Source organism: Pituophis catenifer, unplaced genomic scaffold (assembly GCF_029215685.1).
Source record: "Pituophis catenifer annectens isolate HBS135680 unplaced genomic scaffold, rPitCat1.0.hap2 SCAF_2, whole genome shotgun sequence".
Taxonomy (NCBI): domain Eukaryota; kingdom Metazoa; phylum Chordata; class Lepidosauria; order Squamata; family Colubridae; genus Pituophis; species Pituophis catenifer.
In genome coordinates, this window is record NW_027256882.1 from 283,731,129 (window position 1) to 283,803,217 (window position 72,089).

Here is a 72,089-nt window from a genome sequence, read left to right on the forward strand (position 1 = left end):
GGCCTTTTTGAATAGCAGCATTGGAGCTAGAGGGTCCATGATGGCTCAGTGGTTGAAGACACTGAGCTTGTCAGCTGGAAAGCTGGCAGCCCAGGTTCAAGACCCCAGCGCCATGCGACAGGGTGAGCTCCCTAGCTAGTTGTTCCACCTAGCAGTTCAAAAGCATGCAAAGGTGAGTAGATAAATAGGTACCACTTTGGTGGAAAGGTAACAGCATTCCATGCACCTTGGCATACAATTATGCTGGCCACATAAAAACGGAAGTGTCTTTGGACAACACTGGCCCCCTCAGCCAAGAAACGGAGATGAGCACTGCCCCCTAGAGTCAGACACAACTGGATAGGGGAAATTTTTTTACCTTTACCTGTACTTCAGGCCCAACCTTGGGGGTGGGGAGAGATAGAGAATTGATTCTCTTTTGTTCAAACAGAGGGTATGATACTGTCCCTATTAATCAGATTTGGCCTAATCTAACCAAGGAGAAAAGGAAAAGAATGAACTGGCTTTTGCATGTAACAGCCTTGAAGTTACTTCTTCACAAGGAAGTCTGATGATCCCATCTCTACAGAGTCAGGTTAGGAATTTCTGAATTTTTGACACACCAAAAGGTTCACCATCACTGTTCTAGGCACTATGCTGTATCCATCATCTAATCAGAAAATGAAGAAGAAGTTGTGAAGCACTTGACAAGATGCTTAGGGGCAACTGTGTCAAAGAACTTTTTTTTCCATTCCCATTCCATACGATCACTGACTCTGTCTTTTGGGAAATATCTAAAAACATTCACCATTCAAGAATCTATTGGATTAGACAAATTTTTTTTGGAGGCAGATCATCTAATGCCTCTGTCATCTTAAATTCCATGTTAAAGCTGTAGCAGTATTTCTGCAAAGAGAGAAAAGTCATTTTCCAAACATACACGAAAAGCACTTTTTTTAATGCTTAAAATTAATGCCTTTGTCCCTTGCTCAGACACATCAGCTCTTCTCATTTGAATGTGTATGTTGGCCTGGAGCCATTGGCAGGATTGTTTTGTTTCAGATTGTCACTGTAAATTGGGAGTAAAAAGGATTTTAATCACAATCAGGGACTGAAATGAATGGTTTTAAATCGTCTGTTTAAGCTTAGCGTTATGTTGTTTGTTAGTCTGTGTCTACACTTAATAATTATTAAACAGGGCCCAGAATACTAAAAAAAAAAATGATTTCACCATGTGTTAAAGCTCATGTGTTAAAATAAAATGTGTGTTGTGTCATTCCCTTTATTTTCAGACTGCAAAGATAAATTCCCAGTTTCATAAAAAGGTTAATAAAATATCACTAAGAGACTTTCATAGTTGCCTCAATAGGAAGAGAAGAAACTGAGTAGCTGTAGCATAAAAATAATAGAAATTGTCTTATTTATTGTGTTCTATATCCTTTTATATTCAAATTTTCCAAACAAACATATTAACGCAAAACTTCAACTAGATGCTATAATGCATTTTCTAATATAACTGAAGCAGCTAATATTTTCCAGATAATATATTTTTCAAAACACCAGAAGGAAGACAAGAAGCAATGGGTAGAAACTAATCAAGGAGAGAAACAACCTAGAACTAAGGGGAAATTTCCTACCAGTGAGAATAATTAACCAGTAGAACTGCCTGCCTTCAGAAGTTGTGGGTGCTTCATCATTGGAGGCTTTTAAGAAAAGACTGAACAGCCATATATATTACTATGTAATAGATAGATAGATAGATAGATAGATAGATAGATAGATAGATAGATAGATAGAATCACATAATATTAAAAGTTTATGACCTATTCCCCACTTCATTATCCAGCTCAGTTTCTTAAATTGGGTCTTTCTGGGCAAGCTTTGTTGCACAAAATCTCTCCTTTTGCTTCTACAGGTAAGTTAGTTAGTTAGTTAGTTAGTTAGTTAGTTAGTTAGTTAGTTAGTTAGTTTATGGCATCTACAGAGGTCATGCAATTACTGATAAACAACCCTAATAAAACACTTTATACGTGTAAACACAAATATAAGTTTAACTAAAGTATCAGCAAATACATGCATGTAAGTGTGTGGAAATAAACCAAATGAAACATTAAATTAGAGTCAAACTACGATAAAATTGCCACAGTATGAAGCCAAAGAATCACAATAGGATTCACAAAAAGATGTTTTAGTTCAATATTTAAGGAAAATAGCCATCTAACTGTTTCTGGTGTGTTTGCGGTGGTGTGTGTTCACTCCCATTTACATCTATTTTACTTTTACCTTATTCTTTGCCCAAAAATACCTTCCAAAGCCTTTTCTCCCAATTCGTAGCCTATCCAATTGAGCATTCATCAGCCACCTTAATCCTAAGGCGGGGTTGCTTACTTTATTCATCTTTTCTTCAAATCTCTCTCACTTATCCATTCACAACTATTCTTGTCCTTTGCACTCCACGGAGGATTTTTTTTATATAAATTTCAATCAATGTTTTCTCATTCCACAGAAACTGAATTGCAAACAATCCACAATGCTTTTGCCCTGAAGACCTAAGTCTTCTGTGTGACATACACAGCTTAATAAAGATGAATGCCTGTATCCCATCTCACTTTTCCTCTCGATTTACAAGTGATTGTTGACTCCCATCCCATGTGTCAATGAACAATTGTATAAGAAACACACATAGGGCAAGAACAAATGTCTGAATAAGGCTAACAAAGCAACTGTCACAAAATAAAACTGGTAAAAGTCATTTTGACTTCACATGATTATATTATTATACTCAATTTGCATATCTTTAAAAACAGAGAAAATATCAGCGTGTAGCCCAGATCATTTCTATTTTTATCCACAAGAGAAAGGAACACATTTCAAGAGCCACTTCAAGAATTATTTTAATGAAGCCACACAATTTTTGATTTTTTTAAAGCTTATTCAATAAGGACACTTGGCAAAATGTTTGTTGTTCAGGTAAAATCAATATTTCCGTCCAATTACAAATGTGGACATTTTCTACATTAGTCCAGTTCCATCCATCTCTGTGGTCAGCTATGAAAAATTAACTTGTATAAGAACTCCTTTTTTTCCCGTTTTTTGAATGTTATTGTTTATTTCTTAATAAGTTTTACTGAAAAATAACAAAATACTTAAAAAAGGAGGGGAAATATGTGGAAAACTACAAATACAAAAGTGAAAACTGAAAAGAAAGAGTAGTGAAAAGAAGGGTGACATGATAGCACTATTCCTATATTTAAGGGGCTGCCACAAAGAATAGGGGATCAACCTATTTTCCAAAGCACAAGAAGGCAAAGCAAGATACAATGGATGGAAACTAATCGAGGAAAGAAACAACCTAGAATGAAGGAGAAATTTCCTAACAGTGAGAACAATTAATGAGCGGAATGGCTTGCCCTCTGGAAGTTGTGGGCGCTTCATCACTGGAGGCTTTTAAGAAGAGACTGAACAGTCACTTGTCCAAAATGGTATAGGGCTGTGATGGAGAACCTATGGCACGAGTGCCACAGGTGGCACCCGGAGCCATATCTGTGGGCACACAAGTATTGCCCTAGCTCAGCTCCAGCATGCATGCTCACACCAGCTAGCTGATTTTCAGGCCTTCCGGGCCCACCGGAAGTCGGGAAACGGGTGGATACTGGCCTCCGGAAGGCCTCCTTTCTTGCCCTCCCCAGGCTCCAAGAAAGCCTCTGGAGCCTGAGGAGGGTGAAAAACAGGCCCACTAGTAATCTTTGTGCCATCATGTGCCAAAAGTGAGGGGAGCATGGAGGGGGTCACGCGTACATGGTGGGGGCAGGGCACAGGGGGGCATTGAATTATAGGTGTGGGCACGCATGTGCATGACCCCCTGTGCTCCTCCCATTTTGGGCACGCAATGGCAAAAAGGTTAGCCATCACTGGTATAGGGTCTCCTGCTTGAGCAGGGGGTTGGATTAGAACAGGGGTCTCTAACCTTGGCAACTTTACGACTTGTGGATTTCAACTCCCAAATGCGCTGGCTGAGGAATTCTGGGAGTTGAAGTCCACAAGTCGTAAAGTTGCCAAGGTTGGAGACCCCTGGACTAGAAGACTTTCCAACTCTGTTATTTATCCTGTTATTCTGTTAAAAAAACATGAACAAATAATACATAGATTTGTCTTAATCTACAAATTAATTAACGATGAGTTGCATAGTACGCAAAGGGAAAAAAACAAAAGTAGACTTGCTAAGTAAATCAGAGAAAAGTAACTGTTGCAACGTGCTGCTTCATAGACTGAATTGAAGAGAACTTAATGTTTTCTACTCCAAAGTCCACCTCAGTGAGCGCGATGGTTATAAATGCAAAAGGACTTGCCATAAATCATTTTTCTCAACATCATCATAACTTCAAATGGTCATTAAACAAATGATTGTAAGTGAAGGACTACCTGTAATCATCCTCCAAAGATGGCCATCCAGCCCCATTTGAAAAGCTCTAGGCATAGAGTTCTATTGTTTATCAATTAAAGAATAACAGAGTTGGAAGGGACCTTGGAGGTCTTCTTGTCCAACTCCCTACTCAGGCAGGAAACCCTATACCATTCCAGACAAATGGCTGGGATAATCTCTTCTTTAAAAACCTCCAATGATAGAAGCACCCACAACTTCTGGAGGCAAGTTGTTCCACTGATTAATTGTTCTAACTGTCAGGAAATTTCTCCTTAGTTCTAGATTGCTTCTCTCCTTGATTAGTTTCCATCCATTGCTTCTTGTCCTGCCTTCAGGTGCTTTGGAGAATAGGTTGTCCCCCTCTTCTTTGTGGCAGCCCCTGAGATATTGGAACACTGCTATCATGTCTCCCCTAGTCCTTCTTTTCATTAAACGAGACATACCCAGTTCCTGCAACCGTTCTTCATATGTTTTAGCCTCCAGTCTCTTAATCATCTTTGTTGGTCTTCTCTGCACTCTTTCTAGAGTCTCAACATTTTTTTAATATCATGGTGACCAAAACTGGATGCAGTATTCCAAGTGTAGTCTTACTTATAAAGTGGTATTAACTTTAATCCTTACCATCAGGACATTCCTGTTAATATTCAACTGAAATTTCCTTCAAGTTAATTTCAATCTGTTCTTTTCATTCTATTTCTATTCTTTCAATTAATTTTCAATCTATTAATTTCAATCTATTCTTTTTTGACAGCTTATCAGCTGTCAAAAAAGAACCAGACAATCTACCATAATGTCCTTTAGTTTTCTTGCCTACAGGCTAAAAGATATCCATCTCTGTTTGCTGTTCCTCAAAGCATTAGGTTTTAAGTTCTGTTAGTCCCATAGTATTTGAATCTACAGCAGCTTTTCCATGTCCATTTCTAAATATAATGCCCAAAATGGGATATAGAATTCCAAATACAGTCTAACCTGAGCAACATATAAAGAGAATACAATAAAGAGAATTTCTCAGCTTCTCACTGATTTTGGCATTCACTGTACTTTTATTTGCTATTTGCCAAACCTATATGACTGCCTACCTCATATAATGATTCTAGGTGGCTCAGAAAAATCCTTGAAAACCAAGACTAAACAAAAAAATCTCAACCCCCATCCTAGCCCAGTGCTCGGAGAACCATCAGGTCTTCATGGCTTCTGAAAGACTAAAATGGAAGGGACCTTGGATCTGAGGTAGGAAGCTATTCCAAAGAGTTGGGGTGACCAACATGAAGATGCATTTCTAAAGACCCATCAGGTTGCAACATTTAAAGGAAAGGACCTTGTATGCAACTATCCTATCAAATTTAGTAAGATGGACAGATACCCTCAGTGAAAGGTGATCCCACAAATAACCTGTCCCTCTGTCGTGTACGCCTTTAGAGATGATAACCAGCACCTTCATCCTCAAAAATGTTTTATAGTTTCTCTTTTTTAAATTTACTTTCATGGAAATCATTTATGTGCCTTCAGGATCTCCCTTTTTGGCTTATTTATCCTTTAGCTTTTGAAGCCCTGGTATCAGTGGTGGAATTCAAATTTTTTTACTACCAGTTCTGTGGGCGTGGCTTGGTGGGCTTGGTGGGCATGGTATGGCTTGATGGGCATGGCTTGGTGGGCATGGCAGGGGAAGGATACAGCATAATCTCCATTCCCACCCCACTCCAGGAGACGGATACTGCAAACTCTCCATTCCCTCCCCACTCCAAGGGAAGGATATTGCAAAATCTCCATTCCCACCCCACTCTGGGGCCAGCCAGAGGTGGTATTTGCCGATTCTCCAAACAACTCAAAATTTTCACTACCGGTTCTCCGAACTGCTCAAAATTTCCACTACTGGTTCTCCAGAACCTGTCAGAACCTGCTGAATAGCACCCCTGCCTGGTATGTTGCTAATTTTTCCTCCGAGTTCACTGAAATCTCCATTCCTGAAGGCCAAAATGTGAGACTGATTTTTCTCAGCTGTTCCTCCCTTTGTTATCTTGAGACCAACATCAGTTGGTCAGCTTCATTCAAATGGACTGGCCCTTCCACTTTGCAGAGGCCCTTTAAAAGAAGACCTTCCATTAAAGCAAAATGTTCTTCTGAAGATCAGAACTGCATTAACAAAACTACCAAGAGAGAATCCAACAAGTATATAAATCAGAATCCTTGTTGGAAGGATTACAAGAATAAATAGAGAAAATTATTATCAGTGTTATGTTTATTTATATGTCTTCCGCAGAGTGTGATGGGATGCTGTGAAATGTATATACCAGGACAATTAGATAAGTCATCTATTATCATGTTACATTTTAAGTAATTATTAGATCATATTAAAAAAAATAGTCAGAACTCATGCAGGCATTTTATATCTAACAACTGCCAAAACCAGGAACACAGTTTTATTGGATTTAGCCATATGTACACATTTAGTTAATGATGCTTACAGTGGCTTCTTTCCAGTTTAAGCTGTTTGTAAAATCACACGCAACACTTTCTTCTGTCTGAAGTGAAGAGGAAGAAGTTAGGACCAGGGAAAGAATGTAATAGATTCCAGGTTGTGCAAATAAGACACAACTCTTGCAACACACAAACAATTCTTCAAGAATTCTTCATGGCAATGCCACCCCTTTGGTGGTGGTGGTCTGTGTTTTATTGCATTATTATTATTAAGATTAGCCTCATGCTAAGTCAGATGTTTAGACTTGATTGTTTAGGTGCGAAGAATCAGGAGCGCACATTTAGTTTCATTTAAGGTGATTTATTGCTCATCTTATACAGAAGAATCTAATCTAATCAAGAATCTAATCAAGGGTCTCCAACCTTGGCAACTTTATGACTTGTGGACTTCAACTCCCAGAATTCCTCATGTCTGGCTGGAGAATTCTGGGAGTTAACATCCATGTTTCTTAAAGCATTGAAGGTTGAAAACCACAGATCTACACCATTGTGGTTTTTTCCCCCAATCCAATGATACAGGTAGTCCTTGGTACAGGTAATCCTTAATCATAGCTGGTTGAGGAATTCTGGGAGTTGAAGTCCACAAGTCATAAAGTTGCCAAGGTTGGAGATCCCTGAACTTAAGGGTCACCACTAAATTGGCCCTAAATAAGAGTTGAAGGAATTCAAGAAGGGTTAGACTTAGACAGTTTGTGGGAACCTAATGACTCTAAACTGATTCCTCTCTTGACTCCATCCCAAGTTCTTCCTGCTCTTCTATAGGTTTTGACATTTTTTTCCTGCTTATAGAGTCCTTCCCAAGGACCTGGGATAGGCAGATGTTGCTGTTTGATGATGGTAAATACATTGTCACAGGATATAAGCTGTATTATTATTTAACTACATATAGCCACCCATCTTACAACCACAACTGGATGGGAAACATCAGAAAGAAAACCAAAATAATAATAATAATAATAATAATAATAATAATAATAATAATAATAATAATAATGAATAGTAACACTAAACAACAACTAATAACAACAGTGACAATCAACTCAACCTAATGACTATAGTCATGCCATGAAAACCACAATGATAGGCTCACTCAATTTACAGGATTCCATGGTCTTCCAAGGATTGCCAACAGGGTCAAGATCAAACAAATCTCAGGGGACAAGGTGCTCCAAAGGCCAATGCTGGGAAGTTCAATGGCTATGCTGCAAATTTGGAAAGTGAGGTGGAGGGGGAAAATGGCTTGCTATGGATATGTGATGCAGTCATAGATGGGATGCTGAAAATGAATGCTTAGTCTAAACCAGGGGTCAGCAACCTGTGGCTCTGGAGCCGCATGTGGCTCTTTGGGTCCTCTGCTGTGGCTCCCTGTCAGGTGATCCCACCACTGGCTGGTCCCACCCCTCGCCCTCCCCTCCCAGTCACTCCTCGCTTGGCCTGAGAAGGTAAGGGCGATGGTGGGGGATGGAGAAGCAGCCAGGGCAGAGACAGGGAGATACAGAGAGAGGTGGAGAGAGAGAGACATAGAGAGATACAGAGAGGGAGGGGGAGGGAGGGGGAGGGGGAGGAAGGGAGGGAGGGAGGGGAGAGAGAGAGATGTCAAAAGGATTTTGTGGTTCCTGGTGTTTTTTAACAACGGGTTCTCTGTCCTAATGACCGGCTGAGTAGGCATGGCTAGGGGGGGTCATGTGACTGGTGGAAGTGAGTGACATCGAGTTGGCCACGCCCACCCAGGTTTTGTGGCTCCCGGTGTTTTCTTTTCTGTGGGAAACGGGTCCAAATGGCTCTTTTTTTTATTGAAAAGTTTTATGAAAAATACAAACATTTTCACACCCCCACCCTTCCCCCCTCAACCCCCCCCTCCCCTTCCCACCCTCCCTTCCCCTCCCTCCCCCCCACCCCCCTCCCTAGACTTCCCAGAACGAGCACAGGGTATAGCATTCACAAACCAAGAACTAAAATGTGCTAACAAATTATTACATTTCATATTCTCCCTAGGTCCTTAACTCCTTATAACTCAGAAAAAACAAACATAAACTACTTAATATTATTTCATTCATAAGCTATATAAATCTTCTTATTCAGATACTTCTTCTGTATGTAATCAATCCATTTTCTCCATTCCGATATATATCTCTCATTTGAATGGTCTTTAAGGTATGATGAAATTTTTGCCATTTCCGCCAAATGCGCAACTTTTAATGTCCATTCCTCAATAGTAGGTGGATCTTCCTTCTTCCAGTACTGTGCCACCAGTAACCTGGCAGCTGTTATTAAGTTCAAAACCAGCTTAGTCTCTATTACAGTACAATCCGTAACTATTCCCAACAGAAAAAACTGTGGTGTAAATTTAATTTTTTTCTTCAAAATATTTTGAATAATCCACCATATTTTTATCCAAAAAGCCTTAATCTTTTTACATGTCCACCATATATGAAAATATGTAGCATCTTCACACTCACATCGCCAACACTTGGGTTGTAAGTTTGGATACATACAAGCTAGTTTTTTTGGGTCTAAATGCCATCTATAAAACATTTTGTAAAAATTCTCCCTTAAATTTTGTGCTTGTGTAAATCTTACATTTCTAACCCATATCCAAATGGCTCTTTGAGTATTTAAGGTTGCAGACCCCTGGTCTAAACAAAGAACCTGCCTGGAAATTATCATCTACTGGAGATGGCAACTCAAGAGAGGGCATTCGCAACCCAAGGGCCACTATTGTAGAGTTCCCTCCTGTGTCACTGGCAGCTGGTAAAACCTTGCAAAGGGAGCCGTTTTGCGGTCACCATCCGTTAAAGCTCAAAGTTAGATTTGTACTGCTGGACCCTCTGCTTTGCTATTGATTTTGTCTGGTTTTGGACTCACTAGCCTAGAGTGCAGAGCTTCAAGATTCTGCATGTATTAAAATATGTACCCATAGAGGCAAATATTTGCAGCTTCAGGGTTGAAATGAAGGGTCCTTGATACTCTCTGAATTTGGTTGTTTGTCAATAAGAAGCAATAAGAAGCAGCAGCTCATGCTGCCCTTCAGATTTTCAGACTTCAATTCCCATTGTACGGAGGCAGAGGATACTAGACAAAAGCAATGAAACAGCTAAGCTGCTGCATAATTTCCCCTTCCATTCTTCTCAATCTTTGCTTCAAACTCCTTGCTCCAAGCCTACTTCCAGGAAGAAAAGGGGGAAAGAAAGATTTCTCAGAGGTAGCGAAAGAACATTTGTCTTCTCTCATTCTTCTTCTACCTGCCTAGTGGTCAGATTGGTGACTGTATTCTGCGGTTCAACCAGTGGTGGGATTCAGCCAGTTCTCTCCAGATCACACGAACTGGTAGCGACAACTGTGGGAAGCTCCGCCCACCTGCCCAGACGTAATGCGCGACTACTGCACATGTGCAGAAGGCCATGAGCATACGCAGAGGAGCGCAGTGGTGTGCGCTCACATTTCCGAACCAGTAGGGAAGGTAAGTGAATCCCACCTCTGGGTTCAACCATATTAGGATCCCTAACGTCAGTGTTTCTCAGCTTTGCAGACTTTTAGATGTGCAGACTTTAACTCCCAGAATGGGTGGACTTCAACCCCTTAGAATTCCATGCTGGCAGCAGAATCCTGGGAGTTGAAGTCCGTAAATCTTAAAATCAAAAAAGGTTAAGAAACATTGCTCTAGGTACCCAAAGAATAATTAACCAGGCCTCAAACCTTTTCATGTCAGAGGCATGGAAAGCTAAAGAAATTGATACAGAACTATATACAATAAGCTGTCCTCCCAGTTCGGCTTTGACAGCGTCCACCGTGAAGAGGTTCCCATAATGTTGAACTGTCAGCCAGTCTGACAGCTCCTAATCATCAAGAGATCTGTGAGATTGCTAAAGTGCACTCAGATAAACATATGGTGTTGGGTGAAATTACTCTGAATGATCATCAAGTAAAGTGCAAGTTATTGAAGCTGCATCGGCTTGCGATATTCCAATTACCCTCTTTTTTTTTTCCTTTTCTTTTTTTTAATGATCTGGTTCATCCCAGCAGAAGAACACAATGGGAAGGCTGAAAGCAACTTTGTGACTGGAATGAATGGCAAGATGGGCCATTCAAACAAAGAAGCCTTAGCTATCCCATCTGAATCTCACATCTGGAGAGGCAAGATCAAATCCGAGTACAAAAGATGGAAGCCTCAAGAAGGACGGACATGCAGAGTTGCCTGGATGAAGACCTGTTCACTGCTGCTCATTGAAAAAGCAGGTCTGACATCATTTCCTCTTGATATCAGAGGTGGTATTCAGCCGGTTTGTACCGATTCAGGCGAACTGGTAGTGAAGATCGTGGGTGGGCCTGCCCACCCACCCCGGCTCTAAGATGTCCTAATTAGGCAGGGGGAATGCGCGGAAAGTGCATGAGCAAGCAAAGTGCATGCACGGAAGGCCGGGTGCATGCGCGGATGGCACATGAATTAAGCGAGCGTGTGCACGCCTGGCGAACTAGTGGTAAGAATATTAGAACCCCACCGCTGCTTGATATCCCACAGTCACAGGAAGGTGGCTCTTAGGAACAATTTAGGCATTATACACCAGCATGCTTCATATTTATTTATTGACAGTAAAAATAGAGTTATGGCCATGAGGGAGTCTGCCCATTACGGTCGTAAGTTGTAACAGTCATAACATTTTACGATTTTTTTTGTGGCAGTTGTGTAAATGAACGCCATGGTTATTAAATGAACACATTCTTTATTTCTTCTTCTTCTTCTTGTGTCATATCCATCATTGGATGCTGGCCATCCTGTTCATTAAGGCACTATTTTGCTGAAAAAATGGAAATACTATAAGTGACGGTTTTTGGCAAAACCATTGTAAAACATGGTCACATGACTGTGGGAAGTTGCAAATGGCCATAAATGTGGCTGTGTTGCTAAGCATCTGAAATGCAGTCACATGACTATGGGGGGGAGGGGAACTCGACTCTCCGAACTCGGGTCCAGGTTGTAAGTTCCCTTTTTTCAGATATGTCGTAAATTGAGGAATGCCTGTATTCAATTTATTTAGCCTATATTCAAATTATTTAGCCACTCACCTCACATATAGAATTAAAAATGCAACCTCCCCTGCAAAAACCATAACCAAGATTAACCATCAAAACAATAACAATTATTTAAACTATTTTGAAAAAAATCATAATATGTAGGAAAATTCAATATAGCTCACTAACAGAACAGCTATTTTGCAGGCACCGCATTCCCCACTACTAGATCTCCAGGTCAGATGACAAAGCCATGTCTTCAGACCCCTTCCAGAAGGCCAATTAAGTCAGAACCATTCTGATCTCAGGGGGATGATGTTCCAGAATGGGGGTGCCACGGTAAAGTTCTCCTTCTGGTCAGGTGACTGTCCTTCATGGATGGTACTCGTGACATGCTCTTCCTGTCCTGACCTGATGGGACAGGTAGATGTGATAGAGCAGAGAATTGTTGTGGCTCCGTCCTCCGAGCCTATCTTATCGGAGGAAGAAGGCTCCGAACATGAAGGAGAGGAGCCGGCCAGGCCTCCCTCTCCAGGCCCCTCCTCTCTGGCAATGCCTCAGGTGTCTGCTGAGGGAGAGGAGATTGACCAGGAGCCAGGTGTCTCCGATGACAGCGATGGGGGTGATAAGTCGTTCCTAGATCCACGCCAACGAAGGCGAGATAAACGTTTGCAGCAGATGAGGAGGCGTGCCAGGGATTAAGCTGAGTCACTGGACCACACCCCACAGGCTATATAAGAGAGTGTGGTGGCCATTTAGACTCTGTGACGGACAAAGCTAACTTCTGGCTAGTCACTTTGTACAACGCCAAATCTGCTGAAGGTTTCATGTTTGAGCTGGACTGTTTTGAAAACTGTGTGTATACGTTGGTGTTATCTGGTGGAGGAACACTCCCTCTTCTTGTAGTAAAGCACTTGGCAGACGGTTATCGTTTTGCTGCCAAGTTCCTGATAACGAACCTTGTGTGTGCCGAGTACTTCTTTAACCCCTGGCTGGCTGTTTGTGTGTGTGTGGGGACGGGGACAGAACAAGAATGACATATCAGTTAAAGGGTTAGCAGCTGCAGTGGGAGAACATACAACAAAGTTTTTACCTCTGCTGCATTGTACAGATATATGAGGTTTAGCAGATTGCCAAATCCAATCTACTGGTTTTAGAGCTGCCATGTTGGGCAAACTAGAATCTTCACTAATTAGATTAAATGGGTTATGTGACTCCAGCCAATGTCTCTCGTAGGCCATATGTCTCTGTGAGTCTGGCTTATGCCATCACGTCTACTCTGGCAACGATTTTCCACCCTTCTGGCCAGAAGTCTTTTCCATCACCTGCTACCTTTCCATTTTAGTTGGGCATAGCTAAACATTCATATTCCCAAATTAATCCTGGAAACTAGAAACTCTTCTGCCAAAGTAGCAGAAAGGCTATTCATCTTTACCTGATCAAATGATGACATGAATCTATGGAAAGTGAAGGAGGGCTCTTTCACCATGGGCTTCACAATCCCCGTCAGAAAAATGCTATTTCCATTGGATGGAGGATCTTCTATTTGTGACCATGGATTTTTTTTTCCCCCAATACAAACATCTAGGACTGTGATGGCAAACCTATGGCACGCATGCCAGAGGTGGCACGCAGAGCTCTCTCTGTGGGCATGTGCACCATTGCCAGCTATTCTTCTGGTTTCTGGCATGCACAAGCGTGCTGGCCAGCTGGTCTTCGCAGGTGCTGGGGCGCCAGAAAATGGCCAAGAAAATGGCCAAAAAACATGCCGTTTTTCAGGCCGTTTTCAGGTTATTTTCAGCCCATTTGGGGGGCATTTTTCAAGACAAAAATGGCCCCAAAAATGGCCAGAAAATGGCCTGAAAATGGCCCAAAACCGGCCTGAAAACAGCCAAAAAAATGGCCAAAAAACAGGCATGAGTGCGCCAGTCAGCTGGTCTTTGGGTTTCCAGTGCTCCAGCGCACGCGAAGACCAGCTGACTGGCGTGCATGTGCATGCCGGAAACCTGAAGACCAGCTGGCTGGCGTGTGCATGTGCACCAGCCAGCTGATCTTAGGGTTTCCGGCGCTCCCGCGTGCACACATGCACACCAGGGGTGGGTTCTAAATTTTTTTACTACCGGTTCTGTGAGCGTGGCTTATTTTGTGGGTGTGGCTTAGAGGTCATGGGACTAGGTGGGCGTGGCTAGCTGGTCAGAGTCATTTCTGGAAGGTCCTCGCACGTCATATCGTCAACGCTACCGGCTCGGCCGAACTGGACCGAACTGGGAGGAATCCACCACTGATGCACACACATTCCAGTTTGGGCAGTCGATGCTGAAAAGGTTCGCCATCACTGATCTAGGAGTTCCAAATTGCGAATGAAACAAGGGGGAAAGAGCACATGTGTCTCTATTATATACCCCAGTCCTCTCCATGTCTTTTAAAAGTCTTATGAAAGTTTTCATATTCAAATCCCCTTGGTATAGCCCTGTAAAGATCAAGCTATCATTCACAAGGATGCTTGGACGAAAGAGATCATGTTCAAGAGTGCTTTTTGTTTGAAAACTGTAGAATAATCCCAGGTTCTTGCCAACTTGAATAAAAGAAATGGATTTTACAGCCATGCACAGCTGAAAGGTAAATTTAACTTTCTTTTGTTAGTGCTACTGTCATCGTTATCGGTTGTGACACTGAATAATCTATGCTGTCAAAAAAGCAAAGAATGCCTGACCATCAATACCGCTGGAAACAAAGAAAGACTATTAAACCAGATCATTTGTATGAATTTAGATGGGTGTATTTAAACTTAGGTTGCAATTATGATTCCAACTAAAGAAAACTTGGAAGTCAAAATTTTTTCGAGTTTCCAATCACGCAGGACCCGTCATTTAGCTAAGGCTAGGTGGAAATTGAACACTTCAACTCTAAATCCAGGTTAACCAAACACAGTTGCTAGCGTTACATAATATGATCTCTCCAAAAACTACATCATGGCATAATGCGCTGGCTTGATACATGCAACATCCTCCGACAGTAGTTAGCCATCTTAACACTGAACCAGAAACTACCCAAAATGGTAGCCTAGACTAATATGCTTTGCACATCCACTCTAAAACTTTATATTCTGTAAATACTTTATCAATTGATTCAATCCTGAGTCCTTAGGGAGAAGGGTGGTATATAAATTTAAATATTAAATTAAATTAAATTAAATCCTCATCTGATCCCTATAAATCCTAAATGTGGACGTTACCATCTATTCAAGTCTAAAGGTGGGCCAGAAGCTTGGAAATTCTGTGTAGTTCTAGAATGCTTTAAATGGGAATTAATAATAGTAGAGTAGAGTAGAGTAGAGTAGCGTAGAGTAGCGTAGAGTAGCGTAGAGTAGCGTAGAGTAGCGTAGAGTAGAGTAGAGTAGAGTAGAGTATGAAGGGATGCAATGGCTCAGTGGCTAAGATGCTGAGCCTGTCGATTAAAAGGTCGGCAGTTCAGCGGTTCGAATCCCTAGTGCCGCATAACAGGGTGAACTCCCGTTACTTGTCCCAGCTTCTGCCAACCTAGCAGTTCGAAAGCACGTAAAAAATGCAAGTAGAAAAATAGGGACCACCTTTGGTGGGAAGGTAACAGTGTTTCGTGCGCCTTTGGTATTTAGTCATGCCGGCCACATGATGACGGAGACGTCTTTGGACAGAGCTGGCTCTTTGGCTTTGAAATGGAGATGAGCAACGCCCCCTAGAGTTGGGAACGACTAGCACATATGTGCAAGGGGAACCTTTACTTTACCATATAGTATTAGTATTAGTATAGTACTAGTATAATATAGTATTAGTATAATACAGTATAATATTGTACAATACAGTATAATACAGTATAATAAATAAATATTATCAGTTAATAAAGAAACACTAAGGAGTTCCTGTAGGTATCTTATTTCTAGGAGGCTCCTATGGGTTCAGTCTCAAGTCCCATGAAACCTGAATACTTTGATGGGGGGTCTGAAAATCTCTGAGCTGTTATTAGCAGTTCTTTGAGAGGGGGAAAAACCCACTAATAATCCTTCAACTAAAAATACAATTTGCAAGCAACAGGTTTTTCTTTTGAAACATGTGCGACAAAAGACAGTGAGAAGAAAATGACATTTGGTAATATAGCTGAATATTATGTATTTCTATTTAAAACACCGCTATTCTGATCTTCAAAGACGTCTGCCTGAGATCAAGGATTTCAAAAAGAAGATCTGACATGATTTGTGGATAAGTGGTCTCTTGAACTATGAAATGGAGCAGCCAACTTCTATTATATGATGTATAATAAATAAATGAATATCATGTAATAGAGATCAAATGTTGAACAGAAAGCATCGAATCTGTTAGTCTAGCGCTGTAAGAACCAACCGTGAATGAAAATACCAGAGAGAATCAGAGAGACATTAAAGTGTTTCATTGACAAAATTAAGGGTGCATTTATTTACAATTTCTATTGATAATGGAAGCTAGTACAAGGCTGATAAGATGTCACCTCTAAAACATTGTGGCAAAATAGCATTGGTCATCAAATTCATGCGAGTTGATATTTTTGAAAAAACAAATCAATGTATTGGACTAAATAGAGAAAGACAAGCATATAGCCACTGGGTATACCAATTCTCCTTCACACTCCCCTACTCTTACCTCATGCTGAGTTATCACAAGCACATTCAATCCATGATGCCTATAACATTAGAGCAATAATTTGTGAAACAACCACCACAGGCCCAGAGACAGAAGCACATTGTTCACACCTGATTTCACCCCAAAACTCAATATTTCTTGGTGGAAGTAATTCACACATTCCATTGAAAGACACTGAGTGATAAGCTGACAAGTGATGAGATATTGAGTGATGATAAATATATGTGTGAATTAGACATCGGTGGTTACAGCCCTATCTTCAGTTACAGTTTTATAAAAGACATACTCCGTTGAAACTCCCCATGGTTTTCCTACAACTGAAGACAGAGATGTGCCATAAAAACTTCGAAATCCTTCAAATCTGTGGAGACATCTTAGCTGAAATTCCCAGCATCATTCTGTTGGGAAGAAGGTGATCTTACATAAGGATAAAATTATTGATGATTCTATATTGATGAATATTTCAATCTGAGTACAGAGTGTTAAAATAACACCTGAGCATTGAAAGGCACTATTTCTGTCAAAGAAATAGGAGAGGAGAGAATTTTAACAAATGTTCTACAATTCATCCATGATGATTCGTCTAAAACAAGGTACGCTTACTAGATTCATGTCAAAGGAGTTATTGATTTAATACTCAAACTATATTATCCCTCTCCCCAACCCCCACATACAGTATATATTAATTACATGTGAATTTATACAAAATATTTCAGTGTACACAATGTTTACCACTCCAGAAGGATCTGGAGCTTCTCCAGAAACAGTTTCATACACGTCTGTGAAGTTATTTTGAAGTATCTGGCTCACCCTATCACAAATACTTGTTCTGGGGTTTTCTGTTACTCCCTCCCACAATGAAACTGTGTTTGTCCACCTTACAGACCAGCAATTGTGGCTAAGAAGAGCACGAGTATCTCCCATGGGATCAATCCATTCATCCCACTAGAGCCCAAATCCAGGTCAAAGGAACCATAACTTTAGGCTATAGAAGCCACTGCACCATGTGGCCCAATGATCATAGCTTGCCTCTATGCACCATGCGCCTTTCCAGCCAATTTAACTAAATGCACATGTGGCAGTCCCTGAGATCAGAGGGCAACTCCGCAGCCTTGAAATGGATGGATGCTATGACAGGTCCCCGTTGATTTATACTGCACCACTTGCCAGGAATATAATTATTCTCCTATTCAGATACTAGGAGATGCTGACAAGCTGATTCATCCCGTTTCTTGACTCCACACCACACACAAGTGTGAAGAAGGGAATGAAGGTGGAAAGACTGAGGGCAGGTTCCTCTCTCTCTCTCTCTCTCTCTCTCTCTCTCTCTCTCTCTCTCTCTCCCCCTCCCTCCCTCCCTCCCTCCCTCTCTCTTCCACTTCAAGACAAAAGAGTCCTTCACATTCACTTCCCTCTATGATTCCTGAAACTTGAATTCTATTATACTTAGACCAATGATTACATGATGGGATTAAGTGCCCTCCAAAAGAAGCTTAGATCTGATTATTATTTTTTTTAAAAAAATTATCATTTCCAAGCTGCAGACTAGCATACCCAAGCTATTCATAGTCGGAAACGGGAGTCCTTTCACACTGACACACTCTCACTCTCCTCCATAACACATCAATAGAAAGGAAAAGCCGTAGAAATAACTCTCATTGCCCGCCCCCCTCCCCCCAAGTAACGGGAGCTCATTCACCATAGGCTTGCTAGATTTCCTACCGTTCAACATTTTGGCACATGGGAACAATAGAAAATGAAAACGGAGGGGACCAAAAAAAAAAACCCGACAACATATATTTATTTTCCTTCTAAGTCAATTCTGAGAAATGCTCATTTTTCAGAAAGAAAGTTTAAAGAGGGGGAAGGAATACACTTCCAAAGAGGGTTTTGCGGGAAGTGAAGAAGAAAAAAAAGAAAAAAGAAAAAAAAAGGACAAAGCGTCATTGTACAGTAGCTCTGAAAGCCTTTTGTTACCCATCCACCAAAGTCTTTAAATGCCCTGCTGAATGGGAATTTCAGCCAAGCTCAGACTTGGCTACTTGGCCTTAATAAGTGCACCTCCTACTGGCTCTTTCATAGAGAGAAATCTTGCTTTCTTCCTGCTTGTCCCCCCCCTAAGATGCTGAAGAGAGGAAATAGCTGCTGAAATTGGGCGGGGAGGGGGGGGAGATAGATCCAGCAGATGAATGGATCTTCATGTTTTAAAGGCAATCTACTCACCCTCCCTCCCTATCACCTCCCCCCCCCAGAGGGATATAAAACAATCCTTTTTGCAAAAAAGAGAAGGGGGAAAAAAAGAGAGAGGGGGGGGAGTTTTGCTTCCAGGTGAAATGCAGGCGAGAAAGAAACTTTAGTCCAATTGTACCATGCAAGAATTCCCCCTGGGCTGGACCGGGGTGGTGGAGGGTGTTATTCCGAGCCTGGACACTGACATAAAAGCTGACAAAGACTTCGCAACCGTCGCAGAGAGCGTGCAATCCGCCACTCCAATTAATTGCAGGCAGCCAAAAGAGAAACAACCTTCGCCCTGCCTGCACCTTACAACCGAGACCGCTAGTATAAAAGCCACCAAACCTCCCTGCACTCTTCAGCATCGCTACATGTTGAATCTCATGCTGACTGATTTCCCCGATTTCATTTCGACTCGTGGCTTTTTCACGGGCATCAACGCAGACCCAACAGAGATTATTTTTTTTTCCCCTCCTTCCTTGGCAAGGCCATTAATCTCCCAAGGTGGGAGCTGCCCGGTCTGCCTGTTCGAAGCAGGGAATTTCCAGGGAGAACCCTATTTCAAAAGCCCAACACAAGGGTTGCAATGCACGTTGCCAGTCTACCGCAGAGACCAAGGCGAAGCCTGCCCGCCCGTGTTTAATAAGGAGAAATCTTTTCACCCAGTCACCTGTTAGCCTCCGACCAACATCATCCCCCCCTTGCAAATACCCGTCAAAAGGTTTGCATTCGTGCGCAGTTCAACACGGCTAGCCTCGAGTAAACTTTATTATTCTTCCCGCTGTGGCACATGGGTTCCAATGCTGCATTTCTGGGCCAACTGCTTCTGCCTCGGCAACGGCAGAGAAAATCGGCGTGTATTGTTTCACCCGTGGCACAGAGGGCATTGCTATGCGCGCTCAGGTTGGGTGAGATGTCGTAGGCTTGTCCTGAGACGGCCTGTTAATGAATGGCTGCTGTCGATCACGGAAAACCAACCGATCCCTTCTCTTATCAAATGGCGCAACTTCCCTTAAAGATTTTCACCCTTCAAAAAAAAAAAAAAAAATCTACTGTCTCATGACCGTCTCTAGCTGATTTTCCAGGATAATGCCGACTCAAGCCCTGATCAATTTCTCATTCTCTCGCCGCCTTCTCCAGCCCAACTCCGTACAATGAGCTTTCCTCCTTTTTTTTAATTAGAAAATGTGTCTACCAACTGCAGAGAGAGAGGTGTGCCCCCGTATCACTCAAATGGGAGTTGGGAAGCACCGTGTGCATGCAAACTACACATCGACAGACGATCTTTTTTTCTTTCTTTCTTTCTTTTTTTCCCCCCCCAAGAACAAAGACCAAAATCCTCTACCCCTTTTTCTACTCTTAAACTGCCGGTCACCGAAGCTAACAGAAGATTAAAAACACCAAAGCAGAGAAGGAATGCCAGCCCATCTTTCCTTTTCGCTCCAGTTGTGGTTTGACGATAGGCTTCTGGCTTCTTTTTCTCCCTTTCCAGACCAAAAAGGAAGCTCTCTCTCTCAAGCAACTCAAATCACGCCTTATGCCAACCTGCCAACCTCTCTCCAAAGCCATTCTTCTCGCCCATCCACGAAACTCAAAAGAGCGCATTAAAAAAATAAAGCCAGATACGACTTACCGGTGACTTCAAGATCCAGGGTGAGGAGAGAGATCCCAAACAGCAGAAAAGCCAGCTTGGGTAGCCAAACAGATCCAAGATTATTCTCCATATTTCCAAAAAAACACACCTACGGATATTTGGGTCCAGTCCAAACGCAACAATCCCACAAACGTATGTACAAAACACTTCGATCCCCTCCTCCCTTTTGGGTAGGGCTGTTTTTAGTTCTCCACGCTGACCAGGTTTTTAGGATGATTCTTAATTCTTTTCTTTCTTTTTTTTTCTTTCTTTTGCCAAAATACAAACAAACAAACACACACACCCACACAAAAAGTTGTGTTCGATCCTCAAGCCAGAAGATGTCAGGACACTAACTCAAGAAAAAAAAAAGAGAGGAGGAAGAGGATGGGGAAAGAATTCCCTCGGTTTGAAAAGCATCCATCAGTAGAAGAAGAAGAAGAAGAAAAAAAATCCAGCCAGGAATGGAGAGAAGTGATGGGGGTAGGAGGGGAGCGAAGGCAAGCTGCATTAAACGGAGAGCGAATTATCCATCTCTTGCTTGGTGTTCAAAGTAAAATAAGATCAGCGCGCCGGAGATCCTACGAGGGAAGAAGCATCTGAGGTATCTCCTCCTCCTCCTCCAATTTCCTCGGCAGATGTTCCTTGCGGGGAGCAACGAAGGATGCGAAGCCCTCACTTGTTACAGATGCTGGGTCCAGCACCAGTATGTGAGAGGGAAGAGTTAGAGCTCCAACGTCCACTGAACCCGAAGAAGCTCTGATGGAAAATGTGGAGAGCGGAGAGGAACCGACTGGATCTGGGAAAAAGAGAGATTCTGCAAGGGGGGAGAGAGAGAGAGAGAATCAGAGCAAGTGACAGAGTGGGGAGAGCTGGGGAGAGAGGAGGGGGGGCGGGGAAGAGTGGCGGGGGGAGGAAAGACCGGTTGGCTTGCAAGCTTCTGTATTCGTCGAGCGCAGAAGGAGACGGAGGCACGAGCAGAGGCGCCCTCTGTAGGCCCAATTCGGGAAGTTCACTTCGGGCGATGGCCAAAAGGAGGCTTCTCCAAAATCAGCGTTGCAATCAACTCCGGTTCGGTTTTGGATTCTGTCCTGGAGAAAAAAAACCACGATCCTTTAGCGTTTAGCGGATCGAACTTTTTGCCTCGGCTGGCTGGCTGGCTGGGTGGGTGGGTGAGTGAGATTTTTGCCAGCCGGATGGGAGTTTCCGAGCTGCAGCGCAAGGGGAGGAGGTTTCAGCGAGGCGATCCCGTTATCAACGGGCACCGAATAAAGCCGGCAGCATCTCGAGATCACCCAGTTAATATAGGGGAGGGGGGGTTCCTTTTTTTTTCTTTGCAGAAGCCGTCGAACTCGAGTCACGTGGTCTGCGTAGCCCGCCCCCTCCCTTCTCAAAAGGACCCCCCCCAAAAAAGTTGGAAAATGATCCCTTTTAATAGACGGAAAGAAGTTGTTTCAAAGTACGGTATTATTATTATTATTATTATTATTATTATTATTATTATTATTATTATTATTATTATTATTATTATTATTATTATTATTATTATTATTTAATCTTTAGTGAGATTTAGTGAGATGATGATGATGATGATGATGATGATGATGATGATGATGATTTAATCTTTAGTGAGATTCACAGCCTTTGAGGCTGGTTAATAGCTCAGCAGCTCGAGTCCTAACCAAGGACCTAGGAACTGTTAAGGTATCGTCGGAGGATGTAAGCTGTTCCAAGTAAGGTGGTTTTTTGTAGAGTCAAAATGTTCAAGTCTGGTAAATTTAGAATTTCTAAATAGCAGGGTAGCCCTTTGGGTATTGCTCCAAGGGCTCCAATTACAATCGGGACAACACACGATTTCTTTTTCCACAGTCGCTCAACTTCAATTTGCAAGTCCCGGTACTTTGTGATTTTTTCTTGCTGCTCTTCTTCTTCTTCTTCTTCTTCTTCTTCTTCTTCTTCTTCTTCTTCTTCTTCTTCTTCTTCTTCTTCTTCTTCTTCTTCTTCTTCTTCTTCTTCTTCTTCTTCTTCTTCTTCTTCTTCTTCTCCTTCTCCTCCTCCTCCTCCTCCTCCTCCTCCTCCTCCTCCTCCTCCTCCTCCTCCTTCTCCTTCTTGACAGTATACACAGCAAACGAGATGACCATGCTGGATTTCATATCCCAAATCACTAGTCGAACACTTCCCAAGCGTTTAGGAATGCGTGATATATCGGTGGATTATGCGAGCAGATCCCAGTAAGGTGGCCTTCTGCAGCTGACCAATGATGATCTTGTCAGTGCCAATTGTTTTTAAGTGTTTGCCTAGGTCTTTAGGCACAGCACCCAGTGTGCCGAGTACCATAAGAGCCTTGGTGGCGCAGCTGACTAAGTGCTGTTAAAGTAGCACCAGCTGCCTGCAATTACTCCAAGTTCAAATCTCACGAGGCTCAAGGTTGACTCAGCCTTCCATCCTTCCGAGGTAGGTAAAATGAGGACCCGGATTGTGGGGGCAATAAGCTGACTTTGTATAAAAAAGAACACCGCTTAGGGGAGGCCGAAAGCCCTACTAAGCAGGTATATACAAAAGTATGAAGGCTATTGCTTAACGCATTGTAAGCCGCCCTGAGTCTCCGGAGAAGGGCGGCATATAAATCGAACCAATAAATAAATAAATAAATAAATAAATAAATAAATAAATAAATAAATAAATAAATAAATAAATAAATAAATTGGGACCACCTGTGCTGGTTTATGCCAGAGTCTCTGCAGTTCTTATTCTTATTACTATTGTTATTGTTATTCTATATTGTTTAAAACTGTAGGTGTGTATAGGGAGCCCTATACGCAACTGTTATATTATAAAGGGAGCTCTATACAGCTGTGTTCAACAAACCAGCTGCTAAAAAACAAAACAGTCTCAGGTCGTACAGATTTTACAGATTAACAGAGTTGGAAGGGACCTTGTAGGTCATCTAGTTCAACCCTCCCCAAGCAGGAAACCCTACACCATTTCTGACAAATGGCAGTCCAGTCTCTTCTTGAAAGTCTCAAGTGATGAAGCTCCCACAACTTCCGAAGGCAACTTCTGTTCCATTGATCGATTGTTCTCACTGTCAGAAAATGTCTCCTTATTTCTAGGTTGAATCTCTTCTTGATCAGTTTCCATCCATGATTCCTTGTCTGGCCTTCAGGTGCTTTGGAAAACAGCTTGACCCCCCTCCTTTCTATGGCAGCCCCTCAAGTATTGGAACACTGCTATTGTGTCATCCCTGGTCCTTCTCTTCACTAGACTAGCCAGGCCCAATTCATGCAACTGTTCTTCATATGTTTTAGTCTCCAGTCCCCTAATCATCCTGGTTGCTCTCCTCTGCACTTTTTCCAGAGTCTCTAGAGTTTTTTAGGTGAGGCAAGTAGAAGGAATAATTCAGATGACCCACACCTGGAGGAGTTTTCACTTGACTCTTTGGAATGAGTACATTGGTCAATATATAAAATTAGTCTGTTAAAAGTTATTTGCCTATTAATAGTCCAAGAAGGCCAATGAGGAAGGAAGAGAGCTGAGAATTTCAAAGAATAAAAGGCAAAAGTATGAAGCAGCAGATCAATTGTAAGCAGGAGGTAGCACAAGGTATCTACCAATTCAAATATAAAACCACGTGGTTTTATATTTAGACAGAAAAAAACAACAACACGTTAGTTATGTCCCTCAATATGCAAAGACAAAGCAAAGAAGCCATGTTAAGGCTGAATGTGTCACGTAGCATGCAAAGTCATCAAGTTTTCCCTCTTTGGGCTTAGCTATTACAAACCATGATTGATGGTTTAGCATGTTGGATGAACACAACCAGGCTCAGTGGTGGATGAGGAGCCTGGGTGAAGAAGTAGAAGGGGAGAGAACAATAAAAAAAAAGGTAAGAAGTAGACTCCGCCTCACTCCTTACATCAACCTCTATGTCTAGAAAAAATGGAGGTTTTTTTTTCTCCCGTCTTTACTCTTCTGAGATTTTTTTTCTTAGCAATCTAGACCAGGGGTCACCAACCTTTCGGACCTCAGGGACCACTAAATTCATAATTTTAAATCCCGTGGACCACTAATATCTGCGGGGTATCTGCGAGACCGCCTTCTGCCACCAATAGCCTCCCACCGACCGGTTCGCTCGCACAGAGAGGGCCTCCTCAGGGTGCCGTCGGCCAGACAGTGTCGGCTGGCGACCTCCAGGGGAAGAGCCTTCTCTGTGGCAGCACCCGCCCTCTGGAATGACCTACCCCCTGAGATACGCACGATATCAGACCTCCGGACTTTTCGTCGGGCCCTGAAAACACACCTATTCCATCTAGCCAGGCTGGCTTGATCCCATCCTCTCAGTTTTAATTGAATTCGGTTTTAATTGGGTTGTTTTTAATATCTTGGGCTGAAATTATTTAATTGTTTTTTAAATTGTTTTTAAATTTTATATGCAATGTTTTATCTTGGCTGTACACCGCCCTGAGTCCCGCAGGAGAAGGGCGGTATAGAAATAAAATAAAATAAATAAATAAATAATATGAATTTTTAAAAAAAGATAAATAGTATTTAGTGCAATATAAAAACTGCAAATAATTTTTCTGCGGACCACCAAAATTTTCTCACGGACCACTGGTTGGTGGCCACTGACCTAGACCACAACTGTGGAATTTTTCCAAGGGTTTCCCCTCCAAATACTAACCAGAGCTGACTCTGCTTAGCATTTAAGCTAGATAAGGTTACCTAGGTGATGCCAAGTAGTTCTTCAGTTACTTTTTTTTTTTTTTTTACAATTCAGCTTTGCTTCATTGTGAAGTTTCCTTCTTGCTGAGATTGTGACCATCATATATGATTATATCCTGCATTCTCTAGGACAGCTTTTCTCAATCTTAGCAGCTTTAATATGGGTAGACCAACTCCCAGAATTCCCCAGCTGGAGAGTGGAGTAGAGTGGAGTGGAGTCAGGTGGAGTGGGGAGGGGAGGGAAGAGGAGGGGAGGGGAGTTCATAGATCAGTAAGATCAGATTCAGAGCTAAGGAAGGCATATGTCCATCTAACATATGTCCATTCATAAATTTATTCTCCCTGTTAAGGTTATTGTTGTTGTGTTACCAACCAGCAGAGTAGATTGCACAGAGAAACGTTGCTGAGAGCAATAAGAGATAAGCAAACTGGTTTATCAAAAGCTTACTTTATAGTGGAAAAACAGTCTCATAGTCTTTAAACAAATTCCAAGTCTTTGCCAGTAAATCAGTCCAGTAGTTACAGAATCTTCTTACCCAACAAACAGTAGTTGGTTAGAATAACAAACTCACTCTGGTTCACAAACCACGATGGTTGCAGATCCATCCAATGATAATTAGCAGATAACAACTCTCTCAATGGTAGCTTATCATCACAGCTTCATCATCAACAGCAGCATCATAGCAGCAACCTCTCAACAGCATATCATAGCAGCAACTGAACACGTTGCAGTACCTTGCTTAAATATTCTTACAACCAGTAATTATGTAATTACAGCATGACTCAGCATTAAAGCCACATAATACATATACAGATAAAGTAACAGTACACTTATATTGCCTGGACAACATAGTTAGGCTCAAACCATATCCTAACACTCCCCTATTTCTATAGTAACATATAAAGAAAGTTAGAGTAGATAAGCTTTGGTGCGATACGACATGTTCTCCCAGCACTTAATTTTTTTTGAAAGGTTCGTTCATTAATTCATTGAAAAGATTCATTCATTCAATTGGCATGCCACCAATTTCAGTGGGTTGAATTATGACAGTTTGCAGCAAAAAAAAAAAAAAAAAAAAAAACTCCTTCAACAATAAGGAATAATAAGACCTCCGCAGGAACAGGGTTCAAACAAATGCTCCATAAAACATTCATGTAGGGTTAGGAATAAAATATTTAAAAGATGAAGGCATGAAGTAACAGAGAAAGAAACCTAATTACATGCATACACTAGGAATAACCCCGCTTGTTTCTGAATATTGTCAGGTCAAAAAGGGAGGCTCTGCCAGAGAGCCAAGTCTGCAAATATTACTAGTCTCTCTAGCAACTGGATATGTCTAGTTTAATGAAAAGAAAGACTAAGGGTGGCATGAGAGCAGTGTTTCAATGTTTGAGGGGCTCCTACAAAGATGAATGGATCAAACGATTTTCCAAAGCACTTAGAAGGAAGGACAAGAAACAATGGATGTAAACTAACCAAGGAGAGAACCAACCTAGAACTAAGGAGAAATTTCCTAACAGAGCAATCAACCAATGGAATAGTTTGCCTTCAGAAGTTCTGGATGCCCTATCATTGGAGCCTTTCAAAAAGAGACTGGACAACCATTTGTCTGAAAGGATATACTGTAGGATCTCCTGCTCAAATACGAGGTTGGACTAGAAGACCTCCAAAGTCCCTTCCAACACTATTATTATTCTCTCATGTTCTGTCCTGTTGTGTTCTATTTCTATTCCCAAATCTTCTCAGAAGTGAGCTATCAGCCGTGGATTCTTATGAGTTGATCCTGATGATGAGCACAATCACATATTTAAATGCCTTGCTATCTTACAAAATAAACAGCATTGCAATATGTGGGAAAGTCTGACATCTAAAGGTGAATTATGTTCCATCTCACCTACTAATCTTGCAAGTGTAGCTCGGTTTCTGTCAGAAATCCCAAATTCCTCAAGCACTCCAATACAATGGAATTTGCTTGCTTTTTGTCCAGCGTTCTTCATGAAAACACATGTGTATGCTTCTCTACGCACAAAGAATCCCAAAACAGGATACTATATGCACATTGTAGAGCCAGTTTGGTGTACAAGTAAGTAAAGGTAAAGGTTCCCCTCGTGCATATGATAGAAGTTGGCTGCTCCATTTCATAGTTCAAGAGACCACTTATCCACAAATCATGTCAGATCTTCTTTTTGAAATCCTTGATCTCAGGCAGACGTCTTTGAAGATCAGAATAGTGGTGTTTTAAACAGAAGTACATAATATTCAGCTATATTACCAAATGTCATTTTCTTCTCACTGTCTTTTGTCGCACATGTTTCAAAAGAAAAACCTGTTGCTTGCAAATTGTATTTTTAGTTGAAGGATTATTAGGGGGCTTTTCCCCCTCCCAAAGAACTGCTAATAACAGCTCAGAGATTTACAGACCCCATCAAAGTATTCAGGTTTCATGGGACTTGAGACTGAACTCATAGGAGCCTCCTAGAAATAAGATACCTACAGGAACTCCTTAGTGTTTCTTTATTAACTGATAATATTTATTTATTATACTGTACTATACTGTATTGTACAATATTATACTGTATTAGACTAATACTATATTATACTAGTACTATACTAATACTATATGGTAAAGTAAAGTAAAGGTTCCCCTCGCACATATGTGCTAGTCGTTCCTGACTCTAGGGTCAGTGCTCATCTCCATTTCAAAGCTGAAGAGCCAGCACTGTCCAAAGACGTCTCTGTGGTCATGTGGCCGGCATGACTAAATGTCAAAGGCGCACGAAACGCTGTTACCTTCCCACCAAAGGTGGTCCCTATTTTTCTACTTGCATTTTTTACGTGCTTTCGAACTGCTAGGTTGGCAGAAGCTGGGACAACTAACAGGAGGCTGGGACAACCCCGATTACGCGGCATTGGGATTCGAACTGCTAAACTGCCGACCTTTCAATCGAGAAGCTCAGCATCTTAGCCACTGAGCCATTTCATTCCTTTGGTAGACCTTGTAGACCTTGACTTATAACCATTAGTTTGGTGAGCTTTTCAAGTTATGCTGACATTGGGGAAAGTGGCTTATGAGTGTTTTTCACACTTATTGCAGCATCCCGAAGATCATGTGGTCGCATGACAGTTTCCACAATACCTGGAGGAAACGTCTTATCTAGATCCATTCCAGTCGGGTTTCAGGCCCGGGTACAGCACGGAAATGGCATTGGTCACATTGGTAGATGATCTCTGGAGGGCTCGGGACAGGGGTTGCTCCTCTGTTCTGGTCCTGTTAGACCTCTCAGCGGCTTTTGATACCATCGACCATGGTATCATGCTGCGCCGGTTGGAAGAGTTGGGGATGGGGGCACCGTGTAATGGTGGTTCTCCTCCTTTCTCTCAGACTGGTCGCAGTTTGTGTTGGCAGGGGGGGCAGAGGTCGACCTCAAGACGCCTTATATGTGGGGTGCCTCAGGGGTCGGTTCTCTCGTCCCTTTTGTTCAACATCTATGTGAAGCCGCTGGGTGTTCTGTCCCCGTCTCAAACATGCACACCAGCAATCGACCAAGAGTTAAAATAAACCAACAGACAAGAATTTCCTTTGATAACAGAATTGGCAGCAACCAGTGGCTGCTTGCCAACAGTCTTTACTTACAAAGGGAGGTTTATCTCCTCCGACCGAAAACATCAAAGTCCACAAAAGCCAAAGAATAATCAAATCCAGTCCAAAAGATCAATCCAAGCAGAGCACATAACAAAGTGCCAGAAATGCAGAATGACTTGCTAGCTTTCCGTTTTGTCCGTCACAAAGCCTGAATGGCCACCACACCCCCTTTTATCCCCTGTCGGGTGTGGTCCAGTGACTCAGCTTAATCTCTGGCATGCCTCCTTCTCTGCTACGTGCGCTTGTCTTTCCGATGCTGTCGGGGATCCAGCCAAGACTTATCTCCGTCGCTGTCTAACTGCGGCTGCTCGGAAATGCCTGGCTCTTGGCCTATCTCTTCTCCTGCGGAAGACACCTGAGGCATTGCCAGAGAGGAGCGTCCTGGAGAAGGAGGCCTCGCCAACTCCTCTCCTTCACTTTCGGAGTCTTCTCCCTCTGATAAGACAGGCTCGGGGGTCGGAGTCACAACACTGGGTGAGATCATCCGTGGCTTCAGGGTGAAGTACCACCAGTACGCTGATGACACCCAGCTGTACATCTCCACCCCGGGCCACCCCAATGATGCCCTTGAAGTGATGTCCCGGTGCCTGGAGGCCGTGCAGATCTGGATGGGGAGGAACAGGCTCAGGCTCAACCCATCCAAGACTGAGTGGCTGTGGTTTCCGGAATCCCGATATAGTCAGTTGACACCATCACTGACTATTGGGGGCGAGTCTTTGGCCCCCTCGCAAAATAAAATAATAATAAAATAAAATAAATAAATAAATGTGATCAAAATGTCTCACTTAGCAACAGAAATTTTGAGCTCACTTGTGGTCATAAGCCAAGGACTACAGTACCTGTATTAAGTCATGGAGGTAGAAATCAGGAGACAAGAGTTTTAGTCCTGCCTGAGGCATGTGTGTTAGTTGGATTACTTTGGGCCAGTCTGTTTCTTTCAGCCCTAGGAAGTAGGTAATGGCAAACCACTTCTGAAAAACCTTGCCAAGAAAACTACAAGGACTTGAACACTTCATGCAATCTCCGAGAATCAGACACAAATTGGATGGAAGGGAAAAAAATACACATATTATTTCCCTGCAGTTCATTTGTATCTTATTAACAATACGCTATCATCATCATCATCATTTTAGCCATTGTCTTTAGCCACTGCAGGAAGAAGGCCTCTTCTGCATTTTTCCAACCAATATGGTCTTTCTTCGGCCAACTGAGTCCACAATACTTGCTGATGTTGTTGATCCACCTTGTTTTAGGTCTCTTTCGTGGACGCTTTCTATCAGGTAGGATCCCTTCTATGACGGCCTTGGTCCACCTGCCATCAGTTCATCTTGCTATGTGACCAGCCCGTTTCCATTGCAATTCTTTTACTCTCTTGATGATATTGTATAGTTTCATTTGTTCTCTAATCCATGTGCAGGTCTTTCTGTCTTGCCTTGTGATGCCGAGCATGTATGGCTCTTTGCACCACTTGTAGCTTTTGTGTCGACTGTGAGCTTAGTGTCCATGTTTCACCGGCACATGTTAGAGCAGCTAGCCCACACTGATTGAAAACTTTTATCTTCAGGCATAGAAGAAGGTAGTTATATTGTATGTAGTTATACAATATGTACAAGAGTGTGTTTCACATATTCTTACCACCAGTTCACTGTGTGCGCCTTCCATGCATGTGCCCAGCCTTCTGTGCATGCATTTTGCTCATGTGTGTGCCTTCCAGGCATGCACCTGGCCTCGAAAACATGACTAAATAGGACAGCATTACACCGGGGCGGGAGGGCAGGAGGGGGCCCATCCGCAATTGCCACTACCGATTCGCCTGAACTGGTACGAACCGGCTGAATACCACCACTGAATATGTATGTTATAAAATGCTCTTATTGTAACTTGACTTGCACTCCTTCGAGCATTCTTAATGCGTGCACCAATTAAACATTACAAAACAATCATCCAGAGTCAATAGGATGATTGTATTTTGGGGTGGGAGTGAGTGGGTTTTATGATGAGTGTTAGGAAATGATAATTGACTAACTTGTTGGGTTGGCAATCTATAAATCCTCAATATAACTTTAAGACTGTATTGCTGTATTGCATCATACTGTGTCCTGATTGGTTAGCTCTGTAGCCAATGTCCTTAAGAGGGAGCTTGAAACATGGTTTGTTTCTCTTTGCTTCTCTTTGCTGACCATTATTGCTCTGTGCTGATCGTTACTGCTATTTGCTGTGTTTGCTACTGTTTGCAACTGTTTATTGTGTATGACTACAACGACTGGTAAGAAGACTTTGTTATTGGATAATACCTGGACTATTGTTTTACTATCTACTGTTTTATCTGTGTATGACCTGGACTGTTTATTGGACTGTGCCTTATTGCTATTTCCTAAAAGTAAACACAACTCAGTGTATCTGTGTGTTGGCTGTGATTATTCGCAACTGCTCTCAGTCGCTTTCATGTGCACACCGTTGCTACGCTAGGGCTGCTCTGCGAATTCCTCAACAATGAGCAATCATAAACCATCTTGGAAATTGAGAACCTGTAATAATTACTGACACTTGAACTCAGATTTTTTTCGTTGGGGGGGGTTTACCAGGATATTCCTGGTCACTCATTTGTCACTCGGCTTAGGAGTGCAAGGTAATTGATCATGCCCTCGCCTGCCATGCAGATATAATTATAGCCGGCTTGATCTCTGGCCCTCCAGAGCAAAGAGGAGACATTTATCATTGCCTCTTGTCTTCTGAACTGCACTGGTCTTTCAGAAAAGTTTGGTTGTAACTGAAGTTCAGCAAAAGAAGTGACAGCAGGGGGGGGGAAAGGAAAAAACACCTCTAAGAATTGTGGAATTAAAGTTCTTCATGTGTGAATTCAAGCACTGGACCTTAACCTGGTTCAACCTCTTGTGTGAACAAAGCCACTTGGTGACAAGAAAGCTAAGCGATGTGTAAATGACCTGCTTCTCTTCTTACAAATCAACTCTCCAGCAGTTTGCAGTCTCTAGGTGTTCAGGTTTTGACTCAATCAAAAAGGGGGCTTCTTTCATTGGGAAGTGTAGGAAGGGAGGGAAGTGCGATGCCAAGTTATGTATTCAAAAACACCAGCAGTGGCAATACACCCCCACTGCCACCTCCAGCAACAAAGTGCAACCACCACAAAAACACCTTCAAGAGAAATTCAGGAGAAATTTCTGATTTCGCCCAGAGTCCCTTGGGAGTTGGGCGGCATAGAAATGAGACAAAATAAATAAATAAATAAATAAATAAATAAATAAATAAATAAATAAATAAATAAATAAATAAATAAATAAATAAATAATAAATAAATAAATAAATTCTCAAGCACCTTGAGAATTAAGCTGAAGTACAGTTTCTTGTTTTCCGTAATAAGTAAAAAAATTCAAGTTCTCTCAGGACTTCAGAAAAGTATTAGGAGATAGAGACAATTGTTGCCTGAAAACACATCCTTAAGCTGAGGACAAAAAAATAAAACCCACAATATAACATAGCTGGAGGAGAAACAATAGAATTTCAAGCTTCTCTTTTTCCTCCTCCTCCTCCTCCTCCTCCTCCTCCTCCTCCTCCTCCTTCTTCTTTTTCTTCTTCTTCTTTGTCTCTTCTCTCCTTCTCCTTCTCCTTCTTTTTCTTCTTTTCTCTCCACCTCCTCCTTCTTTTTCTTTTCTCTCCTTCTCCTTCTCCTTCTCCTTCTCCTTCTTCTTCCTCTGGAGAACAGAGGGACAACATTAGTTGGTTACTTATGCTTTTGTTTTCTAAAGATCTGAGATTTTAATCTTAGCTGATTTTTCAAAAGATAAGCAGAATGAGATCTGGTTACATCTTGGATGGAGACTGCCAAGAAGTCTTAGAACTATAGACTGTCAGACCTGGAAGCCATCTTTTACCTTTGAGCCTTCAGGCCTGCCACAAATTTTCCTGTGGGAAAATGGGAGGGGGAATTGTATGGAGTGAAGATGATATGTAGTCAAAATAACATTCTTTCCAGAAAGTCAAGGCCACTTTGCCCTGCAGTGTGCTGAGAAGACTGGAGAGGTATCTTCTGTTCCAAAGGGTACCTGATTGGTTTGTATGATGGACATGTGGGTGATGGACAAGGACTTGAACTTTCTTTTGGGTGAAGCTCTCAGATTCGGGTTTTCCCAGATATGCCAATATGACCTCTCTAATAAAAATTAGCTTTGAGGAAAGCTAAGCCTTGGAGTTTGATTTTGTTGGTGATGTTACTTGGAACCCTGACATAGACTAGCTTGGAAAGTAGAAAAATGTTCCAGGAGAAGACCCCAACCATTTCCTTACTGATTTCAAAAAATATGGGTGTCCCCCTGAAATGACTGAACACCAAGTTCAACTCAAACCACACCTTACATTTAAATGCAGGAGCCACCAAACTATTTTTCACCGATTCATTTTAGTCTCTTGCTTCTCCACCAATTGCTAGTTTTCAAATTAGTCAGGGATCATGTTCAATATAAAAACAAAACTCAATAAAGCTATTCATTTCCATGTGCAGGTAGTCCTTGACTTATGACCAGTTACTTACTTACTGTTAGAAGTTACAACAGACCTCTCGGGGGGTACTTAGGGCCTGATGGTTGGGTCCCCCCCCCAATCTCCTGTGATCACATAACCACACTGCGGGCACTCAGCAACCAGCTCGCATTTATGATGGTTTGCAGTATCCTGTAGTCACATGACCATATTTTTTAATCTTTGAGCCTAAATTACTTAATCTGTTTCTTAATAGTTTTTAACTTCTATATGTATTTGTATTTATTATGGCTGTTCACCGCCCTGAGTCCTTCGGGAGTAGGGCGGTATACAAATATGAAAAATAAATAAATAAATAAAAATAAATATTTTACACTGGTTTTGCTGAAAACTCTAATTTATTTTCAGTTTTCAGCAAAACTGGCCCATTAGCAAACCATTGGTTTACTTAATGACTGAATGGCATGTTAGAAAAGTTTTTAGTTTAAATTGTAGAGGTCAATAAGATCTTGGACTGTCCCAGCAGCTACAATTAAGCCAGATTTCTTTTATCAAGAAAAACTTTGTTTATTTAAAATCAATAAACTATTTACATTTTAAATCACAGAACATTGTATCTTGGTCTTTATTAATTTCTGAGGTAAATGTGCCTAGAGTATAATCCCTTCTTCTCTCTTTTCTCCTGTGTGTCTCCTCTGTGTCTCCAATGTGTCTCCCCAGTGTGTGTGGATAAAGGGGGTCATATTTATAGAATGGCTAAGCCACTCCCCCTTCAGTCTCTTAGACAAAATGGAGGGAAAGTATAAACACAAAACCATCCTTCCAGTATAGACAGTGTGGTTCAGTGGCACTGTTTCAGACAATTATCTGACATGGCATTCACTCAATAACTGCCCAAAAAAGCTAAAATCAGGGCAGTCACATGATGGGCAGACTTAATTACAGTCATAAATCTAGGACTGCCTGTATGCAATATTACTAAAATCAGGAGTCATTTTTTTTGGCTGCCTGGTTTACCAAACCATCTGGCAGTACTAACTCCACGGAATTTGCTAGCATAATTTTTTTTTTTTTTTAAATTTGATTTATATGCCGCCCTTGTCCGGAGACTCAGGGCGGCTTACAATGCGTTAAGCAATAGCCTTTATACTTTTATGTATGTTTGTATATTTATACAAAGTCAGCTTATTGCCCCCACAAACTGGGTCCTCATTTTACCTACCTCGAAAGGATGGAAGGCTGAGTCAACCTTTATTTGCTTTTTATTTTATTTATTTGCTTTTAATTTATATGCCGCCCTTCTCCGGAGACTCAGGGCGGCTTACAATGCATTAAGCAATAGCCTTCATACTTTTGTATATTTATACAAAGTCAGCTTATTGCCCCCACAAACTGGGTCCTCATTTAACCTACCTTAGAAAGGATGGAAGGCTGAGTCAACCTTGAGCCTGGTAAGATTCGAACCTGCAGAAATTGCAGGCAGCTGAATGTTAATAACAGGGTGCATTAAACCACTGTACTACCAAGGCTCTAATCCCATATGCAAGCAGGCCAAGGTAGGTAAATGAGGAACATGATTAGGCCATAGGCATGATTCATCAATTAGTAACAATACACTTCCAAAGCACCAGAGGGCAGGACAAGAACCAATGGATGTAAACTAATCAAAAAGAGAACTAGGGCTGCTATTCATAAGGTTCTGACAGGTTCTGGAGAACCGGTAGTGGAAATTTTGAGTAGTTTGGAGAACAGGCAAATAACCACCTCTGGCTGGGCCCAGAGTGGAAAGGGAATGGAGATTTTGCAGTAACCTTCCCCTGGAGTAGGGAGGGAATGGAGATTTAACAGTAACAGAGTTGGAAGTCATCTAGTCCAACGCCCTGCTCATGCAGGAGACCTGTACTAGGGATTCGAACCGCCAAACTGCCGAGCTTTCTGATCAACAAGCTCAGTGTCTTAGCCACCGAGCCACTTAGTCAGTATCCTTTCCCAGGAGTGGGGTGAGAATGGAGGTTTTGCAGTATCCTTCCCCTGGAGTGGGGTGAGAATGGAGGTTTTGCAATATCCTTTCCCTGGAGTGGGGTGAGAATGGAGATTTTGCAGTATCCTTCCCCTGGAGTGGGGTGAGAATTGAGATTTTGCAGTATCCTTCCCCTGGAGTGGGGTGAGAATGGAGATTTTGCAATATCCTTCCCCTGGAGTGGGGTGAGAATGGAGATTTTGCAATATCCTTCCCCTGCAGTGGGGTGAGAATGGAGATTTTGCAGTATCCTTCCCCTGGAGTGGGGTGAGAATGGAGGTTTTGCAATATCCTTCCCCTGGAGTGGGGTGAGAATGGAGGTTTTGCAATAGCCTTCCCCTGGAGTGGGATGAGAATGGAGGTTTTGCAATAGCCTTCCCCTGGAGTGGGGTAGAATGGAGACTTTGCAATATCCTTCCCCTGCAGTGGGGTGAGAATGGAGATTTTGCAATATCCTTCTCCTGGAGTGGGGTGAGAATGGAGGTTTTGCAGTATCCTTCCCCTGCCACATCCACCAAGCTACGCCCACCAAGCCACATCATGCCCACCAAGCCATGCCCACAGAACCAGTAGTAAAAAAAAAAAAAAAAAAAATTGAATTCCATCACTGGAGAGAAGCAACCTAGAACTAAGGAGAAATTTCCTGACAGTGAGAACAATTAATCAGTGGAACGACTTACCTCCAGAAGTTGTGAATGTTCTGTCACTGGAGATTTTAAAGAAGAGATTGGACAACCATTTGTCTGAAATGGTATAGGGTACCCTATCTTCCGACTTTCAGAAATCAGCTCCAACTGGAACCAAACTACGACAGTAAAAGCCACCCAAACCTTTTAGAAGAATAAAAAGCCATTCGAGATAACATTAGGGCAGAAATTTGTTCCTAACTGTATCTTGCTAAAGAGAAATGTCACTCATCGAAATCCTGCATGACCAAAAAAAAAAAAAAAAAAAAAGCCAGAAAATTGGCAGGTTGCGTTCTGGAGAAAATTGCTGGAGTGTCCTAGAATGTTTTCAGCTCAGATTTTGTAAGTCAAGAGAAAGCTGTCAATTTGGTTGACGTAAGAGAATATCGTATGGGTATGCAGGCGTCTGTTTTAACTACAAGGATAACCACAAGGGTGTCTCCGTGACTATTAATCATGACACAGCGAGAAGTTGGTTATGTGGTAACAATTGTTTTGTCGTTCCTCAATCTTTTCCCTTTAAAGATACCAATGGGGCTTGGGGGATGGGTTGTAGAGGTATAGTAGTCCTTAATTTATGAGAATAATGGAGCCGGAAATTTCCGTTGCTAAGAAAGACAATTAAGTGAGTTTTGCCCTATTTTCAGTGGTGGGTTGCTCCCGGTTCAGTCCGGTTCTTGCGAACTGGTAGTAATGGCGGCGGGAGGCTCCGCCCATCCACCCCGACGTCATCACTGACGATCTGAGCATGCGCAAAAGCTTCTGCGCATGCACTCCGGTTGCGAACCGGTAGTAAAGGTAAGTGGAACCCACCCCTGCCTATTTTGCGACCTTTCTTGCCACGGATGATAAGTGAATCACTGCAGTTGTTATTAACACAGTTGTCTATGGAGATTCTCAGTCATCCAGGTTGTCCCAAAGGTGCTTTTTGCAAGAAGCAACTGGACTTTCTGGTTTTTCTTTGAAGATGTTTTGCTTCTCATGCAAGAAGCTTCTTCAGCTCTGACTGGTTGGTGGGGAACGGAAGGATTTATATTCCTTGCAGACAGGTAAATGCAAGGAGTATAAATCCTTCCATTCCCCACCATCTAGTCAGAGCTGAAGAATTCTATTCTATTCTATTCTATTCTATTCTATTCTATTCTATTCTATTCTATTCTATTCTACTCTACTCTACTCTACTCTACTCTACTCTACTCTACTCTACTCTATTCTTTCTCTATTCTATTCTATTCTATTCTATTCTATTCTATTCTACTCTACTCTACTCTACTCTACTCTACTCTACTCTACTCTACTCTACTCTATCCTTTCTCTATTCTATTTCTATTTCTATTTCTATTTCTATTTCTATTTCTATTTCTATTTCTATTTCTATTTCTATTTCTATTTCTATTTCTATTTCTATTTCTATTTCTACTCTACTCTACTCTACTCTACTCTACTCTACTCTACTCTACTCTACTCTACTCTACTCTACTCTATTCTATTCTATTCTATCCTGTAGGTCTCTCACAACTGGTTGGTGGGGAATGGAAGGATTTATATTCCTTGCAGACAGCTGGTCGTTTGCATTCTTTTAGTGAGTGGTTAAGGCCACTTGGAGGTTTATCTGTGTCATCAGGGTCATCTGCAGTGGTGTATTAATCATTAAGCAGACTAAGCATGTGCTTAGGACACCAGGCCCAAAGGGGGCACCACAAAGTTGAGAAAGGGAAAAAAAATGAACATTTGTACAGTATGTACAAAGGAGGGTGGCACCAAGATTTGTCAGTGCTTAGGGCACCAGTGAGCCTTAATCCACCACTGGTCATCTGAGTAGTGCAAATGGGCATGGAGTCTTCTTGGAACTGCTGAAAGAGGCCATCTAGGTCAAAACTATACAGACCTCTTTCAACAGAAGAGAAGGGATACGACATCATCTATCTACAGTCTACAACACAGTCCTTTTAACAGTTCCAAGAAGGCTCCACACCCATTTGCACCACTCAGGTGACCCTGACGACACAGACAAATCCCCAAATGGCCTCAATGACTCTCTAAAAAGAATGCAAATGACCAGCTGTCTGCAAGGAGTATAAATCCTTCCATTCCCCACCATCCAGTCAGAGCTGAAGAAGCTTCTTGGATGAGAAGCGAAACGTCTTCAAAGAAAAACCAGAAAGTCTAGTTGCCTCTTGAAAAAAAGCACCTTTGGGATATTAACACGATTATTACATGAATCTGGCTTCTCCCTTGACTTTGCTTGTCAGAAGGTCACAAAAAGTAATCGCATGATTCTGGGATGCTGCCACCGTCATAAATACATGCCACTTGCCAAGTGTCTGAATTTTGATCATATGACCACAGCGATGTTGCAATGGGTAAGTGCAGGGGTGAAATGCTCCCGGTTCAGACCGGATCGCCTGATCCGGTAGTGATGGAGGCGGGTGGTTCGGAGAACCGATAGCAAAAATCCTGCCCTCCCCCCCCCCAGGCTGAGCCACACAATCATCAGAGGCTTTTTTTTTATTTTTAAAAGCATTTTTTCTACAACCTCTTTGGCCAAAAAAATGCTTTTAAAAGTAAAAAAAAAAAGCCTCTAATGATCGCACGGCTCAGCTGGGATCATTAGAGGCTTTTAAAAGCATTTTTTCTACAACCTCTTCGGCTGAAGAGGTTATAGAAAAAATGTTTTTAAAAGGAAAAAAAAGCCTCTGCTGATCAGGCAAGTCAGCTGGGATCATCAGAGGCTTTAAAAGCATTTTTTCTACAACCTCTTCAGCCAAAAAAATGCTTTTAAAAGTAAAAAAAAAGCCTCTGATGATCGCACAGCTCAGCTGGGATCATCAGAGGCTTTTAAAAGCATTTTTTCTACAACCTCTTCAGCTGAAAAAATGGTTTTAAAAGTAAAAAAAAAAAGTTGGCCATGCCCATTTAGTCATATTAACCCCCCACCACCACCAAGCCATGCCCACAGAACCAGAAGTAACAAATTTTACATTTCACCACTGGGTAAGTGTGATAAAACAGTCATAAATTGTTGTTTTTTTCCCCACGCTGTTGTAACTTTGAACGATTCCTAAACGAATGGTTGTAAATCAAAGATTAACTCTGCAATAATTTTAAGCAGCCACCACAAAATATTTCTGTCCTGAAAAACAAAAATCTTATCTGTTCCCAGATCATTTCTGCGGGGGGAGGAAAGACCAGGAAATTTTAATCTCAATCTTTTTTTTCCCCCATGAATGATTTTTTTTTAAAAAAAATCATTTTAAACAGATGACTTTTTTTAAAAAAAAAAGATACATCTTCTGTTAGCATATTCTACTCTACAATTAGACATTCTAAATTTCCTGTTAAAAGATTAATTAGTGAATATTTACATTTCAGTGTGTTCAGATGTAAACGTTGATACTAGAGGGTGATTAAAGTATTAAATCTTTACAGCTCAGTCCAGCCTTACCTAAGCACTTGTAAATCCTCCCGGTTTTAACAAGGGAGCGATGTGTGTCCTTAAATCGTTCCCATTAACATCCATTGAATTTTAAAGCATTTAATCAAGGCTGGCTTGGGTTCCTTTAGTGCAATGCATACTAGTTTATCCAAGAGCAAATGTCACTACGTTCAATGAGATTGACTCACTGGTAAATTAATTTGGAAAACAAAATGTTCTAAATCTCCTAAAGGTAATGATTTCTTACAAAAACTCTGTAAAACTTTTTTTTAAGTAAGACAGTATAAGCTGCAATCCTTGCCAATACATTTAGGGTTGGAGAAATAAGATTCCCACCCCCTTAATAATTGTTTTTCATCTAGTTAACTTCCAGTTTATATAAAGAATGTTCTGTTCTATTCTATTCTATTCTATTCTATTCTATTCTATTCTATTCTATTCTATTCTATTCTATTCTTTCCCTATTCTATTCTATTCTGTTCTATTCTACTCTACTCTACTCTACTCTACTCTACTCTACTCTACTCTATTTTTCCTCTGTTCTGTTCTGTTCTGTTCTGTTCTACTCTACTCTACTCTACTCTACTCTACTCTACTCTACTCCACTTTACTCCAGTCTATTCTATTCTATTCTATTCTATTCTATTCTATTCTATTCTATTCTATTCTATTCTATTCTATTCTACTCTACTCTACTCTACTCTACTCTACTCTACTCTACTCTACTCTACTCTGTTCTTTCCCTATTCTGTTCTATTCTACTCTACTCTACTCTACTCTACTCTACTCTACTCTACTCTACTCTACTCTACTCTGTTCTTTCCCTATTCTATTCTATTCTATTCTATTCTATTCTATTCTATTCTATTCTATTCTATTCTATTCTATTCTATTCTATTCTATTCTGCTATCATCACTGCTCAGAGGAAGACACACCCTTGTCACAAAATCCTAGAGTATTGGGCTGTATTGGGAAGGAACCATAAGGATCCTCTAATATAACCTCTACCCAAAGCCAACCATTTATTCATTCATTCTTAATTTTAAGACAACCACTTGCCAAATGATTCTGGGCATCCTACATAGGATTAAAAACATCCAAGTATAATATAGGGGAGGGGGCTCACTTTCCAATCGCAATTAGAACCGGCAACCACTTGCTAAGTAGCATGATTGTTAAGGGAAAAATCACGTGACCACACTTGATGTATAAGGTCAGTTCCAGATGCAGTCATCAAGCAAATCACCACAGGTTGTTAAGTGTGACATCGCATTTGTATGACTTATGACTCCTGCTGGCTTTCCCATTGACTATGTTTGTTGGAAGCCATCTATGAAGGTCACAAATAGCAAGCACATGACTATGGTATGCTGTGATCTTCGAGACAGAAGTAAAGTGCCACAGCATAGACCAGGGATTGGCAACCTTAAACACTCAAAGAACCACAAAGTCCCTAACCGGAAGCCCCCCATTCAATTCTGGAGCCAGCCAGAAGTCCGGTTCCCCCCACCATAGTGTCTCCTCTGAGCCCGGTGTCCTTTTTCTTCAGCTGACCGGAAGTCTGGTTCCCCCACCATAGAGTCTCCTCCTAGCGTGGCATCCTTTTTCCTCTACCTGTCCTAACTGAAAGCCCTATCAATTGTGGAGCTGACTGGTGATAGGGAGCCACAGCAGAGGGATGAAAGAGCCACATGTGGCTCCAGAGCCGCAGGTTGCTGACCCCTGGCATAGACAATGCAGCAGTGAAATCTGCCCGGTTCTATCCAGCTCACCGAACCGGTAACACCCACGGTGGGAGGCTACTGGTTCGGTGAGCCGGATAGAACCGGGCGGATTTCACTGCTGCACTAATGTCATTACATCCCAGTTTTTTATCTTCTGTGCATGCGCAGAAGAGGCGTGTGCGCACATAGTGAGCACACACTCCCACACGCTCCCGTTCCTGAACTGGTAGTGAAGGTAAGTGGATTTCACCACTGAGACAATGGTCTGATCAACAAATTTTGACTCTGAAAGAAGAAGAGTGATGCAAGTATCTCAGAAGGGACCTTCCCTAGTTTTCAGGGGAGTAAAATTAAGAGGCAGGACGGGTACTTTCAGACTTGCAAGATTGTGTTTATCCAACTTTATAATAAAGACATTGCTGGCATTCCTCATTGTGTTTGTATTACCTCACAAGGCTAATAATTTTTCATCCTCAAGAGATGGTTATTGTTAGATCAGGCGATGGAAGAGACAGGACTCAGTGCTAACAGTAACAACAGCAGTGGTGGGTTCCTCTCGGTTCGATCCGGTTCGGCCGATCCGGTAGCGGTGATGATATGATGTCACCGAACCGGTTCTCCCCCCCCCGCCCTCCCACCCCCCCACATTATTCTTACCTTTTATTTGAATCCCACCCCCAATCTATTGCTGCCTCCTGAGTCCCAGCTGATGACTAGAGGGAAAAAAACTGTTTAAACTCTTGCCGCGGGGCTTCAAAGGGCCGTCCTACAGCTGGTCAGTGTTAAAAGCAAACAAATGAGTCAGGTTGTAAGTGCGAGGACTGGTCGTAAGTGCGAGGACCTTCCAAAAATGACTCTGACCAGCTAGCCACACCCACCTAGTCTCATGACCTCCAAGCCACACCCACAAAATAAGCCACGCCCACAGAACCGATAATAAAAAAATTTAGAACCCACCCCTGAACAACAGCTCTTTATTAGTAGATCAGTACAACCAAGCAGCCGGCTTGTCTGACGGCCTGCCTTTTTATAGGTAGTTGTCAGACAGGTTGGCCAATGAGGTTTGAGTATTTTCCCGCCGGATTGGAGGACCTGAGTGAAGCCTATGCTCCTTTATTTCAATATGTAACAGTTATCCAGCCATTTCTTAAGATCTCCAGAAATAAAGAACCTACCACTTCCACAAGAAGATTCTTCTACTGCCATATCGATCATACCATCAGGAAGGTCTTCTTCGGGAAATAGTTGAAGACCTAAAGCATTCGTTCCCTCAACTACTCTCCATTTTTAGGTACTGGTAGGAGAAGGACTGGCAGAACTTGGGAGTGGAGTTAAAAGAGGGGTCAGCCTAGAATCTCTATGTAGCCACAAACAATCTTCTTGAATTCCATGGTCCCTTTTCTAATTCCAAGCAGGTGCTAATAGTTGAGAAGATCCCTGTGCCTAGGTTGTTTAGCAATAAATCAGTTCAACTAGATCTTCATGTATGAACCTGGTCTTTTGCGCCTAACATGTTGTTTGCATCCAGCTTTAACTTGGGAGCTGAATGGGAAGTCCTTCCTCAATTCCCCTATTTCCCTTGCCTCTCTTTAGAATTGTTCAGGCATTATTTCAAAAATTCACAAGTGTGCTGTAAGTGGATTTAACTCACTCCTCTCAAAATATATGGATTCTGATTCTCAGAATTTTTCAGTCATGGTCCTCTCCTCATTTTAGCAGCATTGCTGTTAAACTATCAAATTTTACACCTGTTGATTCAGTGAAATTTACTTCCAGGTAAACAGCAATGGGGTTGCAACTTGGCTGGTGTTGGAAAAGCAATTGGTTTCTCTTTTCTTCCATGCTTACAGTCCAATGAGTTACACTTAATACATTCACACTGTGCATTTGGATGTTGCATGTAATTACCCCCTTCTCCCATAATTTGGTCCTTTAAAAATGCTTGTTGTTGTTAGTTGCGAAGTCGTGTCTGACCCATCGCAACATTCCTCCAGGTGTTCCTGTCCTCTACTGAGGATTGAGCTGAGCGCCAAAGAATTGAGGCCTTTGAACTATGGTGCTGGAGAAGACTCCTGCAAATCTCTTGGACTGCAAGGCCATCAAACCGGTCAGTCCTAGAGGAGATCAACCCTGACTGCTCTTTAGAAGGCCAGATCCTGAAGATGAAACTCAAATACTCTGGCCACCTCATGCTGGGAACAATTGAGGGCAAAAGAAGAACGGGACAACAGAGAATGAGGTGGCTGGATGGAGTCACTGAAGCAGTAGGCATGAGCTTAAATGGACTCCAGAGGATGGTAGAGGAAAGGAAGGCCTGGAGGAACATTGTCCATGGGGTTGCGATCGGTCGGACACAACTTTGCAACTAACAACAACAACAAATGTAATCACCTTTTGCAACCTTCTGACAAGCAAAATCAAGAAGGAAGCCAGATTCATTATCAACCAGGTTACTTACTTATCAACTGAGTGATTCACTTAACAACTGTGCCTAGGAAGGTGGTAAACTGGGGCAAAACTCCCTTAACAAATGTCTCACTTGACAGCAGAAATTTTGGACTCAGCTGTGGTCATAACTCGAGGACTGCCTGTATATGCATGCAACCACACTTTAAAATAAACGCACTAACAAGAGTCAAAACTTAATTTTCTCTACAATTTTCTGTGTGGGCATGCACGCATGCATGTGCGCACATGTGCTCTTAATAGAGAAATAGCCAACCATGTGAGATTCCATCTGCACAGTGAAGCAACACAATTGAAATCAGGAGTTGTTCAGTGGAAAATGGAAAAAAAAAAAGAATTCCCCAGCCTCTTATACCTGGTTAGTTTAAGTTGAACCACTGTCATGAAATGACAATTTTGTTCCACGGAGCAGAAACGTGTCCATTAAAAAAATATAACTGAGGGAAGGAAACCAAGTAGCTCTCTCTGTCAAAACTTATGAATTTGCTGTAAATGAGGAGATCAGCAAAAAGTTTGGCCAATGTAGTTTCCGGAACCAGTGACTGAAAAAAGATGGTATCTCACAGTCACAGGTGGAATTTTCCTCTGTTGGGTTTGAAGAGTTAAGATGGGACAAAAAGAACCAATAAACACCAGAAAAAGTGAAACAGAGCAATGTTATTATAAATCTCTTTGAAACCTGGATCTATATAATTCCCTGCTCTGTTATTTAAGAGGATTCTCTGTTAGAAGAAAATTTATAGAAGCTGGTTAAGCTATATAACCTTTACCTCCTGCCACCAAAATAAACCTGTGTTTTACAAAAACTCAGTAGCTGAGAATACACAAGGTTTTTTGGGCTATTATAAAGGTCCAGCGTGTTATGTAAAGACATGAACCCAGTCAGTATTGGAATCAGTGGTGGGTTGCTCCTGGTTCAGCCCGGTTCGGCCGAGCCAGTAGTGGTGACGATGTGATGTCACCGAACCGGTTCTCTTTGACTGGGAGTTGGGCCCTCCCGCCTGCCCCCGCTTTATTCCTACCTTTATTTCTTGTTTTTTAGCCCAGCTGATAGGCGCAGCAGAGTGGATTGCCGCACCTCAGCTGGGCAGAAACCTAACACACTTGCGCGGAGCTCAAGTTTGGCACGCGTGTGAACAAAGCGAGCATGCACACGGCGATCGCATGCAAAGCACGTGCGCGAAGAGAACTGGTGGTAACACCGGTTGGAACCCACCACTGACTGGAACAACTGAAGGACAATTAACCCAGACTTTTACAGGTAATCCTTGACTTACAACAGTTCATTTAGTGACCATTCAAAGTTACAACGGCACTGAGAAATGTGACTTATGACCGTTTTTCATAGTTACGACCTTTGAAGCATCTCCATGAACACACGATCAAAATTCAGATGCTTGGCAACTGGTTCATACTTATGACCGTTGTTGTGTCCCAGGGTCATGTGATCCCCTTTTGCGACCTTCTGATAAGAAAAGTCAATGCGATAGCCAGATTCACTTAACAACAGAGTTACTAACTTAACAACTGCAGTGATTCACTTAACAACTGTGGCAAGGCAGGTCATAAAATGGGGCAAAACTCACTTAACAAATGTCTCACTTAACAGCAATTGAGCCTAACATTGTTAGGCTCAATTGTGGTTGTAAGTCGAGGACTATCTGTACTGAGGTGATTGTGAGTCGAACCACCTCCCTTATCATCTGTATTTTGTGTACCTAAAACTCCAATCAACTATGGAGTAAGGTTCATAGAGATCAGCCCTCCAGGGAAATAAGATGGAAATACAGAGTAGCCAAAAATAAAGGACCTTCCATAGCAAAACTCATTGCCCCCAATAAAGCACTACAAAAGGAGCAAAAACATCAACTGACACCATTAATATAGGGGACTGAAGGCTAAAACATACAATGAATGGTTGCAGGAACTGGACATGGCTAGTCCAGTGAAGAGAAGGACCAGGGGAGACATTATAGCAGTGAGGGGCTGCCACACAGAGGAGGCGGTCAAGTTATTTTCCAAGACACCTGAAGGCCAGACAAGGAATAATGGATGGAAACTGATCAAGGAGAGATTCAACCTAGAAATAAGGAGAAATTTTCTGACAGTGAAAGCAAACAACCCATGGAACAGAAGTTGCCTTCAGAAGTTGTGGGAGCTTCATCACTGGAAGCTTTCAAGAAGAGACTGGACTGCCATCTGTCAGAAATGGTGTAGGGTCTCCTGCTTGAGCAGGGGGTTGGACTAGATGACCTACAAGGTCCCTTCCAACTCTGTTAATCTGTATCTGTACCTCCAAGATAATAGATCTGGGCTGCAAAAATCTGAATGTAGATGGCAGCCAACAGTATTTTGCAGGAGTGAAATCCAGCAGGTTCTGACAGGTTCTGGAGAACCGATAGCGGAAATTTTGAGCAGTTCGGAGAACCGGCAAATACCACCTCTGGCTGACCCCCGAATGGGGTGGGAATGGAGATTTTGCAATATCCTTCCCCCAGGAGTGGGGAGGGAATGGGGATTTTGCAGTATCCTTCCACTGGAGAGGGTTGGGAATGGAGATTTTGCAGTATCCTTCCCCTGCCACATCTACCAAGCCACACCCACCAAGCCACACCATGCCCACCAAGCCAGACCCACAGAACCGGTAGTAAAAAAAAATTGGATTTCACCACTGGTATGTTGGTATCTCCTACTGCATTCCAACTAGACCAGGTTTCTCCAAGCTTAATGTCAGTCATCTCTCAGAAAGATGGCTTTCTTTCTGTCTCAGCAGGTGACACTATCCAGCCAACTTTCAGCTGGTCTCAGAAAGTAAGTTCGGTCAGCTCAAATGAGTTCTGGATTGTGGACTTGAGGATTCCAAAGTGAGACTTGAAACACTTCTGTCAAGAAAATTGTGTGGATGCAATTGTTAGGAGTTTGGACTCAAACATGACTTCAGCATCTTTTTAATCATGTCCCTCATTCTCAAATTTCTGTCTCTGTTTCTGGGTTTCTGAGTAATTCATTGGTTTTAAGAACTACTTGCTGAACATCCTTCTAATCGGACCTGGAAACTTTCTTATGCTGAGTTTTGTGTTTGCTTAAAACTCAATTACAATAAACCTGTATACATAATTCCTTGCTATTCCGTTATCTTCTCTGGGTTTTGTTCTCTTCTCAGCAGTTCCCTCAGTTATTGGTTGCCCTTAAATATGAGCACTGTTGTTTTCAATTACTACTTTTGATTCTATACCAGTTAAGAAAAGCTATAGCCATTTCAAACTGCATTACCACTGTTGTTATTGTTTCTTCTTCTTCTTCTTCTTCTTCTTCTTCTTCTTCTTCTTCTTCTTCTTCTTCTTCTTCTTCTTCTTCTTCTTCTTCTTCTCCTCCTCCTCCTCCACCTCCTCCTCCTCCTTCTTCTCCTTCCCCTCCTCCCTCCTCCCTTTTCCTTCTTCCTTCTTCTCTCTTCCCTCCTTCCTTCTTCCTTCTCCTTTTCCCTGAAAACTCCTCATCTAAAGACACAAGAAAAATGCACTGAACATTTTCAATCTCCCTCCTTCCAAGGAATTCTGGAGTTTCAGAGACCAGATAGTTTGATGGATGGCTTCTTGAAATTAATGGGTTATGGATTGTCTTGTGCTGAAGGGTGAATATGACATTTCTGACAGCAGGAATCTGATCCAAGTATGGATCAGGGAAGCAGTTTTTATAACGATAACAGAAGGGAGGTATATACATATATAATGCATTATAGAGATAGGCAGAGAGCATGTACTATGTCTTACCAGAAAGAGAACCAATGAACATGTGCTCTCAATCTGTGAAGAAAAGAAAAAGAAAGTGAACTCAAATCAGGAATCTCTTAGACATTGATAGCAGCAAGAATTCACTATGCACAAAAAGAGAAGGATACTTTGATTTCCACAATGGACAAATGGCTTTCAAAGTTGATGGAGTTAGCAGAGATGGCTACATTGACTGCTTTGATTAAAAAGAATACAATTAATTTTGTTTCTACTTGGAAACCACTTCTGGATTTTGGGCTTGAGGTGGGGGGGGAATTAAACTTTGATCTTGGGTTTTGCTGATTAGATAGGTTTGTTGTTATAGAAATGGCTAGCATATATTATTATATAAAAGTAAAAAGTCGAGGTTGTATGTTATTACCTTGTCCTACTGTAGCAAAGAATCAGGAGTCAATGTTTTGCTTTTTCCCTTTACCCTACACTTTTCCCTCTTCCACTTCTCCTCCCCTATTGTCCCATTGTTTTCATTTTCTTTGTACTTTATATTTTGATAAAGTAGGCATCTCTTAGACAAGAGCAGACAAGGTGATAAACAAAGAGGGGGGACACAAAACAAATCCATAATACTTCAGCCATGTGCTCCAGTTTTTATATGCTCCTTCAGTCCATTTTTGTATTAGACAGTTTTCAAAGTTTCTCTGAAAACAAATACATATACAAACAAATACATATATCTTTTAAAAAAAACAATGGCCCATTTATTCTAAACATATCTTAACAAACTGCAATTGCTTTGATTCTCTAATATGCCCTAGTCAATCCACTCCGCTAATATAGTTAGTCCTCAATTTACGATAACTGAGCCCAAAATTTACATTGCTAAGTGAGAAATTTATTAAGTGAGTTTTGCCCTGTTTTACGACTTTTCTTGCCACATTGGTTAAATGGATCACTGCACTTGTTAAATTAATAACATGGTTGTAAAGTATAAATCCTTCCATTCCCCCACCATCCAGTCAGAGTTGAAGAAGCTTCTTGGATAAGAGGTGAAACGTCTTCAAAGAAAAACTAGAAAAAGTCCAGTTGCCTCTTGAAAAAAACACCTTTGGGATATTAACACAGTTATTAAATGAATCTAGTTTCTCCATTGATTTTGCTTGTCAGAAGGTTGCAAAAGCACATGACCCCAGGTCACTGCAACCGTCATAAATGTGAATCAGTTGACAAGCTGATAAGAGCCTTGGTTGTGCAGCGGACTAAAGTGCTGTTAAGTGCTAGCACTTAGCTGCCAGCTGCCTGCAATTAGTGCAAGTTCAAATCTCACCAGGCTCAAGGTTGACTCAGCCTTCCATCCTTTCGAGGTAGGTAAATTGAGGACCCGGATTGTGGGGGCAATAAGCTGACTTTGTATAGAACAACACAGCTTAGTGGGGGCCAAAAGCCCTAATAAGCAAGTATATACAAAAAAGTATGCAGGCTATTGCTATAATGCATTGTAAGCCGCCCTGAGTCTACGGAGAAGGGCGGCATATAAATTGGACTAATAAATAAATAAATAAATAAATAAATAAATAAATAAATAAAGCATTTGGATTTCGATCATGAGGATACTGCAATGCTCATACGTTGTGTGAAAAATGATCATAAGTCACTTTTTTTCAATGCCGTTCTAACTTTGAACGGTCACTAAATGTACTGTTGTAAGTGGAGGACTACCTGTACATATATTTGTTATCCCACCGGGCGGGCCTGGCCTAATCTTTTCCCTCTTTTTAATTATGCAAATTTTAATCGGTTTTTAAATGATTGGGGTGTTTTAATCTGTCTGGGCCAAATTGTTTAATTCGATTTTACTTTGTTTTTAAATTTTGTATCTATGTATTTTTACTGTTTGGCTGTTCATCGCCATTGAGTCCTTCGGGAGTAGGGCGGTATATAAATCAAATAAAGTAAGTAAGTAAGTAAGTAAGTAAGTAAGTAAGTAAGTAAGTAAGTAAGTAAGTAAGTAAGTAAGTAAAAAAAACAATAATGAAAGCCATAGGACTCATTTATTCTAAATATGTTTTAACAAACTGGCAATGGCTTTGATTTCCTAATATGCTCCAGTTAATCCACTCTACTAATATAAGAGAATGATAACGGGGTTTAGATGACACATAAAAATAATGATTGGGGTTTGCATAATGGCTCAAACCACTCAGTGCTGTTGTTCTGACCCCCCCCCCCTCACTTATGAAGTGAACTCAAAAGATTCCTTTATTAGGAGTGCCAGCAGCCTCGGCAAAAGATTTCTCTCGCAGGCTGACAAGTCTGTCTGGCAGGGAAATGAATAGTTGTCTGCCACATCTATTCATTCCCCCCCCGCACACACACACCTTTTATCCCCAAAGCTAGGGTGGGGCTTCGCTAGTAGCAGTGGCTCTTCTGTCCCAAGGACCGGCCCACAGATTTCCACTGCTCTCCTCTCCTCTGCCTTCTGCACATCCACACATCAGGCACTGGACCCAGCTGTTCCTCCTCTTCCTCATCAACCACCTCCAGACCTGGGGGCTGTTGACTCTCCATCTGAGGGCTGACGGATGGCCCAGGCTCCGCCTCTGTCTCTATCTCTGGCAGCTCCATTCCCTCTTCCCCCTCTGAGCTCTCAGGTTGCCTTGATGCTGACTCTGACTCCCACGCCTCCTCCTCCTCTTCCTGTGATTCAGCTGCTGGAGGGGCTGGTGGCCAACAGGCCACACCACCTGTTTTATCTTACTCCAATATCCAGACAGGAAACTTTTGCAATTCTACTCTTATCTCTGCAAAATAAACTCCATGGAACTTGCTTCTAGGTAAGTGGGTGTAAAATTGCCTCTCCTTCGGAATTCAGTGGGAATTACTTTTTGGGTGATGTGCAGAGGAGTGGACTATAAAACTGTGAATATTGGAAGCTGACTGTTCAGACATGTCACAGTTTGAGAAACAGACAATTTTTACCTAAATCTTGTCAAGCAAGGATCTAAACCAGAGAAAAATAACATTTTCCATGTCCAGAGCCGCATTTGAACTTTGAGTTATGAGTTGTGACCTTGCTGTAAAATGTGGGGAAGATTAGAACCAAAGAGATGACACAGGATCTAAATTTGATTTCACACTAAATCTGATATCATTAACATTCTAAGAATTAAACAAAACTAACATGATGGGGTTCGTGATGCTCTCAGAGCTTGGTTGTTTTTTTTTGCAAACGTTTCATTACCCAACTAGGTAACATCATTAGTGCTAGAAGGGGGTAGGATTTACTCTCTGTTTATGTACTAGTCAGTGTTGATGGGAGCGTTCTTGGTGGGTCTTTGATAAAGCTGTTGTTTACTATTAGCTTGTTTATCTCTTTAGATACAGTAGTACCTCAATCAAAGAACTACCAACTCAGATCATTCCATCACTTTCTTCTATAGCTACAACTGTATTCAGAAAAACAGAATAACAGATTTGGAAGGGACCTTGGAGGTCTTCTAGTCCAACACCCTGCTCAGGCAGGAAACACTAAACCATTTCAGACAAATGATTGTCCATTTTTTTCTTCCAGTGTTGGAGAATACACAACTTCTGGAGGCAAGCCTTTCCACTAATTAATTGTTCTGTCAGGAAATTTCTCCTTAGTTCTAGATTGGTTCTCTCCTTGATTAGTTTCCATCCATTGCTTCTTGTCCTGCCTTCAGGTGCTTTGGAGAACAGGTTGACTCCCTCTTCTTTGGGGCAACCCCTCAAACATTGGAACACTGCTATCATGTCACCCCTAGTCCTTTTTATTATTTATTTTATTTATTTATTTATTTTTAAATTTGTATACCGCCCTGCTCCCTGAGGACTCAGGGCGGTGAACAGCCAAGTAAAAGCATAAACTACAAACATTAAAATACAATTAAAACAATATATATAAATTTGGCCCCATGATTAAAAACAATAACAAACAATTAAAAAACATTTTAAAAAGTGTTAGGCCAGTCCGGCTTGCTGGAAAAAGAAGGTTTTAAGGGCACGGCTGAAGGCACCGAGGTCTTGGATTCTCCTTATCTCTGGGGGCAGCTGATTCCAGAGGGTAGGTGCCCCCACAGAGAAGGCCCTCCCCCTGGGAGTCACCATCCTACATTGTTTGGCTGATGGCACCCCGAGGAGGTCCTCTCTGTGGGAGCGCACAGGTCGATGGGAGGCCGTCGGTAGCAGCAGGTGGTCTCGAAGATAACTAGGTCCTAATTATTAAATTAGACGTACCCAATTCCAGCAACCATTCTTTATATGTTTTAGCTTCCAGTCCTATAATCATCTTTGTTGCTCTTCTCTGTACTCTTTCTAGAGTCTCAACATCTTTTTTACATCTATTCATTTTCATTCAAGTTATATGGAAGTCAGTTTTTGGCCCCATATGAAAGTCATTTGCCTTCTTCTTTATTATTATTATTATTATTATTATTATTATTATTATTATTATTATTATTATTATTATTATTATATCTTTAGTGAGATTCACAGCCTTTGAGGCTGGTTAATAGCTCAGCAGCTCGAGTCCTAACCAGGGACCTAGGAACTGTTAAGGTATTGTCGGAGGATGTAAGCTGTTCCGAGTAAGGTGGTTTTTTGTAGAGTCAAAATGTTCAAGTCTGGCAAATTTAGAATTTCTAAATAGCGGGGTAGCCCTTTGAGTATTGCTCCAAGGGCTCCAATTACAATCGGGACAACACACGATTTCTTTTTCCACAGTCGTTCAACTTCAATTTCAAGTCCTGGTACTTTGTAATTTTTTCTTGCTGCTTATCTTCAATCCGTGCATCAGCAGGTATTGCAATGTCAATGAACCATACTTTTTTCTTTTCAACTATTGTTTTGTCAGGTGTGTTGTGGGCCAAGTGCCTGTCAGTCTGAATCCTGAAGTCCCACAAGATCTTGAGTTTCTCATTCTCTAAAACTTTCTCAACCTGATGTTCCCAGTGGTTTTTGCTGTACTCAAATCCAAACTTCTGGCATTAATTTCCAGTGAATGATCTTAGCAACGTGGTCATGGCGTTGTAGGTAGTCAGTTTGTGAAATTTTGCTGCATCCACTGATCAGGTGGTCAACTGTCTCATCTTTCTCATTACAGAGGCGGCATTTGCTGTTGTTGGTAACATGTTGAATTTTTGCCTTCATGCAGTTTGTGGCTAGGGCTTGTTCTTGAGCTGCCAAAATAAAGCTTTCTGTTTCTTTTTTCAGTACTCCTGTTCTTAACCAGTTCCAAGTTAGTTTCTGGTCAGCTTTGCCTTCAATACTTTTCAAGTATTGGCCATGCAGAGCTTTGTGTTTCCAATTTTCAGCTCGCTGCTCAATTACTTCTTTCTTATATTCTGCTTTTGTTTTAGTTGTCTTTAAAAGGCCTCCTTTATTTACTTCCTTAATCATAGGTTCTTCACTTTTCTGGATGTAATCATTCAAGCTGCGTTTTTCTTTTTCCACAGTCTGCTTTACTTGTAGGAGTCCTCGACCACCCTCTGCTCTTGCTAAATATAATCGGTCAACATCACTTTTAGGATGCAAGGCATGATTCATTGGCATAAGCTTCCTTCTTTTTCTGTCCAAATTGTCTAACTCCATCTGGGTCCAGTCAATTATCAAGTATCAAATCACAGATATAGCCCAGATATTTATGGCTTTTATGATGTTTCCTCCACTCAATTTGGACATTAATATCTTACGAATTCGCCGAATGTACTTGGCTGAAGTTAATTCCTTGACTTTATTATGCATTAAGTCAGAGGCCTCTAAAATCCCCAAGTACTTGGAGCCTTCTTCTGATTTTACTGCCTTTATCATTTCTTCATTCTCTAGTTCTATTCCATCCTCTTCTATGATCTTGCCTGGTTTGGTTGCTATTGTTGCACATTTGTCAATTCCAAACTGCATACCAATGTCTTGGCTGAATTCTTTTGTGTTTTCAATTAATAAATGTATTTATTTATTTAATTTATTTTATTTAACTTATATGCCGCCCTATCTCCAACGGACTCAGGGCGGCTCACAAGAATAAAATCCACAATAACCACTGTACAAAGTTAAAATACCTAATTAAACCATATAAAAGTTAAAAACCCATATAAAACCCCATCAGCCCAGGCCGGGTGACTTGAATAACCAAGTTTTTAATTCGTGGCGGAAAGTGCGAAGGTCAGGGGCCAGCCAGAACCCCAAGGGGAGTTGATTCCAGAGGGGGGGCATGCCCACAGAGAAGGCTCTACCCCTGGGGGCTGCCAGCCGACATTGTCTAGCCGACGGCACCCTGAGCAGGCCCCCCCTATGGGCGCGAACCGGGAAATGGGAAGTTGTTGCTGACTGCAGGTGGTCTGCCAAATATCCTGGGCCTAAGCCATGTAAGGCTTTATAGGTCATCACCAGCACCTTGAATCTCAAATTATTATTATTATTATTATTATTATTATTATTATTATTATTTCTTCTCCTTCTTCTCCCTCTCCCTCTCCCTCTTCCCCCCTCCCCCTCCTTTTCTGTCTAATTTACTGTATAATCCTGGGATTTTGGGTGTTCTCCTTTTTGAGTACTAACTAGCCCCAACCTTGCAATATTTATCTGAAATCATCCATGAGCAGTTGGGTTCCCCTGTCTAACTGGGTGTGTTCCTAACCGTATGCATAAATAAATCAATGTCTTCATTTTACATGATTCCCTGTTTCTCTCTCTCAGTTTGAGTTCTGTTAAGTTTTTATTAGAAATAACATTCCCTTGATAAACAGTCCTTTTCCATGCTGTGCAACTTTACACATAGAGACATACACACATGCACACAAATCCCCTTGGCTTAGCATTTGGGTTTATAAACAAAATAAAATATATCTTCCATTGGCATAAAAAAAAGTATTTGCAAAAAGCTTTGCTGCTTTTTTTGGAGATTAAATATTCACTTCATTTTTTCACTTGCTTTAGGGACTTATTCCTCCTTAAAAGAAAAAATCAGGAATCTCTTCCTGAGGTTCTAATGGAAGTTTTGTTTCAAAGCTTCAGTGTCACCCAAAACCAGCTGACATAGAAAGCCCATGAGAAGGGAGAGAGATGAAATGGGGAAGGGAAATAAAAAAGGGGGGGAGAGAAAAAGAAGAGAAGGAAGAAGGGAGGGAGGGAGGAAAGGGAGAAGGAAAGATGGAAGAAATGTTTACCTGCACCTTCCACCTTGAAAGATTGAAGGCAAAAGGAGAAGGGGACAGAAGAGGATGAGATTCCAAAGGTGATTTTTTTTTTCACTTCTCAGAGCTGAAGAAGCTTCTTGGATGAGAAGCGAAACGTTTTCAAAGAAAAACCAAAAAGTCCAGTTGCCTCTTGAAAAAAGCACCTTTGGGACAACCATGACCTGGATGACTGAGAATCTCCATAGACACAGAGGATGAGATGGTTAGGTAGTGTCATCAACGCAATGAAAAATGAATTTGGGCAAACTCTGAGCGACCATGGAGAACAGGAGGGCCTGGCATGCTCTGGTCCATAAGTTCTTGCGAAGAACCGGACACGACTTAGGGACTGGACAACAACCTTTACTTTTAAAATAAAGACATAGAAATGAGTCAGATTGGGTTGTATATATTAGAATATCTTGCCGAAAATTCTAATCAGGGATCAGCTCTGGAGTTTTGAGGCATGGCAAGATCCTTGGAAACAAAAGAGAGCTGCAGCAAACTTTACATTATGTCCAGAGAGGGACATTCAGAATGATAGAACAGACTAGAACAGGACAGCAGAGTTGGAAGGGACCTTGTGGGTCATCTAGACTAACCCCCGCCCAAGCAGGAGACCCTACACCACTTCTGATAGATGGCAGTCCAGTCTCTTCTTGAAAGCTTCCAGTGATGAAACTCCCACAACTTCTGAAGATAAGCTGTTCCATTGGTTAATTGTTCTCACTGTCAGATAATTTCTCCTTATTTCTAGGTTGAATCTCTCCTTGATCAGTTTCCGTCCATTGTTCCTTGTCTGGCCTTCAGGTGCTTTGGAAAATAGCTTGACCCCCTGCTCTCTGTGGCAGCCCCTCAAATATTGCAGCACTGTTATCATGTCTCCCCTGGTCCTTCTCTTCTCTAGACTAGCCATGCCCAGTTCCTGTAACCGTTCTTCATATGTTTTAGTCTCCAGTCCCCTACTCATCTTTGTTGCTCTTCTTTGCACTCTTTCTAGAGTCTGATCCTTTAGTGTCCAATCAGAGTCTGGGATAACAATAGCAATTGTTAGCAATTGTTAATATATAATAAAGTTGACCTTGATTCAAATATATACAAGCAAGTTCTCAGCAATGTTTTCTAGCAATAGGAAAAATAGAGTTCATTGCAGAATTAGAGGAGGATGACTGAGTAGCCAACAGTCAGTTTTGGAGTATATATGAACAAAGCATGTGACCCAGATATTTTTGATTCCAGGCCAGCATTATGTTGGTGTGATGGGTCGTCTCCTACAAGATTCTTTCCAAATGAATGCATCCCTCATGGTAGATGAGTATTGTGAATAAAACCTATGCTGGAAAAACAGCACTAGAAGAAGTTTAGTCTAGTGGTTAAGGCACCAGATTAGAAAGTGGGAAACCATGAGTTCTGATCCTACCTTAGCCATAAAAGCCAGCTTGGTAACCTAGACAGTCTCTCTCTCAGCCCAATCCTTTTCACAGGGTTGTTGTTGTGAGGACAATAGGAGGAGGGAGGAATATTATGTACATTTGCCACCTTAACAGCAATAGCACTTCGACTTATATCCCACTATACAGTGCTTTACAGCCCTCTCTAAGCAGTTTACAGAGTCAGCCTATTGCCCCCAACCATCTGGGTCCTCATTTTACCCACCTCGGAAGGCTGAGTCAAACTTGAGCCAGTGAGATTCAAAATGCCAAATTGCAGGCAGCCGGAAGTCAGCAGAAGTAGCCTGCAGTTCTACATTCTAACCATAGTGGCACCTTAAGTTACTTATAAACAGGGGTGGGCTTCAAAAATTTTAGCAAGGGGTTCTCTGCCTGGTTGCTGGGTGGGCATGGCCGTGGTGGGCGTGGCTAGTTGGCCTCCTGCACCACAGTGGAAGGGAGTGTTTTTGCCCTCCCTGGACTCCGGGCACTTTCTTCTAGCTTCTGGGAGGGCAAAAACAGCCTCCCAGGCTCCGGAGGCCCTCTAGAGGCTGGAAACAGGCCCGTTTCTGGCCTTCCCGAACTTCCAGTAGGCCCGTTTTTCACCCTCCCTGAGCTTCTGCACACACCCTGCACTTACTTGCATCCAAAACGGGCCGCGTGGGGACTCCTGGGAGAGGCAGGGCGGGGCGGATGGGCCCAGCCAGGAGTGGGATTTGGGGGTTCTCTGAACTACACAGAATCTTAGCTAGAGGTTCTCCTGAAACCTTGAGAACCCCCAGCAGCCCACCCCTGCTTATAAAGCAATAAAGGCAGGATATCAATCAATCAATCAATCAATCAATCATTGTCATAGAAAAATGAATGATAAAGTAGACTTTCTCTCTCTCCCTCCCTCCCTCCCTCCCTCCCTCTCCCTCTCCCTCTCTCTTTGGTCAGGAAAATGGCAAATAACTTTCTTTCTTTTTTTAAATTAATTTTATTAAATATACAATTTAAAAACATTAGACTTGGTGCAACTTGTCTGGTACATACTTTTGTAGCACTTTTTCTTTCGTGTATATTACAATATAATATCATTGTCAGGTATGCTTCCTTCAGTATCCAGGAAAGAAAACCCCAAACTCAAGCATTTTGAAGAATTTGGTACTTTTACTGAATATGAAAAGATTAACATCCCAGTGAAAAGCTGGAAGTGACCAAAACGCGCGAAATGCATCTACTAAGCTTCTTCCCCCCCTCGTGTTTATATTTTCTCAGCCAATCTAAAGGTCTTCCAAAGGTCAGGTGGCAACACGTCTGGCAGCGTCATCCATCAGGAATGTCGAGACAGTTGGTCGCTCATCCCCTTCTGAAATCCAGTTTCGATTCCCACGAAGTCCCCTCCTACAAAGACAAACCCCCTCCTGCTCTCTTCCCCCCCTTTGCTCCATACCTAATCCCTCCCCGTTTCTTATGGCAGCTAAAGCAGGAAAGCTGATGCTGACATTCGGCCCCTCTTGCAGAAGAGACGTTAGTCCTAATTAAAAGGAAAAAGAGAAAGAGAAACAGAATATATACAATGATCAAGGTTTATCAGGGTATTTGGCATAGAACTGTTGTACTTTCTTGGGAGCTCGGACATCCCGTTTATTCACCCATTCAGCCTGAGATAGTGGAAAATGTTTCCAGGCAATCAGATATTGGACTTTACCATGGTGTTTTCTAGAGTCCAAGATTTCCTTAACCTCAAAATGTTGCTCCCCTTCTATGAGGATGGGAATTGGGGGGTTGCTATGATCAACCCTTAGGGGAGATGAGTGTTCAGGTTTCAATAAACTAACATGAAATACAGGATGTATCCGTCTCAAGGTTTTTGGTAATTCTAATTCAACTGTCACTGGATTTATCAGTCTAATCACCCGGAATGGTCCTACATACTTAGGCCCCAGCTTTTTTGACCTCTGGGTGGTTTGTAAGTATTTGGTAGACAAATAGACTTTATCCCCCACTTTGTAAATGTGAGCTGGGGACCTTTTCTTATCGGCTTGTGCCTTATGAGCTCGGTGTGCCTCATCTAATGCCTTCCGAGTCACTGTCCAGGTGCTCCTTAATTGTTCCATCCAATCTATCAAAGAGGGATTTTGGGGATCATCTTGAGGTAACTCGGGAATGGGTACAAAATCCTGGCCCGATGCAACCTTAAAAGGGGTGAATCCGGTGCTACTATGCACAGAATTGTTATACGCCACTTCTGCAAATGGCAACAAGTCTACCCAATTGTCCTGCTGGTAATTCACGTAACACCTAAGGTATTGTTCGAGCACCCCATTGGTTCTTTCACAAGCACCATTTGTCTGAGGGTGGTGACTGGAACTCAACCCCTGTGCGGAGCCTATCAATCTTAAAAATTCTCTCCAGAACCTGGAAGTAAATTGCACACCCCTATCAGAAATTATTCTTTTCGGAGACCCATGTAGTCGGTAAATCTGCCGAATAAATAATTTTGCGAGGGTTTTTGCTGAAGGGATCTTTGAGCAAGGTATGAAATGTACTTGTTTGGAAAACAAATCAGTTACTACCCAAATGACAGTGCAGCCCTCACTGTCGGGTAAGTCCACCACAAAATCCATAGATATTTCCTTCCATGGGGCGTTCGGTCTAGCCACACTTTGCAGTAATCCAGGGGATTTTCCTGGAGGTCTTTTAGCCGAGGCACATACTGGACAGCTAGCCACATATGCCTGTATGTCCTTTTTTAGTGCAGACCACCAAAACTGCCTCTTAACAAGATGTAAAGTTTTGACAAACGCAAAGTGTCCTGCGGCTTTGGCATCATGCGCATATTGCAATACGGTTGGTCTTAATGTGGCCGGAACATACAATTTTGATCCAACCCAAGCTAGTCCATCGCGAAGTGTGCATTCATTCGAGTGGATTTTAAACCACTCGTCAGCTTTTAGTGCTTCTCGTAACTTTTCGAGTAAATCTCCTGAGAGTTCTGGATCGGTTTTACTCTGCGCTCTGGTAGTGACAGGTGTTGCCAATTGCGTTAAGGGGAGCATTGGTTGAACCAGTTCCTTCTTTATGCTGTTGTACTGTGGTAATCTGGAAAGTGCGTCTGCCATGAAATTTTTTCCCCCAGGAAGGTAACGTAAAGTGAAATTGAAACGCTTGAAATGTTGGGCCCAGCGTGCCTGTTTGGGTGACAATTTGCGTGGTGTTTTTAATGCTTCTAGATTCTTATGGTCAGTCCACACCTCGAAAGGATGTTTTGCCCCTTCTAAAAATTGTCTCCATGTTAACAGCGCCCATCTAACTGCAAACGCTTCCTTCTCCCATATGGCCCATCTCCTTTCTGTTTCAGATAGTTTACGGGATGTGTAAGCACAAGGTTGTAATATTCCATTCTCATTCTTTTGCAAGAGTATCGCTCCTACGGCAACGTCGCTACCATCCGCTTGTATTACAAAAGGTTGTTCTATGTCGGGGTGTTTGAGCACAGGTTCAGCTGCAAACAACCGTTTCAGTTTTTCGAAAGCGGCCTGACAGTCCATAGTCCATTCTAGTGGTTTCGAGGGTTTGGGTTTTATTTCCCCTTTGGTTTTGAGCAAGTTTGTAATTGGCAGTGCGATTTTTGCGAAAGAGGGGATAAATTGTCTATAAAAGTTAGCAAACCCTAAGAAACTCTGTAACTGTTTACGGGTGCGTGGTGCGGCCCATTCCATTACTGCCCGGACCTTTTCCGGGTCCATCTCTATTCCCTCATGCGATATACGATATCCAAGATAGTCGATTTTGTCTTGATGGAATTCACATTTAGAAAGTTTAGCATAGAGTTCAGCTGCTCTGAGTTTATTCAAGACCGCTCGAACCAATCTTATATGGTCGGCCATGTTGTCAGAATAAATTAGAATATCGTCCAAATAGACCAACACCCCCTTATATAGATGCTCATGCAACACTTCGTTGATCAACTGCATGAATACGGCCGGGGCCCCCTGTAGTCCAAAAGGGAGTACTCTAAATTGGAAACACCCCAGTGGGCAATTAAATGCTGTCTTCCATTCATCTCCCTCTTTTATTCTCACTCGGTAGTATGCCTCTCTTAAATCAAGTTTGGTAAAAATTTTTCCCTTTCCTAAATGGGCCAACATGTCCTTCATAAGTGGGAGGGGATAGACATTTTCCACGCAAATGGCGTTCATGTTTCTATAATCAACAACTAATCTGAAGGATCCATCTTTCTTTTCGCGGAACATTACTGGCGCTGCTACCTTGGGTTTGGCTCGTTCGATAAATCCCCGTTCTAAGTTTTTGTCAATAAAATTCCGCAATTCCTCCAATTCTCGAGGTGTCATGGGGTATATTTTTGGTTTGGGAAGCTTCACCCTTGGGAGTATTTCAATGGTGCAGTCAGTGGCCCTGTGGGGAGGCAGATTATCAGATGCTTTTTCACTAACCACTTCCTTGAGGTCCCAATATTCCTTTGGAATTTTCTCTTCTCCCTCAATATAGTTAATGGCTACTGCTGCCCCTTCTGGTCTTACGTCGTCCCTTAGGGAGGGGCCTTCCTTTTCCGGAGGTGGTTCTGCCGTACGGATGCGCAGGACCCCCGTTTTCCAATTTACTCGTGGGTTCCATTTACGAAGCCAAGGCAGTCCTAGAATTAGGGGCCTTTCCATGCCAGGTGCTACGATAAAGCTGAGCTTTTCTATATGATTCCCCAACTGTAGTTCAAGGGGTTCGGTCATAAAACTAGCTGGGCCCCCCCCTGCGATCGACCCATCTAATTGACAAAATGCAATGGGTCTTTTTAAAGTTTTCAGTCTCAGTCCCATTTCCTCCACTACTTTGGGGCTAATTATGCACCTAGTGCATCCCGAGTCCAACAGGGCTAACAATTGCGCGTGAGTTCCTGTGGAGGGCACCCTTACTTCTACGGGGATGAGTAAGGGTTCTTCCGTGTGACTCACCCGTTCATCGGTGTCCGAGTCGGAGTCTGTCTCGCTGTCGTCATCGTTGGTCGGAGTTCCCAACTCACGCTGGTTCCGGGGAGTGAACTCAACGACTTCTCCTTTCAGGGCGGTGCCGCGGGTTTTGGCGGGTATTTTATCGCTTTTCTTTTGGCTGGCCCCCATGGCTTTTGGCGGTGGTTTGGAGAAACATTCGGCCGCCCGGTGACCCTCCTTCCCACATTTGAAACAGGTGAAGGGCTTTGACTTGGGTTTGAATTCGGTCTTCCCGCCAGTCATCTTGGCCGCCCCCTTACGGTAGAGAGAGGATGACTGGTCCCCCATCCGCCTTCCTCGGAGTTCGCTCCGTTTCAGCTCGATCTCCACATCCTCAGCTACTATGTACCATCTATCCAAATCATCGGGGACCCCCATGCTCCTGCAATCTCGATATATCTCATCATTCAATCCATCCTTGAAGCTCTCCAAAAGCGCCATTTCTGACCAGCCTGTCATATAAGGTGCCAGTTCACGAAACTCTTGGATATACTCTGCCACCGGCCTCCGGCCCTGCTGAATGCTCTTCATTCTGAGTCTCGCCTTTCGTTCAGCTAAATGGTCTTCAAAACGTCTTCTAAGGGCCCTCATGAACTGGTTGTAATTTCTCAGCAGGAGGGAGTTGTTATTGTGGAGAACTACCATCCACTCAGCCGCCACTCCCTCTAGGGCATTCGCAACGCTTCTGACTTTAGCCGCATCTGTTTCGTAGTCCTCCCCCCAATCCTGCATGTGGTTCCACACTTGGGTCAGGAAAAATCCCAAGGTTTTAGGATTTCCATCAAACTTTCCAGGAAGGGGGGGGATTTTTGGCTTTTTACGTCTGCGGGGGGGGGGCCTGCAGGGCTGGGGTTCTCTGGCCGGCTGCATCTCTTCCTCGAGCTGCCGAAGCCTGGGATGTTCCCTCCTCAAACTCTTCCTCTCCCCCGCAGGCTGTCTCTTCGGCCTCCCCCCTGGGGTCTGCTTCCCCCTTCTCCACAGGAGTTTCCAAAGACTCACGGTTTTTTCTGCTTTCTTCCACATCACGGATAAGCTGCAAGGCTTGATCTATCATGAGACGTTCCTTCTGCTGTTGCATCCACACTGCCTCCCTTTTTCGGGGTCTGGAAGTCGTCACTCCCCGGGGATTCTCCCCCCAGTCCGGCAGTCTGCCCACACCTTTGGACCATCTAGCTTCCTCCGGTTCCAAACGGAGTTTTTCCAGCCATTCTGTAGTTTCTCTTTCCGACTGGAGGGCGGTTGAACTCGCTGCCCCCATCTTCCCTTCGTCATCACTCCCTCGATCTGACATACTTTGGATTTTCAGTCCCCTCGGGTTTTGTCCGGGATGACTGAGAGCACTTCCAGCTTAATGTCAGGTATGCTTCCTTCAGTATCCAGGAAAGAAAACCCCAAACTCAAGCATTTTGAAGAATTTGGTACTTTTACTGAATATGAAAAGATTAACATCCCAGTGAAAAGCTGGAAGTGACCAAAACGCGCGAAATGCATCTACTAAGCTTCTTCCCCCCCTCGTGTTTATATTTTCTCAGCCAATCTAAAGGTCTTCCAAAGGTCAGGTGGCAACACGTCTGGCAGCATCATCCATCAGGAATGTCGAGACAGTTGGTCGCTCATCCCCTTCTGAAATCCAGTTTCGATTCCCACGAAGTCCCCTCCTACAAAGACAAACCCCCTCCTGCTCTCTTCCCCCCCTTTGCTCCATACCTAATCCCTCCCCGTTTCTTATGGCAGCTAAAGCAGGAAAGCTGATGCTGACAATCATGCATATTCCATATATACTTTTTGTACATTCAATCACACTTCAGTTACATACATATTCCCTTTGTACCTATTCAAATCCAATTTATTCCTATCTAATATTTCTTAATATTATTTTATTTATTTTTCTCCTCCTTTCCTTCACTCTGTTTCTATGGAAAATGGCAAATAACTTTCTTATCGGATTGCAAAACTAATACGTCCAGGCAATAAGGTCAAAATCTCGGTTTCAGCAAAACATTTTCCTTTCTTGTCCTCGCAAGGAATATTAGATTCCAGGAACAGATTCGTTCACTGAACGGGAACTGTTGGAAGATGTTCACTGCCATCTGGGATTCCATTTTAGTTGTTTAATGCTGCCTTATAAAAAGATAAGCAATTGTCACCACCAGTAACATTTCAGGGGTTAGAAAGAAACCCCAGAACAAATAAAACACAACACAACCAAACTATGAAACTTTCTCCCAGAGGAAGTCATCTGCGGAAGCCAGCGGCAATCATAATGATTGGGACTTTCAAAAAGGATAAGGCATGGTTATGACAACTAATGACATTTATTATTTATTTAGCCAGTATTCTGCTCTCAGCAAATCTGGTGAGAAGCATAAAAGATGACAATTCTTTCTTTTAGGAGAGATCACCGTGAGCAGAGATGGGATTTCTAAGAAATATGGTTTACAACATCAGGCCGGTCACATCTGGAACTGTCTTGTCAAACTCCATGCAAGCATCTGCTAATAACTCTTCAACCCATCTTCTTTATGTATTTATATATTTATCATGTTTATATGGCTGCATGTCTCACAATAAAGTGACTTTAGACAGTTTACAATAAAAACAAATCATAGAATCCAGATGTTAAAGTCTGGAATTAAACCTGGAATAAAAACAATCTTATTGATAGCAAGATAGTGGAGAGAACTGTGGTTAAAAACAAGGCAACCATCCTATCAAATCACCATTTCCTTGTGATCCCAGACAGGCTGACAGCCATGTTTTAAGGAATTTCCAGAAGAACTTCAATGATGGAGCCAATCTGGTGAGATGATGTTCCTCAGGATGGGTGCCACAGCAGAAAAGGCCCATCTCTTACCCGATAAAAGTATTTTGTGGATGGGACCCATAGCATGTCTCTTCTGATGGGTGGAGATGGAGATGGGGGAGGTGTTCCCTCAGATAGCTCTATCCCATTTTTAAAATTTATTTTTAATTTATTTATTTTGTCAGGCTGGTCCTACCCGGCCGGTCATTACACAGATCATATTAGTGATCCGCGGGATTTTAAATTCTGAATTTAGTGGTCCCTGAGATCCGAAAGGTTGGTGACCCCTGCTCTAAATGGTTAGCTGACTGTATCCACATGGCCATGTTGCCTTTTTTCCTATCTCTCGTCCTCATAGTATTCATTAGCATTGCTCACGTCTTCCAGAGAGGCAATATGATGTACTCTTCATTTTCTCAGATTTCAGACTTTCTGAAAGCTGCCCAAGATGTGATGAGTTGCTGGCTGGTATCGTTATGTTTGATGATCCTCTACCCTCTTGTATAAAAGAATAAGGGGTTTTCCTGCTCTTTGAATGTTGAATGTCCACTTTATTTAAGGGAAGTTTTGACTCTCATGGAGAGTGGTGCAGTGGTCTAGAGGTGAAGACGCTCGCCTCCGACTCAGAAGGTTGACAGTTCAACCCTAGGCAGTGACAGATGTTTCTCTATGCAGAATTCTCAGGGCACAAAGAGAACTCCGCATTGGCATTAGGAAGGGCGTCCAGCCAGTAAATGCTCAGGTTCATTCAGTCGCCCCGACTCCATCCCGAGATTACAGGGTCACAAAAAGAAAACAAAGTGACTCTGATGGAAGACAAATGCATCAGCAAGGGTCCTTAATCATGAAAGCTAACTGGATCTTGCATATTTGTAATAAAATGCAATGGAATAGTAGTCATACCCAGAATCATATAGAGCCCATCAAGTGGGGTGGAGGCTATTGATTTTTGTATTGTTGTTGTATTGTGATTTTATCCTTGTAAGCTGCTCAGAGTCACTGAGAATGAGTTGAGTAGCCATATAAGTTTTCATAGATAGATTAGATTGAGGAAGAGGGGGAGGGAGAGAGAGAGAGAGAGAGCAAGGTGCTAAATTTCATATATTTTTAATCTGATCCAGATTTTTACTCCTTTCACTTGGCTTCTCCCACATGGTCATAAATCAGAGTTTCAACCCCCATTTGTGGGTCAGTTGGCCAGTTATTTAAATACATGCCGGCTATGATTATAAATAATTTAAGCAGTGCCCTCTTCCAATTATTGCATAAATTCAATGACCATTTGAACAACACTTGAAACAAACCTGTGTTCTTTCTTTGCAGAGGACATTCAACCGTAAACTAACCAAATGGGCTGTTTCCACAACTCACTAAACCAGAAGAAATTTAATTAAGTTGAACATTAACCAAGGTTGGCAAGTTAAAGAAATGCAAATACTTGATTTTACCTAGTTAAGGGAATGTATGGATGCACCCTAGACATAGACTTCACCAAACTTCCTATCCTAGTATTAAAAATACTAGTATTTTTACTAGTAAAAATGAGGGAGATGGGTGGTTGCAAAATTTGATAAATATGAATATATAGATGAGAGAGAGAGAGAGAGAGAGAGAGAGAGAAAGACAGACAGACAGACATGGATGGGTGGGTGGGTGGGTGAATGGATAGATGGGTGGAGAGAGACAGAGAGGGGGGGATGGATGGATGAATGGATGGATGGATGGAGAGAAAGAGATGGTGGGTGAATAGATAGACAGACGGACGGACGGATGGATGGACGGTGGATGGATGGATAGATAGATAGACAGACAGACAGACAGACGGACGGACGGATGGTGGATGGATGGATGATAGATAGATAGATAGATAGATAGATAGATAGATAGATAGACAGACAGAGATGGGAGGGTGGGTGGATAGATGGGTGAATGGATAGATGGGTGGATGGATAGATGGGTGGATGGATAGATGGGTGGATGGATGGTTGGATAGATAGATTGATAGATAGATAGATAGATAGATAGATAGATAGATAGATAGATAGATAGATAATGAAAGTACATGATCTCCATCTCAAACAAATAGCCCAAGAAATATTTTTGCAGATGTCTTTCTACCTCCAGAATGATAAACCTTAGACCTCCAATAAAAATTGAGCCTTTGTATCTTCTAGACGTGACATCGGGTGTGTTTTCCCCAGGCTGGCTTTTGATTTGCAGAAATGTACGCAAGAGAGTGGAATAATTAACACCTAATCATCACACTGAGGGACTGGCCTGAGGTGGACTATCAATCCAAATGAGTAATCAACGGAGGGGAAACAATCCCAAAAAAGGAAACAAAAAAATGGTTCAATATAAATCAAATTTAGGAGCTACCACAATGAATTACCTTCTGGTAAGCTTGATTAGTGTTCCGCTTAGTTAAACTGAGGTGAGCAAAACCAGCTTGACTTTCGTTTTTCATTCCATGTTTTATCTCCAGCAATCTCAACTTGCGTTGTTGATTGTGCAGTTCTTTACCTCTTTTTCTCGTGGTTTCGTCAACGATTCTAGGTCACCAAGCCCATTAGCAGGGAAGATACACAGGCAGACAATTAGCTTTCTTTCTCACCCAAGCTGATGACTATTTTATCCATATCTAATTCATTATACTGCCCCTTTTTTTTACAGCTAATGGAGCAAACCTATTGTATCCTTCCTCTGAATGACAGACTTTAAGGGAGCCCTCTTGGGAGCAGCAAACTCTCTGTTTAAAGGGTCTATTTCAGATCTGAGGTTCAATCCCCACATTCTATTCCCCCTGGAAACCAACCGACCATCTGTCATTCTTCCTTCCCCCTATTTAAGGATTCAAAAAAAAAGGCCCAACTGCTAAGGAAACGCTGATTCTTTCCATTGCTTCCCAGATTCACTTCCAGCGTAAGAGAGAATGACAATAAACCTGAAAAGTGTAAATACCGAAGCAAGGTTATTGCCCTTGCTAAGCTCCCGTTTCCATGAAGGATAGAATGGACCACATAATGGCAGCTTTAAAGCATCAGCAAGTCAATAGCCTGTCACTTTATAGCTGCTTTACTCGGTGTTATGTTCTACAAAACTGTAGGTTGCGTCTCTTGGAAACACACGTTCTTATGGGTCTTACTGAGGGGGAAAAACATACATACATGCATATATATGTGCATGCATGCACACAAACATACATGGGAGTCATAGACATCTTTCTTGGTGCTCACCAAGCTCCTGACTCCACCTTAAAGATTCTCTCGGAAATATTTTATTTTATTTATTTTAAAAAGGTAATGAGCATGATGTATGTATCTATGTATATTAGCCAATTTAGTATGGCTTAGTATTTATTCTTATTACATTCTTTACTTCCCCTTTTATTGGTATTATTGGTTGCCTTCTGGCAGAAGATATAGAACAATTAAAACTCGGACCACACGTTTTCTGAATAGTTTTTATCCCAGAGCTATAATTGCACTCAACAATGAACTAAAGGGCCACCATCAGTGAGCTGTTGGACAGCATTACTTGGTCTGTTGTGTGGATGTTTGGGTGGTTTAGGAGCGGGGAATTTGTAGTGGTGGGGAGTGTTTGGGGATTGTTATGTGTGTTGGGCCTGGTCTTTGGGTGTTAAGTGAATTTCATTGTATGGGTATACTGTGCATAATGACAATAAAGTTATTTATTTATTATTTTATTATTATTATTACTCTCTCTGTTGTTTGGCATGTACACTGAGTATTAGAGTATTATATGTCTAATCATACTTGGCCAATAAAGTATTCTGTTCTGTTCCGTTCTCTTCTCTTCTCTTCTCTTCTCTTCTCTTCTCTTCTCTTCTCTTCTCTTCTCTTCTCTTCTCTTCTCTTCTCTTCTCTTCTCTTCTCTTCTCTTCTGTCCTGTCCTGTCCTGTCCTGTCCTGTCCTATCCCATGCCATACCATATTCTATACTCTGTTCTCTGTTCTCTGTTCTCTGTTCTCTGTTCTCTGTTCTGAATTCTATTCTATTCTATTCTATTCTATTCTATTCTATTCTATTCTATTCTATTCTATTCTATTCTATTCTATTCTATTCTATTCTATTCCATTCCATTCCATTCCATTCCATTCCATTCCATTCCATTCCATTCCATTCCATTCCATATAAAACAAGAGCAGCAGTCTTTAAAATCAGAATTGTTTGTAGCCATGTTTTTGATCTTCCCCTATATGTTTGAGGATTCCGTTAGCAGCCATTTTGTGGATGCACCTAAAACATGCTCTGAAATACTCAATGGTGATTCCAACTCAGAAGATTGCCCATATTGGCATGAAAAGTTCAGAAAAAGAATTACCAGAAGAGATCAAAGGGGAATCTTATAGCTTTGGAATAGTTCTTGGAATTTGAAGGGCTACACAGAGAGAGAGGGGAGGGAGGAAGAGAGAAAGAGGGAGAGAGAGAGAGGGAGAGAGAGGAAAATGCAACTGCCTTACTTCCCATTTTTCTGTCCAGTGGAGCATTTATGGCAGCTAAAAATATTTTAAAATATACAGAAAGACAAAGCATTTAGAACTCAAATATTGAAATCTGTTGTTACTGAAATCATTGACTCAGCCTTCCATCCTTCTGAGGTGAGTAAAACGAGGACCCAGATTGTTGAGGGCAATAGGCTGACTCTATAAACCTCTTAGAGAGAGCTGTAAAAACACTATAAAGTGGTATATAAGTCTAAATGCTATTGCTATTGCTATTGCTCTAAACATTTAAGATCCTGGCAAAAAAAAAAAATACAAGCATTCATTTAGTGACTGTTCAAAGTTACAAAAGCACTGGAAAAAAATATGATTTATGACCAGTTTTCACACATACGACCATTGCAACATCCCCAAGGTCACATAATCAAAATTCGGACCCTTGGAAACAGACATGTTATTTATGACCGTTGCACTGTCTCAGAATCACATGATCACCATTTGTAACCTTCCCAGCCTTTTCTGACTAGCAAAGCCAACGGAAAGAACCAAATTTGCTGAACGACTGCCTGATTCACTTAACAATCGCAATGATTGGCTTAACCACTATGGCCGTGATGGTGAACCTATGGCACGGGTGCCACAGGTGGCACACGAACCCATATCAGTTGGCACGCGAGCGTTGCCGTAGCTCAGCTCCAGCGCACATGTGTGCGCCGGCCAGCTGATTTTGGGGCCTTTCGGTCCTACCAGAAGTTGGGAAATGGGCTGTTTCGGCCTCCAGAGGGCCTCAGGGGGGAGCCTGTTTTCACCCTCCCCAGGCACCTAGAAAGCCTCTGGAGCCTGGGGAGGGTGAAAAACGGGTCTACCGGGCCCACTGTGCCATCATGTGTTAAAAGGGGGGGCACATGCACAGGGATGGGGTGCATTGAATTATGGGTATGGGCATACACATGGGTGACCTCGCCGTGCTCCCCCCACTTTTGGCACTGCACTATAGTAAACAAGGTCGTAAAATGGGGCAAAACTTGCTTAAAATCTGCCTTGTTTAGCAATGAAAAACTTGGGTTCAATTGTGTTCGTAAGTCAAGGACTACCTGTATTTTAAACTACTTCTCCTAGACATAATGCATCACTTTTGCCTTCAACTCCCCAACACCTATCTTTTTTTTTATTTTTTTTAAAAAAATCCAACACCTTGACCCCTCTACAAACCTCACTATATCATTGCAACGGTCCTTCCAGTCCTTGGGAGTTGACATTTAAAAAGACAAAGTGCAGTCCTTAGTTACTAAGAATTGGGTTCTCTGCTCTTGCATTACAATATAAAAAATACAGCTCGCAATGCACCTTAGAATCCAGATAACATTTATTCCCAGTGTCTGTTTGACAAAAGTTTTAATGGTCTCTACTAAGTTTGTGTCCTTACAATGCTCTTGGAGGGTTTTGCAGGGAGTGAAGGCAGAAAGAAAAATGAAAGAGCAGGGTAAGGCGATGCTTCCTGCGGGCATTCAACGCTTTGATAGGGCTTTATCAGTGGTGGGATTCAAATAATTTTTGGGCCTAGGAGGCCTAGTTTTGGGCCTAGGAGGTCTCCCTGAAGCCTCCTGGGAGTGAAAACAGGCCACGTGGGGGGGGCACCGCACCCCTGTGCCCCGTTTTGGGCCTAGTAGGCCTCCCTGAACTTACCTGGGAGCCAAAATGGGATACGTGGGGACTCCTGGAAGGGACGGGGTGGGAAGGGGTGGAGCCAGCCAACAATTTAACTACCAATTCGCCCAAACTGGCTGAATCCCACCAATGGCTTTACTTCCATATCAGTTTATTATCGTATCCCCGCCACAGAATTATGGAAAATAAGAATGTCCAGGAGATGAAATATGTATCCTGAACAGTTTTCTCAGTTGTACAGGTAATCCTCAATTTACAACAATTGGGACCACGATTTCTATTGCTAAGCAAGGCAGGTCATTCAGTGAGTTGTGTCCAATTTTGCGACCTTCTTGGCCCTAGTTGTTAAGCGAATCACTGCAGTTGTCAAATGAGTCACATCACGGTCATTAAACGAATCTGGTTTCCTCCGTTGACCTTGCTGATCAGCAGATGGCTGGGGAGCTTGCAATGTGGATCATCACATGACCCTGGATGCTACAATACATGCTGGTTGCCAAGCACCTGGATTTTGATCATGTGACTGTGGGATGCTGCAACGGTCGTGCAAGGACCATTCGTATGTCCCTTTTTTTCCAATGCTGCTGTAACTCTGAATGGTTGCTAAATGAGTTTTTGTAAGTCAAACACTCCAGAGGTGGGTTTCAGCAGGTTCTGACCAGTTCTGGGGAACCGGTAGTGGAAATTTTGAGTAGTTCAGAGAACCGGTAGTAAAAATTCTGACTGGCCCCGCCCCCAACTATTCTCTGCCTCCCGAGTCCCAACTGATAAGGGAGGAAATGGGGATTTTGCAGTAACCTTCCCCTGGATTGGAGAGGGAATAGAGATATTACAGTATCCTTCCCGTGCCACGCCCATCAAGCCACACCCACCAAGCCATGCCACAGCCACCAAGCCACACTCACAGAACCGGTAGTAAAACAATTTAAAACCCACCACTGAAACACTCCCTATTAAAACACTCCAGTTTTAAATCAAGGGCATACAACAGCTGCACTCTCTTGCTAGAACTACTGACAAATCTCTCTTTTTAAAAAAATATCCAGCCAAATGTATTTTCTTGTAATTAAACCCATTGTTTCTTCTCCCTCTCTCTCTCTCTCTCTCTCTCTCTCTCTCTCTCTCTTTTCTCCCTCCCTCCCTCCCCCCCCCCTTACATATATTGATAGGTATAACAACCAGAATGTATGATAAATTTCAATTAAAAATACAGCAGTACTAGTAAAATCAGAAAATATATACATAGAGTAATGAATATGCGAGTAACATTTGTAGAAATTAAAAGTATATAAAATGTTAATATAAAACTGGTTCAGACTTAACATTTATTAAGTCTAGATCATTGTTGCATCATCTTTTCCATTTTAGTTATTTTTATACAATTATATTTAGATACCTAAATTCTTAATATTCTACAGTATAAATGCCTCAGAGTATGTATGTACTGTATGTATGTATGTATGTATTTATTTGTTTATTTATTTTTGGATTTCTGGGCAGCTTGTAATATAACAAAAATTAAAAAGTGCCAAAACAATTAAAATAGAATAAAAAGTTAAAAATTAAAAATCAAAATGATGGGCAACCTGGGGTTGAGAATCTTTTCTATCCTGTCAGGCACCCCCATGTAGTGGGCCCTTTCAGGGCTCCAGGTCAAGCCACATTTGGGGTGGGGGTGGGGGATGGATCTCACCTCTGACAGGAGACTATTCCAAAGGTGGGAGCCATAGCAGAAAAGGCTCTTCTACTGGACCCTGCCAGCCAAAATTCTTTGGTTGGTGGGTCCAAAGTAGGCCCTTTCTTTACCATTTCTAACTAGAAGCTAGAACGAATAGGGCAGGTTAGTCCCAATGGGTAGAGTAGTCCAGGGGTGAAATGATCTGTGGCCTGCTACCGGTTTGCTTTGCTACCGGTTCGCTGTGCACACGCATGCACTGGGCGTGCCAAACACGAGCTTTCCACGCGCATTCGCACCACAGGTGCTACCGTGCAGCGCTGAAAAAGGAGGTTTAAGAAGCCTTTTCTAAGCTAAGTAGAACAGCGGGGGGAAACAGCTGTGCCGTGCGATTTAGATTCACTAGAAAGCAGGATCTCCTGCTTTTATTACTACCAGTTTGGGTGAACCGGTCCAAACTGGTAGCATTTCTACCCCTGGGGTGGTCCCTCAAGGGGCTAAAGTACTTCTGTTTTTAATGCAAAAAAGTAAAAAGA